This window comes from Podarcis liolepis (genome assembly GCF_965112155.1).
Source record: "Podarcis liolepis genome assembly, chromosome: 10".
Taxonomy (NCBI): Eukaryota; Metazoa; Chordata; class Lepidosauria; order Squamata; family Lacertidae; genus Podarcis; species Podarcis liolepis.
Genome location: NC_139562.1, coordinates 43,621,047 through 43,693,135, shown reverse-complemented (window position 1 = coordinate 43,693,135; position 72,089 = coordinate 43,621,047).

Here is a 72,089-nt window from a genome sequence, read left to right as displayed (position 1 = left end):
GTAAACTAATATATCCTATGATATGTTGCTATGGAAACTAATTGTTGGTTGAGAGCCATTTTATCAAAAGGGCATGCCTTTTCCCTCCTTAGCTAGGAGGAAGGACAGGGTGTCTGTGCAAAAGAAAACAAAATGATAAGATTAAGAAAGATACAGAGAACTGAGGGTTGGCGAATAGTTGTTGCTATGTAAGTATCTGAGAGAGCTATTTCCCTAGAGATAGGCCTTTGGGACCTGACAGCCTTTAACGAAAGGGCTGGTGCCATGCTGTTCTTATTGTAATTATCTGTATGGTTTTAATAAACATTTTCTATGTATATATCTTTAATTCTATTAATGTTTAATTGCTTTTTAAATGATCCCCCTACGTTTTTAGCTTATTTTATCTGTAAGCTGCCCTGAGTCCCTGTGGGATATAATAATAATAATAATAATAATAATAATAATAATAATAATAATAATAATAGAAGAAGAAGAAGATCTGATGGAGCAATGGACTGGACTTCAGGTGCCTTTTGGACTGATTAAGTTGTGTACCTTCCTATGCCAAACTTGTATATTTGTAACATATACACAAATATTACAAAACACCAATAAGTCTTCACTGAACTTCTTCCAAAGGAAACCAAACTTTGGATAAGCACTGCTTCCATGGAACTTCTCCCTGGCTGGAGAACCAGGGTGTGCCTAACAATATATTGTTGTTGTATATTTACAATGATATATACAACAGCAAACAAATGTGCAGCAGAGTCGAGGGTTCCGTTCATATTTCTAGTCATTCCATTGTAGTCCCTCTGCCACCATTTCCCATTTTTCTCCCCCAAATGTCAATCAGCATTCTGTAGCCACAGAGCATATCCCATACTCATTGCCCTGTTGTTTTATTTTGGTTTTTCCCATTCTTAGTCCCCACACCGTAAAAAAAACCCCACAATATTTTTTGAACTTGTGCAAACTTTTGGAATCCTTCATGCTTACTGGTGCCTCCCTGTTGTGTGAGAATGAGAATGTTTTGGCTACATACGCAGTGGCACAGCCTGAATTTTGGATAGAGGGAATGATTCATGCACACAATCCTAGCCGGATTCAACTGCACTGGTTTTTTTAGCAGAAGACAGCACAAGGACCCCTGCTAGCGCCATGGGGCTCCTGTTGAGATTTCCATTCCACCTTAAGGAGCAGACGTGTGGAACATGTCTGTTTACATTCCAGCACAGCTTGCTGGGAACTTCCGTTGTCTATAGCTTTTGCTTCTCCCTCTCTCTCTGAGAAGACGAGAGAGATGACATGTTTCTTTGTCCTGATTTATGATTAATAAATCTGTAGTTGTAGCATGCTTCCCCAAGCCTCACACCTATTCTGTGTGCGCAGTTCACTCTGCGGCTAGTGTGCCCTGGCTTTGAAGCCTGGGTCGCTGATTTACGTTGGAGCAGAGGCCGATAGTCTTCGCAGCGGGACAGCTGGAAGGAAATGGCCCAGCTGGGGCTTGCCAGCTGGCCTCCTGGCCTCCTGGCCCTCTGCGTGTTGACATCTCCTTCCCCAAATCCACTCTACGGTGTCGGCAGAACCCCCAGATCAGTGTGTGGAGGGAGGAGAGGGAAGATCATTCTGTCAGGTGAGCAGAAATGCTTGTGCTGATGTAGCAGTCTCTTTCGTGCTTTGTGGAATTCCACCCAGAGAGCTCGCCTTCAGTATTTCTCAAAGCAGCCACATTCCCTTACCAAGCATTTGTTGCCTAAGCATTTTGATTCTGGGTACTTTTGCTTAAGCATCGGAAGCAGAGGAGAAGAAAGTCAGCACAGCACTTGCAGCATGGCCTTTATTGCGATAATGAGATGATTCAGTGCTCACAGCATCACCACTACCCACGGAGAACAGGAAGCTATGCAGGTGTTGGAAAATACTCGCAATAGAGAATTGTTCACAAAATTGACAGAAGAAACCGAAAATCACTTGCGATCATGCAGCTGCTTATCTTCTTGTAATGTTTTTTTTTATTTGGTACAATAATGAGCACATGCTTTTGTTCAGGGGGCTCTTCCTCTCCTCCCCCCCCCAAAAAAAATTAAAAGCCAGGAGGGAAAATGAAGGGAGGGGAGGACAGTGTCCTGAACAGCTGGGTTGGGGAATTGCTATTGTGTCAACAGCAAAATTAAGGAAAGGAAATCAACTAGCAACACACACAGAATGTTTCAAAGGAGCCTGTGATAAATACTATTCAGACTGACATGACTTTGCAGTTTGGTCAACTTTAATCTGACCACTTTCTCTATGGCCTCATTCTCCCATAGAAAACATGTCTGCCCTTGTATATTTCTTTGTTTTTGGTACCAGCATGCCACCCAGTAACATAATGCGCTCCAGGAAGCTTACAAAGTTAAATACATGTGCTTATTGAATTTCATTCTTTGTCCCCTGTCTGACAGCAGAGAGCTTATTACACTTTGTTATCCCCGTAAGTCCTTCTGAAGAAGCGTTGCAGGTTCTGCTGTCTCTTGCTATGCAGACATTTCCTTTAGACTAGAGATAGGCAAATCTGTCACTGTTTTGGCTTCTCTCACTTTATCATTTTTCCACTCTTAATTTCAGTTCTCCACATTTCCACATCAATTTGCAATTTAAAATAAAAAAATCCTTGGAAAAAATAATTAGGATTTTACTGCAAATTAATCCTAATACAGTGGTACCTCGGGTTACAGACGCTTCAGGTTACAGACTCTGCTAACCCAGAAATAGTACCTCGGGTTAAGAACTTTGCTTCAGGATGAGAACAGAAATTGTGCAGTGGTAGTGGGAGGCCCCATTAGCTAAAGTGGTACCTCAGGTTAAGAACAGTTTCAGGTTAAGAACGGACCTCCAGAACGAATTAAGTACTTAACCCAAGGTACCACTGTATACAGATTTGTATAAGTGTTTCCTTAATATAATGTATTTGAAAAGAAATTTCCCCAAATGCATTTCTCACGAATACATACATTTTTATGCATACTTTATCCTGGTATGTGCATTTTTGGACATATCAGTTGACTGCAGAACTGCATTGCAGAATTTGAAGAAGGGCACATTTTGAAAGATGCTTCAGTTCCTGTATTGTTTCAGTATATTCAAATTAAGTAGGTTCACTTCTTGATGTGAACTGAATCAGGTCTATGCCCCATCTCTAGTCTAGACATTCCATAACTCTTCTCCAACTAGTCCTGAACTGACTCTTACCAAAACCACACATCCTACAACCTAGTACAGCGAGTGTGATTGGTTGCCTGGGAATTCAGATATCCTCTTGGCATCCAGTTACATTTCCTCACCATGGAGGAAGTATCTTTTCCTTCTTCCTTCTTTGTTCTACCAACATGTGCCCAGGCAAATACAGGGGCTGGTCTCAGCCTTCTATCTCAGAACTACCGGTAATAATAATAATAATAATAATAATAATAATAATAATATTTCTACCCCACCCATCTGGCAGGGTTTCCCCAGCCACTTTGGGCGTCTCCCAATAGAATATGTATGGGATGCGGGTGGCGCTGTGGGTTAAACCACAGAGCCAAGGACTTGCTGATCAGAAGGTCGGCGGTTCGAATCCCCACAATGGGGTGAGCTCCCGTTGCTTGGTCCCTGCTCCTGCCAACCTAGCAGTTCGAAAGCACGTCAAAGTGCAAGTAGATAAATAGGTACCGCTCCAGCGGGAAGGTAAACGCCGTTTCCGTGTGCTGCTCTGGTTCGCCAGAAGCAGCTTAAGTCATGCTGGCCACATGACCCAGAAGCTGTCTGCGGACAAACGCCGGCTCCCTCGGCCAATAAAGCAAGATGAGCGCTGCAACCCCAGAGTCGGCCACGACTGGACCTAATGGTCAGGGATCCCTTTACCTTTACAGCAGAATATTAAAAACACGATAAAACATCAAACATTAAAAAACTTCCCTGAACAGGGTTGCCTTCAGATGTCTTCTAAAAGTCAGATAGTTGATTATTTCCTTGACATCTGATGGGAGGACATTCCACAGGGCGGGTGCCACTACCAAGAAGGCCCTCTGCCTGGTTCCCTGTAACCTCAGTGTACAGCAACTTGATTGCTATAACACTTTGCAGGCCCATGCACAATGAGCCTGGGGCTGCTGGAGGTGAGAACTCAGACTCAAAATGGCCACAACTTCTTTGATGACAGGTGTAAGTAGTTTTGTCTTAGACATTGGTCATGTAGGCTGAATCAATCAGCCTGCTCGCTGGCTGATTGCCACATCAGGGTCAATCCTGGGATAAGGATTTCCCTACATTGAATAGAGTGATCCCTCCACAGGATGCTATTTGGGGAGTTAGCCCCCATCTGGGCATTTGGACAGAAACTTCCCCCCAAACCACTTTACTGGGGTACAATGATACTGTTACTATGGAGGGCTGGGGGTAAAGCTCAATCCCACCCACCCCTGTTTAGATCCAACCCAATGCCTTTTTTTTCATCAAGTTTGACAGTTGCTATGAGGTAGGGGAAAAACCCCAGACTGGCCAAATTGGTCTGCTGGCAAATTCCTCCCTCGCCCTGAATATGGCAGCCGATTAGTTCCATAGCAAGGCCATGCACAGGCAGCGGCGTAGCATGGGTTGTCAGCACCCGGGGCAAGGCAAGTAATTTGCGCCCCCTAACCCGGGGCAAGGCAAGTAATTTGCGCCCCCTAACCCAAGGCAAGGCAAGTAATTTGCGCCCCCTAACCCGGCGTAAGGCAAGTAATTTGCGCCCCCTAACCCCTAACCTGCCGCCGCTGCCAGCTTCTTCTTGCTGCTGCCTGGGCTGGTCTGGTGTGGTTCTCTCCCGCGCTCAGCGCTGCGCTGGGCAGCCGCTGCACTGTCCCTCCCGCAGATAGTCCCTCGCTCTCTCTCCGCACCACACGCCTGGCACCCACCCCCTCCACAGTGGGCGGCAACCCAGCGGCTCGGATCGGATTCGCACAGCCAGCACTGCAGTGAGAAAGAGTGAGTGAGCCAGGTAGGGGCAGAGAGCTGCGAGTGCGAGCGCACCCCCCCAGATGTTGCACCCGGTGCAGCCGGCCCCCCCTGCACCCCCCACACTACGCCACTGTGCACAGGTGCTGTCTGCTTACCTTTGGGCAGGGCCAAAATATGTGGGGCGGGCGGGATGTGTCCAATGACTGGCTGCATTGATGCCTCTGAGCACAGTCGGTTTAAATAGACTGTGGGAAGGCCTGAATGAAACCAGGCCTGCCCAGGTCTGCCTACCAGGGGCATCTTACCCATAGGGGCTAGTGGTGCAGGGTGCCATGGCCTGAAGGGCACCAAGGAAGAGGCAAGGCTGGACATGGTGCCTCCCAGCAACAGCTCACTGCCCTCTGCCGTGCCGTGCCCAGAGCCTCCTCCCCGCCGGAGGAACTGCCCTCCTGCCCTGCCGGCAGTGCCCTCCTCACAGCCCTTGTCCACCTCCGCCATGCTGCGCCGCGCCCAGAGTCTCCTCCCCACTGGAGGAGCCACTCTGCAGCCTGCCTGCTGGGAGGGAAATGTGTGTGGGGGGGTGCTGGAGGGATTTTTGCACCACAGTGCCGGATACCCTTAAGACGGCTCTGCTTTCTACCATCTTGGTTGGCCATGACCAGACATTTCAAATTTAAAATTGCTGCAGAGTCCCAACTCCTCCCAGTCAGCTGGTCTGGCAGGAGAGTGTTTTCAGTCTCTTTGGCTTTCCCAGAGCTGTGCTGGTCCACAACTGCTGCCGCCACTGAAAACACTAAGCAGTTTTTACTCTGCCATAGAGAAAGAGAGAGAGATTTTATTTTGTTCAAGAATAATTTCTCCCTTTTAATGTTCTAACGTTGTGCGATCTCTGATTTCTGAGGAATAAATCTAACCTTCTGTTTTAATTGTAGCCCTGTGCCTGTCAGATTTATACTCTTGAAAGCTTTCCATGCTGATGCTGTCTTTGTGCTCCAGGTTACTGATAAACATATTATTTATGTGAGGGTGATTCTAAGAGAATTTGGAATGTCATCAACAGAGCGGTTGAGGTGGTGGCAGGGAAATAAACCTGGGGTGCCAACGGGATTTTCTGGGCCCAGTATAGTTTATGCAAAAGAGGATCCAGATTAGCATAACATTTGAATATGCTTTGTGGTGTATGCAAATTTGTGTCTTCTTTCACAAGTGGAGTGGTGGGCCCTGTTTTTTGTTCCATAACAGAAGAAAGTGGGATAAAACTCTTTAGAAAATAAAGAAAACAGTCTACAGAAAATCACAAAGAGACCTAAGGGAAATTGGGTTGTTCAAATATTTTACACTATATACTCTTGCTGCTTGTTCCATTACAATGTTCAGATACTGTCCTCTTATTTTCTGGGGTCATATCTAATTTAACGTGTTTGATAGTAAAGTGAAAGTTGGCAGCTGGTGACTGGACTGCCCCCTGACCCCGTGTGCCACAATCCTCATACTGAATTTGCAAGAGCTCAGAGGGATTGAGGGAAAGAAAGTAACACATGCAAAGGATAATTCTCTTCCATATGCTATCTCCCCTCACATCTTTCCAAGATGTTTCCCAGTTTGGAAACTGAAGAGATGGTAGGAACAGAGAATTGCAGAATGAAGGAAATCTGAATGATTGCGATCTCAGTGCAATTGCGATCTCAGTGCAATTCCTGTGGTGTTTCCCGTCCCAGATATAACTGCACAGTGTGGCGGTTTTCCAGTTATGTGGGTTTCGTGTGGCTTCTCTCTCTGTTTTGTTTTGTTGAATCAACGCCATCTTTTAATTTAGATCTGAAAACAGAAGCTGTGGACTGCTTAGGATAATGATGTGAAACAAGTTCTTGGGAATTGTGATGATTTCACCACTTTAACGTTTTGTCGCCCAAAATGTTAATTCCACCTTCACAGCATAACTAAATAACAACAAAAGCAACACACAGTAAAACAGGGGAATTTAGGAAGATGCTTTATACTTCGTCAGATCCTTGATTCATCTAACTCAGGATTGTATAAACCAGTGTTTCCCAAATTGTTGGACTACAACTCCCATCATCCCTAGCTAACAGGACCAGTGGTCAGGGATGATGGAAATTGTAGTCCAAAAACAGTGGTAGACTCAAGTTTGGGAAACACTGGTCTAAACTGACCGATAGCAAATCTCCAAAGTTTAAGGCACCAATCTCTCCTATCCCTACCTGGAAATGTCAGGGATCGAACCCAGAACCTTTTGTATGCAAGTCAGATATTATTATCACAGAGATACTGCCCTTCCCCAAACAAGTGTTCTATTGGGACCTGTATTCTGGTGCCAGATGCGTGATTCTTAAAATACTACTTCCTAGAAACCCAGTTATTGGTGTTATAGTAAGCTGAAGTGTTGTTTGTTCCCTCCCAGCGCTGTTGTTTGAGGCTTAGAAATCACCTTGCAAATATCAGCTTATTAGATTGTGTGAGACAGAAGCCGCACATCACTTGTTCTGAATAATTCTGAGGCGAGACGGAATTTCTCAGTTTCTCTTGAGGCGTTATCTCTTTTGTCTAGTCTAACGGGCTCATTTGTTTCTTGGCCCTGAAATCATGACTAATATCAGGCCTATTTGCCCGCTTTAAGCATGGTGCGTGGGTGCAATTCACTGACATCTATATACTGTAAGCGCGCTTTAAAGTGCACTGGGATGTGCCCTTTGTATGTACCTGTTATATGCCAAACCAGATCCTTGAATTGTTCCCAAAAGGCTATAGAGAGACTAAAGAGAACCTAGAGTTGGAGTGTGCTCATTACGCTGGTCCATCCCCGCCAGAAGGCAAGGTGAAACTTGCCTTCTGGCGGGGAACTTGCAGCCCCTTGCCTTATCGGATATCAGAGGCCACTCTGTAGGGACACATTTGCAGGACTTCAACCTCATTTAAAAGAAGCAAGCTACCATTCCTTTCATCTGAATCTAAAACAAATGCTTGCAAGCCTTTTCATTTCTTGGGCACAGTGAAAAGCACTGCTAACCACCCCTGAAAGTTGACTTTCAGTGCTCACTGTTGCGTCCTGGACAACTGTAGTTGTGCAAAGTGCATTAGCTATGGCAGGCCAGATGCACCAACTGTAGCTATCTATATGAACCCTGGAAATACTCAAAAGGAAGGTGTTTACATTTTCTAGCACAGGGATGAGCAGACATCAGGTTTACAGGACTTTCTCTGCCTCCTCCTCTTTCTCCTCCTCCTCCTCCCTAATTTTGAGTCAAGTACAAAATAATGATCCAGGCCAGCCAGCATTAAGCTCCTGCTCTGCTCTGGAATCTTTGAACAATACTGGAATCATGCTCACAAGTACTTCCTCACAAAGATCTACTTCTAGCATTCTTTTCAAGTAACCAATTTGGAGGGGTGGAGAACATAAATTGTTGCTGTTCTTAGGCATTTCTGAGCAAGAAGTCCTTGCTGATCTACTGTAAATCATCCAAAGATCTCCCAGCAGATCTCCATCTACCTTCTTCTGCCCAACCCTGTTCTGGCATGGGCTGCAAATTGGCAGTCTTCTAGCAGCCACTGGTGCAATGCTTCTTCCACCTTCCGCTGTGTTGTATTGGCAGTCCTGCCTTGTTGGTGACCTATCTCTGCTGGTTCGCATGTTGTGTCCAGGTCCCTAGCTCTCCATCAATGTCTACTTTGCCATACTACAGGGCAGTTCTTATATCACAACTCTCCTTTGCCATGCGATAAAAATATGTTGGTAGGATAGCATATTATCCAATAAAGCAAATATTCAACTGTAGAACAGCCGTATCACAATACGAATAGAGATTGAAATCTCCAGTCCTCCAAGAAAAATTCAGACTAGTGGAATATATCTTATTTTTTTTATGGAAAGTGGAGAAATTGAGGTTGAGATTGCAACATTCTTCTTTGGGCTGCTTCTATCCATGTATTTGACTTCTTAATGCTCATTCTGTACCTTTCAGTATGTTTTCCAAAAAGCATATGACTGCTACAAATGAACTGTCCAGTTGCTACTGCCTGCTACTATCTGAAACTAGTAATGGTGGTCAATGTGACACTATGGTGTGTTCAGAAGTCCAATGCCAATGATGACCTGAGTCCAAACTGCTTCTGAAATTTAGGCTTGGTTCTTAATAGCCCTGCCACCAGCCCACCCTCCTTGTTAGTATCCCCTTTTCCAAGCAGATTTACCCTTCTATTTAGGTAATACTGGATGATGATGCAGATGAGTTGTAGGTCTCACCCTAGTCTATACACTTCTAACTGGAAGGCACTGGAATCCAAATCAGTCTGGTATACACTGAAAAATAAATATCTGCACCCATCTTTGAGCATATTTAAGAGCATCCAGGTGTTAACAATGAGATCCATATGGCAGGAGCCAACTCCCATTATCCCTGACTATTGGCTATCCTGGTGGGGCTTGATGGAAGCTTTAATTCAGCAACAGCTAGAGGGCTGTATATTTCCCACTCTGCTATAACGCCTCTGCTGTAACCACGCAGCTCTCTGCATCCACTGCATCTTGCCTTCCATCAGTAATTGGCTGGGGCCTGATAAGTAGGGACTTGGGGTCTTTCACAGGCTTAATGAAGTCTTCCCAAGCTTCCTCAGAGGACTCTTGGGAAGACTCTGCAGAAGCTCACAAAGAGCAAGCTAATTGTAAGGCAAATCAGGAGGCTCTCGCCCACCCACCACTACCTTAAACTGCAATACTTGCTTTTGTTGTTATGAAGTCAGCAGATAGAAAATGAGCTAGCTAGCAAAACCGTACTCCTAAATTTGTGATGGTGCTGATAATACTAGTGCAAAAAGCAAAAATACAAAGTTGGGTTAATTTCAAGCTCCATTAGAAACATAGAGCCTGGTCATGCTCCCACTGAATAATAATAAAAAAGTATTTTGAGCACTGAGGCAGGATTGATCCCAAAGGAAATAATCAAGAGCTCCCCCCCCCCTTGAGAAAGAGCCTAGATTTAAAGGTTAAAGACCATCATTACAATATCAGGATTCTCCTTCATCCTCATCTCTTCTGTCTTGTTTCAATGAGATTTTGCAAAATCCTGAGACTGACATACTCAGATAATTCTGCATCCTGAACAGGCTGCTGAAATGGAAGGGGAATCTGAGCACAGAGTTCCACACCCACTAAATCCCTTCTGCATGCTCAGAGAACCTGCTGGCAAACTTTCCCAAGCTTCACAGGACATTTCTTATTGCACAGATCTCTTGACCTCCTTCATTTCCATGAGCTCTTCCTTTCAGTGGCCACAGAAAAGGTGGTTATCCTGTCATGGAATGCAGGGTGGGGTGGGGGTCCACCAGGGAAAGACCTGCCATGGAACAGTTGGCGTTGGTATAATCACTTGAGCATTTTTAGTCTTCGAAAAAGGAAGAGGAGAAAACGGGAGGTAGGTGGCCATGGTCTGTAACTGCTCTAAAAATGAAAGCATTCTATAAGTATGAAACACCAAAATACAATTATTGCTTCAATGTCTTGACGGTGAAGCCATGATGACCATGTCATTTTGACCCCCAGGCTAGCACCCAGCTAAGGGATTCAAAACAGTCCAGTGACCCTGTTCAGTGACCACAGAACAATGAGTGTCTGTTGCTGTGGGGAAGGAATGGAGTATTGCGGAAGAGAGTGTGGCTGGCAGGCACTGTGAAATAAATGTCCTATGCTGCAACATTTTGTTGCAGTTTCCCCCCTTTGTACACTTAATTAGAATGTGTGAAAGAATTTAATACACCCCCTTTTTTGCTTTTAAATGAATATCTGGGCAGCGCATAGGTTCAGCACTGTAGCAGAAAGAGAACTGGATTCAGCTTCTCTTATACTGAGAGTAGACCTATTGAAATCAACCTATTGATACAGCTCTGCTCACACAAAAGCGTTTAAGCATATAAATATGCCAACTCCTACATGCAAACATGTAACATTCCGAGTGATTCGGAAACTTAATGGGCTGTACAGCTGAGCGTGAAGTGAGGAGAGCAGGTTTTCAGTCAGTTCAAGGCCCTATTGCAGCCGTGTTTCTCAGAGGAGTGAATGTCTGTGGCTGAGCCTAATGCATCCATTTTCATTAACTATCAATGCTATGAAAATAAAAAAGGGTAATTTCTGTTAAGAAACTTAATGGAAAGTTATAGCAAGTATTCTCATAATAAACACCTTGGAGGAGCAGCATCTTGATTTGCTTCATCCATCAAACGGCGCGACAATTTGAGCAGTACAAATGTTTTAAAATATCCACCTATCAATTCCTCAAAGACCTCCTTGACATTTAGAGACTCTTCTGTTCCATTAATTTGTGACATTTTTATCAACTTAAACATTAACATGGCAGATTTTATAACTAATGCAACTTAAAAGGTGCAAGGATGTCAGCAACATCAATTACAAAAAAATTACAACTCCTGCTATTATCTCAGAGGTAATTAAATGAGCTGTAATTATTAGTCTAGATTCATTAGATTCATGTTCTCATGACCTCCTCATATTGGATTATTGTAATTCTTGGCTGGCAGGCGAGCTGGCTGGCAGGGCATTGCATAGTCTGCAGTTAGCTGTACAAGGGAGCAATAACAGAACTGGTTTCGAAGCAAATAATATATCCCGTTTTCTTCTTATTATATGGTGGATAAGTTCCCTACTATATCTAGATCATCCAGTTGCTTAGATTTTCCTGTTCATGCTCATCCCTATGGATGTGTACCTTGAACTTTCTGGGAAATAGAAGCTGGGAGTATGGCTGTCCACAGGAAGCCCACAGTACATACTCAGAATAAATAAATATGCATATTTATGCCAGGTCTACCCATAGGTTGGGAGCAAGTCTAGCCATTGAAATACAATGGATGGATAGTCCTGGAATGCAAGGTTCTCCGAGAACAGGTCTACCATTGTTGGTCAGTCGAGTAACTGAGCAGCGGCAAGATCTGGGTAGACTTTGTCTCTGAGAACCTTGAATTCCAGGACTATCAATCCATTATTTTTCAAAGGATAAACTTGATGTCAACCTATGGGTAGACCTGGCACCCAAATGTCCTTAATCGCTGATGGAATTTCCATTTCTTTTTCTAGCACCTTCTCCGGACTTCAGTGTTAGAAGGGTCAGAAGGTTTTAAAAGGATCTCACATACAGCCTACTTCCTTGCCCCCCCCCCAACTCATAACAGTATGCATGCATGCACGGCAGAGTAATTTCTAAAATGTTTACAAATGCAGAAACGAAAGCACTTTGTTTTCTAGCAAAGAAAATATGGTTTCAGAAGCTCCCTAACTCCTGTTTCTGCTGCTATCTTTTGTTTTTAGGCACCTGTACTAAAATCCTGGATACCCGAATTGCTTTCTATGAACAACAATTATTCCTCCACCGGATCAACAGAGAAAGGGAAGGCTTAAAAACAAACCAAGAAACTTCTTCTCTAGAGACAATTGGGTTTTCATTACTGCTTTCCCATTGTCTAATTGGCTAGATCTGCTTTCCTAAATGTCAGTCATTGGCTAAACACACAGGTGGGAGCAGAGTAGCTTCTCACAAAACAAATGAGACTGTTTCCTGTACTGCTAGACATATACTAGACACTTCTTCATTTTTATTAAAAGAAAATGGGAATCTGGATATTATGACTGTTCTATTATGTTTACGTTAGGCTGGTAAATGCATCCACAAAAGAGGTGCAGTGCAATGTAGCAGGTAGCTAAAAGGGTTTGCAAGAGGAGCCTGGAGATGCAACAAAACTGGTGGAAATGTGCCACCACCACGAATCTGAGGATAATGCAGGGGGTGGATAGAATAAAAGCAAAAAAAGGTTCTAGGAATGAGAAAGAGCAATGTAAAGAGCACCAAGGAGACAGAGCAGTCTAAGGTGTCCTCCTCTTTCTTCTTAGCGTCTTTTTATGGGAGAACCTCAGGTACTAAAACAAGTGGTGTCTTTTGACTCACATCCATAAGCAGCTGTGTGCTGGTTGCTAATGCTTTCTGCTGGCCCTGCACTTCAGCAGCAACAGCTCCACCTACTCTCAGCAGCCAGAAACATCATAGACAGAGACTGGAGAGACCTGCCAGGAGTAAGCATGGACCAATGGTACCAAATAGTATAGGAAAACAGTCTTATTAGAAAAACTAACCAACAAAATGAAACTGACATGGGGAGAAATAGAAGACGCCTTCATCCCGGTTTGGCTCCCCTTTCTCACATACACAGGCCAACAAAACAACGACAAGAATCCACCAACAGTATACGAATCAATATGGCTAACCTGATTCAAACACACACACACACACACACACACACCACTCACACATGAAAACAAAGTTCACCACAGCCAATCACAAACAAACAACCACACCCTAGGCCAACTGCAACCTCTCTCACCACCAAAGGGACACAAGCGAATAGCAAAGAAAACCCGCACAAGTGATGCTGACACAAAACCCCACACATACATTAAATAGAATAGAAACATTGCCACTCGACCCCACTCCCACTCTACCTCTTTTCCCCTTTTCTTCCTAATGTAACAATGTCTCAGCAAAAGAAACTGATCTGTAGAAAATGTAACTTGAAAAAAGAGAAATTGAACATACCTTTGTAAACCAAGAAATCTTTAATAAAAAATATGTTTTTTTAAATAAAAACAGCTGGAAGAATGCTAAAGCTGGAGGGGTGGATTTTCAAGAAGGAGGGGCAAGGGCAGAGTTTTTTAGATCTGTAGTTTCTTAGCATGCTGGTTGGCTATATGGTATGCAATTAATCTGAGCAACCCTTTAGTCTAGGCTCCAAGTGCAGTTGAGAAGTGGTAATATCCTGCAGAGTGGAGTTTTTAGGAAACAGAAGAGGCAAAGCAAACGCATGCAGACTTAGATCGGGACGTCTGTAGGGCCTTGACTGATTTTGTTCCAATGTACATGACCCTGAACCCTGATGCTGGCTATCAATGGACAAGTGCAAAATAAATAGTGACTTAGAAGGGCAGATATACTCTGGATGCATTTCATCTCAGGAATTTGTTTAAAGTATCAAATCTCAACTCGCAATCCCTTCACAGAAAAATCCATGCTTCATTTTCCCTCCAAGCATTTTCCATCTCAGCAGCCTAATTTGGAGGAGGTAGGGGGAAGGTTGCTCCTATGGTTAAACAGTTGGGAGCCAGAAATCCTTCTGATAATTCAGAAATCTATAGAAAATGTTACTTGAAGAAAGAGACTGTGACTTTTGGTTATTAGCCGTGACCCCCGCTAATTGATTTACGAACCTCGATTAGCGATATATGGCTGCCCGGTCCGGCGCGCTTCCCTCAGCTGCGCCACTCAGTCACGGCTCAGCAGAGTTTCACACAGCGGTGTAGAACTGTCACCAGCTTGATTCAGCTTCCAGACAAACACACACAGCACCGGTTTGTCTATTTACAGCATTTATTCCAACATTTCCCCCAGGGATTTCCTGGGCTCCTCTCCGCCATTACAGGCTACGTCTTTTCCCCACGGAACACAGAGTGGGACTGGCAATCTTTGCCTCAAGCTCCTCCCGAGCTTCCAAAAGTGACGTCAGAATGCTGAGGCACCATGGGAACAACTTAACCAGTTAAGTTCCAACTCCCACACCCCCTCTTGCATCTCATTCTGACAAGACCCTCTGAGTTCAACACCTTCCCCTGCCTTGTGCCCCTTCCCGGCATCTTTCCCAGGCACCTGTTGAACCCCTTCAACACTCCCAGAATCACACTGTGCGACACTTTTCCACGCACCTGTGACCTGATACCCTACTGACCCATTAGGGCCAGCAGTTGTGTCTTCTCCGTCAGACTCTTCCCCCTCTGACTTGACAACCCTTCCGTGAGCTTTCTCCATTACCGGAGATGAAGCCTCACACCTGGACACTCCTTTCACAACCCTTGGAGATGCCCAAACCTGCCCTGAACCCTGACCCTGGACTTGGTCCCCATCACCGGGATCTGAACCCTGATTCTGGACCTGGTCCCCATCACTGGGTTCAGCCACAGCCTCCCTTCTCCCTTGAGAAGACTTTGCACCCGTCACCTGGTGACGTATTCCCTTTTCCTTGAAAAGTTCCTCCAGAGCAGACCCAGTAAACTGTGACCCTTGGTCGCTCTTGAACCCTTGCACCCTGGTGGAGAACCTTCGTTCCACCTCCGCAACCCAATCCTGGATCAGTTGCGCCACCTCCCCCTGTGATTGGAGAGAGAAACACCAGCCAACCTGGCTGTGGTCACCTGTCAGCGACAGCACATACCTGGCCCCACCCAGACTCTCAGACCTCTTGGGTCCTGACAGATCTGTGTGAACAAGCTCAAAGCTTCCTTGGCTACCCTCCCAAACCCGGGAAAACCAAGCACCTTTGCACCTTTGCATGCCCTGCACCCTTGGGACCTCCCACATTTCCGGAGTTTGCACCCTTTTGTGCACCTGTGCAACTTTTGCACATCTTTGGGAACCTTAGCACACTGCGCCTGTGCTTTTTCAGCATTCCCACCACCCTCCATAGGTGACTCCAGAACAAAGACATTGTTCTTGCTCTTTGCCATGTTGACCCGTTGTCGCCCCCCTCTGAAAATGGAACAGGTGTCATTTTTAAAGCACTTTTTTGAACCCCTGCTTCGTTAGAGCAGATACAGATAACTGACAACTATTCAGTCCCGGCACAACGCAGATCTCTAGCTCCTCCTGTGAAGGAGAGAAAAAACACGTTAGCCAATAAAACAATTGTTCCTGTTGAAAACAGCCCTGCAGTTCCGCAGCTTGCCTATCAGGTGCTGCCTGATAGCAGAAACCAAAACACCCAGCGTGTCATCGTGTCCTGACTGGAGTTGTTTTTCACAGTTGCCATAGAAGCAACAAACGTCCCGCTGCCTCCGCCCTTGTCCCACGGCCATCTTCAGCCAACGCCAGACTAGCCGTGATCTGATAAGTCCCTTCCTGGCACCTGGCACGTCCACCAGCCTCAGTCCCATGCCTGGCTGCTCTCCCAGGCTAGTTGCCATGGAAACCCGACTGGTTCCCATGAGAATTGTCCTTGACAACATCCTGCCGCGTCTGTGTGCTCCGGTGGGGGCAACTGCCACGCAGACGTTGAACTCCAGTGGAAAAATACTGCTCCGGGGCTCCTCCTTCTCCTTCTTCCGGAAAAGCACTCCTTGCCAGCTCCGCCCCCTCTGAACCTCCACTTCATTCCAGCACGTACAGTGGAAAACTTTAAACGTGCCTTTGGAAACCTTCCGCCCCCCCGACCTGCTCAGCAGCACTCCTTGTGGCTAAAGCATCAGGGACAGGGCTCCAGCCATCTTTAGGCTTTTGTAGTCCTTCTCCAGGGCTCTGGCCTCCTGCTGAAGCTTCACAGCAAACACAGCAGTACATTTCCAAGTGCCAACAGTCCCTTTGCCCCCCCTCTGGGGCCCACAGCCTTTCCCAGCTGTGCACCGGCTCTCACGTAGGTGATCAGCGCCATCTTGTCTTTCTGTTCTGAAGCAGCCATCTCCCGGCCCTTGCTTTCCGCCTCCAGCCTCACAAACACCCTGGAGCGCTGAACGGCCTCTGGCTTCCTGGCACCCAGAACAGTAGACTTCAGATCAGCAGCCAGGTTGCCCAACTTCTTAAAGTGAGCCTCCCACAGTCCTCCAAGACCTGGCAGCCTGCCATCCTCTTCCGTTCTCCCAAGGGGCCCCAAGCTGTACTCACAAGATCACCAGCTCATCCAGCACCCGTCCGGAGAAACGATTCCCTGCTGCTCTCAGCTCCTTGGCTCCACAGCAGTCCTCTGCGTTTTTCAGCCAGCCGCTTTTTTTAGCTCCGCAGCTCTCCTTGCCTCTTAACACCAGGCAAATACATCCTTCCACCTCCTGCCGGCCCCCTGCTCGACACCGCAGATCAAAGCTCCCGGCAGTATCTTCCGTGACAGTTTTACAAGCGATGATTTAGGGTTCCATAACCTGTGACTTTTGGTTATTAGCCGTGACCCCCGCTAATTGATTTACGAACCTCGATTAGCGATATATGGCTGCCCGGTCCGGCGCGCTTCCCTCAGCTGCGCCACTCAGTCACGGCTCAGCAGAGTTTCACACAGCGGTGTAGAACTGTCCACCAGCTTGATTCAGCTTCCAGACAAACACACACAGCACCGGTTTGTCTATTTACAGCATTTATTCCAACATTTCCCCCAGGGATTTCCTGGGCTCCTCTCCGCCATTACAGGCTACGTCTTTTCCCCACGGAACACAGAGTGGGACTGGCAATCTTTGCCTCAAGCTCCTCCCGAGCTTCCAAAAGTGACGTCAGAATGCTGAGGCACCATGGGAACAACTTAACCAGTTAAGTTCCAACTCCCACAGAGACATTGCACATACTTTTGTAAACCAAGAAATCTTTAATGAAAATATTCAGGTAGGTAGCCGTGTTGGTCTGACACAGTTGAAATATATAAAATAATAAAAAAATTGTCCAGTGGTACCTTAGATACCAACTTTGTTCTTGGTATAAGCTTTCGTGTGCATGCACACTTCTTCAGATGCACTGAAACAGAAGTCACCAGACCCTTATATATAGTGTATTTGAAGAAGTGTGCGGGCACATGAAAGCTTATACCAAGAACAAACTTAGTCTCTAAGGTGCCACTGGAATTTTTTTTAATTTTTTAAATATATTAATAAAAATACAGTGGTGCCCCGCAAGACGAATGCCTTGCAAGACGAAAAACTCGCTAGACGAAAGGGTTTTTCGGTTTTGCGTTGCTTCGCTAGACAAATTTCCCTATGGGCTTGCTTCGCAAGACGAAAACGTCTTGTGCTTTTTTCTTAAAGCCGCTTGAAGAGGCGCAGTTGCAACGGACCACGCTTCGCAAGACGAAAAACATCACAAGATGAAAAGACTCGCGGAACGAATTATTTTCGTCTTGCGAGGCACCACTGTATGTTTTTTAAAATGTCTATCAGTAAATCTACTTTCTGCCTGCCCCTGATCTAGAAACAGTACAGATGTAGAGATCTGGTGCAAATGTTAATCCAATTTATCACCATTATCATCTATTCGTAACTTGCATTCGGTAGAACAAAATTCAGAAGATACAGACATCTTCAGATATCTGAGCACAGCCATGCTAGGATTACTAATGCTGAGGCCATTCCTAGGAATGAAAATGAAAAATTTATCTCCTTTAAATTAAATAAGTTGAAAATGGCATTAATTCATGTACAATAACTCATGTTAATTAAATGCACATTCTTAAATATATCTTTAATGGAGAACCAATGGCTCATTAATCTTGAACATACTGACCTAAGAGCCCATGGGAGGTCACCTGGTAACACCTCATTCTAGGAATAAATAATGTTCATTACTTTTCTTCAATATATATGATCTAGTAAGAGCAAATAAGCACACCCACCTGAAATCCTAGACACTGTACCTTAAAAACAAGGAATACATCTATGTCCTCTCCTTTTCTCTGGTCCTTAAATCCACCGGGCTTGCAGTGGGTTCACCCTCTTCTTTCCAGAGCTGAAGAAATGTCTATATTTTCTAAATATTAGGGACTTTCCTATCACAATCCCAGAGTTTCAGTTCTTGCGAGATGTTTACCAGACCAGTTATTTAATGTCATATCACCAAATCAATTCGTGTTGGATTTCATCATGGTTCACATAAAAATGTGAACCAGCTCTTAGGGTCTATTATCACAACCATCTGGACACACGGTGGGCTGCGCCACTTTTTGTAGCACAGATGCGCTGGGCCTAATCGCCATGTGCTCTGAGCAGTGTGCCCAGGTTTTTTCTTGTGATCAAATGTTTATTATGGTTGACTGATGAATAAACAAAGCTCAAAACATAAAATACAGTTTCAGCCGATCCAATTATTAAGGATGACACAGTCCAAGAACTAAAAATCAGAGCATGTCTAAGAGATATGGCACACTTCAATATTTTGCCATGTGTTTGGTAATAGATTTATTAGTCCCCTCAAGGAAGATGTTCAAAAGGGTCTCTAAGGATTGACCAGGAAGTCTCCTCATAAGAAGATAGATTATGCGTTCCCTGACCCCTTAATAAAATATACTGAAGAAAAACACATGAGAAACCGTTTCCGTCTCTGAATGGTTACAATGCCTATCCTTGAAGGCTATTTTCACAAACATGCCATCTAGAATCTTATGAAGGTAAAACATTAAAACAGGACAAAAAACCTTGCTCTTCTACGCTTAGGTATAAGAAAATCTAGATGTGGCATTCATTTGTTAGAGGAGGCAAAGCCAGGTCCAGTACTCAAGGGTACGCAGTACTGGCACCTCTTTTGTTGTTGTTGTTAAAAAGTGTGGCACTTACTGTAACAACTTCATAGTGAGTGCCGGCACCTCTTTCTGTAGAAAAAGAGCACTGGCCAGGTCTGTCCATCAACTGTGGTATATGTGGCCCATTCGCTGATCCACACAACACATGCACATCTTTTTTATTCTCTGTTTCACCATAGATTTGGCTTCAATTAGATCTGATGTTGAGATAAGGAGACAAACCAGCAACAACAACCTGAAGGAGCATTTTCACGCCCATCATTCAGCCCAGAAACTGACGGCTTTCTCTGCAAGAAGTGAAGTGAGGGCCTTCTCGGTAGTGACATCCTCCCTTTGGAACGTCCCTCTTTCAGATGTCAAGGAGATAAAGAACTACACAACTTTTAGAAGGCATCTGAAGGCAGCCCTGTATTGGGAAGCTTTAATGTTTGATGTTTGGCTATGTTTTTATATATGCTGTAAGTCGCCCAGAGTGGCTGAGGAAACCCAGCCAGATTAGCAGGGTATTAATCACCACCACCACCCTCATAACCACCATCATCAATGTTTCCCATTATCCCTCTTTTCCATATAGACAGAGTCAGGCAACATCTGATATACCAGAGACACTGGATAGATAGAGCATATTTGAAGACAAGAATGAACAGAATATAGCCGTGCCATGCTACTTAATGAGCTAAATCAGAACTAAGGGCTGTGTTAGCAACACATTTGGGTGTACCTGCTACACTTGTAGGAACAAACTCATTCAAGTCTATGTTCTGAGAATGCTTGGCCTTCCTTTTTGAAAATGCCATAACTTTTGACTTGATAGTTCAAAATGATTTCCTACAGTCATCTGCAAATCCTGTGAACAGTTGTCTAAATCCCAAATGTTTACAAGATTAAGACGGCACAATGTGCATATATTAAATCTGAGCGGTGTTTAGTTTAGGAGGATGAGAAGATATTGAGCCCAAATTTATGGGAAGATCAGCCAGGGATAAATGAAAAGAGGTGGGAGCTAGGACAAATACTTGCCTAAGTCCACAGTGGTGGTGGGGAACCCCAACTTCAGATAGAAGAGCACTTTTACCTCAGGGCAGCTGGACAGATGTGCTCTGATATGAACTTGCTGAATAGGTTGTCATTTTTGGTAAAACCAAAATGGCTGTAATGTCTGTACTTCTATTCTTTTATGAATATAAAAAGGGGATTCTCTTTATTTGTTTAAATATGCCAGTGGCCTTGAAAACAAATCACATGGTGGTGTGCTCAGATTAACTACACCAAAAAACTTTGGTGGTTTTTTTTTTAAGTGGGCCATTCACAGATTTTACTTGGACCCCCCAGGGCTTTGCTTAGGCAATTTTTTATTTATTGGCTTTTCTGTGGTAAAAGGAGACCCAGATTAAACAAAAAAGAAAGCGTGGGCTGTAATTTTCATTCAGGTGTTGGGTGGATGTTGTGAAAAGCTTATTTGTTTGGTCCATTTATATGCCACCTTTTCCTCCAAGGAGCTGAAGTTGGCATTTGTCAGAGCCGCTTCCAGGTCCCAGCTCACAGAGGACCACGCTAGCCGGCAGTACTGTACAAAAGTCTTTATTGAGTTACAGTTTCCATTTCAAAGCCGCAGCGCGCAGCTCTACGTCTTAGAAGCTAGACCGGCGAAGCTCCGTCTGAGTCTCCGCCTCCTGTACACCAACTTAATACTCTCGCCTTACTCCACCTCTTCCTTCTTTCCTTTCTCCTCTGGGTCCCTCTACCCCCCGTGGTCTCTTCCTTCCTGGACTCTTCTGACGCTGACCCCCCCGACTCTTCTCCCTCTTTGCGGCGGGCTTTAGGACCTGGCTCTCTATCCGGGCTGCTTACTGTGCTGCCTTCCTGTGCATTTGAACTTGGCGCGCGCGCGCATCCTTCAACCTTCCTCTTGACCGTTTCCTCGCTCCCCGATGGGAGGTGTGGCCAATCCTAACTCCTGTCCTCCCTCTTGCGGAGAGCCGCCAGATCCCGATACCTGGGACTCCTCCCCCCTACTGCGCTCTGGTGGGGACGCTGGTCCCGATTTCCAACTGCTGCTCTCTGAGTCCCCTCTGGTCCCTTCTTCCTGGGGTGTCCCCCTGGCTCTGACCACTGGCGCCCCTTTCTGAGAATCTTCCGACTCACTGGAAAGACTCGGAGATCTCGGTCCGCTGTCGTCGCTCATATTACCTTCGGGTTCCTCCCCCTCGCTCTCTGTTTCCTCCCTTTCCTGTGCCTCTGCTCCTGAACCCCTGACAGCATTCATGGTTTTCCTGTGTCGTATTTCATCCCCACAACAGCACTGTGTGCTGTGCCGAAGTGACTTATCCAAGGTCACCCAGTGAGCTTCATGGCCAAGTTGGGATTTGAACCCTGGTCTCCTATGCCCTGGTCTGAAACTCAGCACAACACTACACTTCTTTTGTGGAATAGCATCCCTGTTTGAGTTTCTTTCACCCTGATAAAATAATGTGGTGGTGATATAATTATAATTATTGCTATAATTATCTTTTTATCAGCAACAGCAGCAGCAATGGCGTGAAAACTACCTTCCCACTGAAAGTTTTTTTTTATACAAGGGATGTTGTGCAAATGTATTGCCGCAACATCCATAGCATAAAAGTCCTTTTATTCTTGGAGTGAAAAGGTAAGTTCCAAGCCATTGATAGTGCTGGTGCTAATAATAATATTTTTGCTATAATAATTATAATTATAATCTCATATTTTTTTTGCCGGGGTACCCAGAGAGGCTTATAAAAAAAAGATAATAAGTTAGAGGATAAACACACAATATTAAAAACCACAGAATTTAAAACAGCAGCATGGAAAGCAGCAATTAAAATAATTAAAACTTCAGCTAGCCCTCTGCATAAAATGCATTTAATGAAACATCTGAAGCTGATATTGGCTTGCCCATGTCTTATGGTCTTCTGCATAGGTGTTGCTCCAGATACCCTCTTTAGTAGAGGTTAATTTCATTTCTGCATGGGGAGAGACACATTTCTGTGGCAGCACCCAAGTTCAGAATATTACTTCTACTAATTATCACCACCACCAGCAACTTGTAGCAACTTTTGTTTCTGTGGCAAAATGAGTTAGAACAGGGGTCAGCAAACTTTTTCAGCAGGGGGCTGGTCCACTGTCCCTTAGACCTTGTTGGGGCTGGACTATTTTTTTTTGGGGGGGGGGAGGGATGAACGAATTCCTGTGCCTCACAAATAACCCAGAGATGCATTTTAAATAAAAGCACACATTCTACGCATGTAAAAACACACTGATTCCTGGACCGTCCACAGGGCAGATTTAGAAGGCGATTGGGACGGATCTGGCCCCTGGGCTTAGTTTGCCTACCCATGAGTTAGAGTATCACATGGCCGGCTTTAGCATATGGCGTTTACCAGAAGTCTCCCACAACTGTAGTGTGTTTTGTGTCAAACGAGAGAGAAGAAAATGTCAGTGGAAAAGAATATCCATTTCCTGAGCTCCTTTTCTTCCCAAGTGAATTTTGGCAGTCAAAGAAAGATCAAGGCTGCATATTCAATAAATAGTTTGGGGGAAAACTGTTACAGCTCTAGAAAACATTTTATTGATGCATTTCAAAGTCAATGGCATCAATGCAAAATCAGGTCAAGGGCACAAATAAGAGAGTGCTGTCCAATTTGTTAGTGCGTGTGATAATAAAATATAGACATATCAACAGAAATAGGAAATTACCGGTAATTATGTTTATAAATGATCAAAACCACCATTAACAGCAACCCCAAAATGTATTGTAATCTCTTTAAAGGTCTCTTTAAAATTAGCTTCTAATGCTTCTTTTGAATTAATTGTTTTTATAATATTGCCTAAACTGAGAAATCACAGCTTTAATTCAGTTGCTATAAAATACCCTATACATTTCTGGACTATGCTGAATACAAAACACATACACATATACACACAGTACAATGATAAAAACAGAATTTTGCAGTTGGGTATATGTCTTTCCCCCTAAAAAGAAATTCATTGTTAGTGTTCTGAACTGTAGAAAGAATTGCTTTTTAAAAAAGAGGAAGTCCCTCTCCCCCCCCCTTTAAAAACCACTTTCATTTTCTTTTGGTAGTTTAAGGAAAGCAAATTGCACCACTGGAGTTCTGCAGTTTTGCAATTCCCATAGTATTAATAGGAATATGTGTGAAGTCTGTATATGCTAGAAAATATCTCCCTCTGAGATTATGGGACAGCTGGCACACTGCTGTGATACATTTAATTCCAGATAATATTTGGAAGAAGCTCTCATGCTACTGTGGGTAGAAGGCAGCTCAAAGACTGATACTGAGTGTGAGTCTTAAATGCAATTTATTGTGGCTCTTCCTGAAAGCATCTAGATGCCCCGGAAGGGGGGGAGGGGGAAGGGATTAGTCATACCAATACTGGGGACTTCTTTCCATTCACTCCAGCAGCTGAATTTCTGAATTTGGGTTTTGGAATGGAAGACTCTTTGAAAGCAGCACGGCCATTTTAAAACCAAATTCATTTCCTTCTGTGCTAACTCAGTAAAATGCGACAATTTGCACAATGCCCCATCCAATCACATTAGAAGCCCGCAAGTTCACTTCAATAAATGAAAGACTATTGTGTGAGGAAAAATTAGCAGCACAATCCTATACATATCTCTTCAGGGATAAGTTTCACTGAGTTCAGATGAGGAGAGAGCCTCACCTCTATACCTGGTGTTTCGTGGTCCAATTCTTGGTGACTCCACCTCCCAGGGAATTACCTGTGGTGATACCAAACTTGAGGAATGCTCTTCTGCCAGAAAGTCCCTGGTCTCCTTTTATTTCACCTGTATCGATTTGGGTATATGTGGTGCTCCTCACTGCATCGTGCAGTTTTAAGATTAATGTGTAAATCTTGCCTGTAGCAGGTGCCCCCTCTCTGACCCAACTACAACCCCAGGAGCATTTGAAGAGCTGTTTTGCCTTGAGAGGAGTAGAGAGAAAGAAATAAGTGAACAGCTGTCATTTCAGTTTTGTTGTAACATGTGTGTTTTTTATATTGGTGCTTATTATTGCAGTAAACTGTTTTGTGAAGGTGATGCATCAGTACCTAAAATAATTTATCAATGGTTTTATTACATTATTGAGGTTACACAACTTCTGAGCATTTTGATATCTATGTATCAAATAGATACAGCTGGGAACAAGCTTTTCTTTAATGTCTTCATCAGAATTGAGTGTTGGTACAAAAGCACTTTAAATAGTTTTATTTGAAAAAGTTTTATTTGAAGGGTTGAAAGTCACTCGTTAATGCCAGTAGGGACTTCTGACAAGAGCTTCACAAGATCATTTTTGATAGCAAAACCTTATTCATGTATATGACGTTTTGGTTCAGGTAGACCTTTCCAGAAGAATGTGTAGCCTCCTTTTTCTTCCTTCAGTTGTCCCTCTCCTGCTCTATGAGTTTCTTGAATATCAATGTTTAAACGTTGCAACCCTCTTGCAATGATGGGAGTTCCGTGTTTGGGACGCTCATTATTTGTGTTATCCAACAAAGTCCGTATATTCCATGTTCCAAAGTTCAGTCGCCTTTTACGACCACTAGGTGGTGACCCCACTGGGTGCGGTAATCCAGTCAGGGGAAAAGGGAGGTAGGCTATATTTAGGGCACCTTTTCTAGCCCCTCCCCTTTTTGGGGTGAGCAGAGTGGGATCCGAAATAGGGCTGCTCAGTCATGGATACAGCTGCTGAGTTGCTCAACTGCGTCATTCCTTGAGTCAGAGTGATTGAATCTGTATCCACTGCTCATGTGCTGGTTCATGACTAGGGACTTCCAGATTTCATAGTCCTGCCCCTATTACCATGTGCAGATGGTCATGGGACTTTTTTGGGTTTGGGTTTAGGATGGGTTTTTGGAAGACACCTGCGCGTGAATTTGGTTTTTTTGTGTAGATCAGTGCATGCTGACCAATGCACAGTCTTCACGGTAAGGCTCTATGAGTATCACAACGACCTCTAGATACTTATCTGCTGCAGCCTTCATCCGCCTTCACAGCTGTTGTAATATGCGGTTTGTTATCTTCCGCTTATTCTGCTGTTGAGCACTTCTGGTCATAGGAACATGCAAGCCCACTCACTACAACAAGGTGAGTGAGATGTATGTATGTATCTGTCTATATCTATCTATCTATCTATCTATCTATCTATCTATCTATCTATCTATCATCTGTCTATTCTATCATCTATCTATCTATCTATCTATCTATCTATCTATCTATCATCTATCTATCTATCTATCTATCTATCTATCTATCTATCTATCCACCCAGAGCAAATTATTGTGTAGTCTGAAAGTATCCAGACTACACAGACACATAGATTTGTAGCTCTGTGAGGGGAACAGGGGTCTCCTCACAACTCTCAGGACCCTAAACAAACTACAGCTCCCAGAATTGGAAGGGAAGCCATGGGTGTTGAAAGTGGCATTGTAGTGCTTTAAATGTATGGTGTGAATGTGGCCATATAATCTTGTTTCAGAGGCCAAGCTGGGGAAGGTAACACAGCTAAACATTATGAACTGGAAAAAATCCATATAACTAGACAGTCCCCCTCCCTGCATTACTGTGCCATCTCTGGCTATTGCTCGACTCCTCAGACCTAAGCCTGTCATTTAACTCAGAGGAAGCTTGTCTCTAACAACAAGCAGTGTGTGATCTTGGGGAAGAAAGATTGTATCTTGTCAAGGAAAATTATATATGGATCAAAGAAGTCAATGTTAAGTGTGTTAAATTACATTTTGGGGGGCTATAGAACCCGTTTCCCCCCAGAAAGAAAAACAAAGAAAATAAAATTGATGTGAAACTAGGGGAATTAGAGCAGATATTATTTAAAACATGATCAGAATTGTTTTAGTAGAATTGCTATTATATAAAGTAGTGTTATGACAGGAATGAGTACTTAGGAAGGCGCAGAGAATTAAAAAAGAACATGTGTCTACCTAGAATAATTTATATTGATTTTCCTTAATTAAGTTCTCTCTGCTGAGGTTTAACACTGCTTAGAGAGAGTCTTTGAAAATAAGATGCCGGAAATTAGCAATATCTGGTTTTAGAATGCTTTTCACAGTTAAAATGTCACACCTGGTGATTTCTGTTGTCAGGGAGAGATGCTAAAACAGAAAAGATGTCTCAGATGACACAGCCTTCTACATTCTGGGGTCTTTTTTTATAAAAAAGGGAAATATTTTTATAGCAGACATTTGTATATGATAATGACATATGAAATAAAAAAGGCTGCAATATTATTCCCCCCTGGCATCCTGGGAAGCAGCTAGGAACCAAAGGTTCAAAGTTTTCCTAGTCCCCTAGCAGTAACCCAAACCAGGAGAAAATACAGACATGCTTTTGAGTATGTCTAAATGCCTACCTTCCCAATAGGAGAGGAAAGAACATTAAAAAAGAAGAAAGAGCCCAGAAGCAGCATGGGAACCCAGTGCGTTCTTCGGCCCTTCGTTCTGCATGCTGGCAACTGCCCAGCAGGATGTTGGATAAGCAGTAAAACTGCCTTCATAATTTTCTCCTTCCCCTTAAGATCACAGTCTTGCGACACCTGCAGTTTCCCATAATACTAGGTGAAAAAAGGTAAAGGACCCCTGGATGGTTAAGTCCAATCAAAGGCAACTATGGGGTGTGGCACTCATTTCCGCTTTCAGGCCGAGAGAGCCGACTTTTGTCCACAGACAGCTTTCCGGGTCATGTGGCCAGCATGACTAAACCGCTTCTGGTGCAACGGAACACTGTGACGGAAGCCAGAGCGCACAGAAATGCCATTTATTTTCCTGCCACAGTGGTACCTATTTGTCTACTTACACTGGTGTGCTTTTGAACTACTAGGTTGGCAGGAGCTGGGACAGAGCAATGGGAGCTCATTCTGTTGGGGGGATTTGAACCGCCGACTTCTGATTGGCGAGCCCAAGAGGCTCAGTGGTTTAGACCACTGTAGTAGTTCTGTAGTAGATATGCAACTACAGTAGATATGCAACATTCCTCACTGGAGAAGACCTCTCTTAACAAGGTGCTCCAAAACGTCTGGGGTGTGCATTTTTGGATTTCCATACATGGTGACTCCCTGTTGTGTCAAACCACTGGCGTATGTGTGTGTAAGAAAAAAATTCTGAGCAGAATTGTTTGCATGCCGGTTGCGTCTAGTGTGTAGCACCACCCACTATGCATAAATACCTCACCACATATCTGGAGCTGCTGTGCAAGCAAACTTAAATGCATTCCAGCATTTATCTGTATTGTCCTGAAACTCATTAAAACCTACAATTTTAGGGTAATGTGCACAAGCACACAGAAGAAAAGTAACAAAATACCGATAACCTGGTATTTATTTCCTGCTTTCCGTATCATATACATTCTGTATGGGAATTTAAGAATAATCCATTGTTATAGTTTGGAGAGGTAATTATCTCAAAATAAGCTGCCTATTCATTGGTGATGAGCAAGCTGAACTCCAGCTATGCTGTATAATGGTTTTCAAACGTAATCTAAGCAGTAAGCCTAATGCACCATTCTTATTGCTTTTCATTACATTTTGTTGACATGGGGATTTTGTCTGCACTGGATTCTTTACATGTTGGCTTTCATTATTATTAATAAATAGGGTTATTATCTTTTTACAGGTAAACAAGGATGCTTTTAAACTGCACCAGAATGATTCATTGGAGTTTAGCAACAACTGAAGTTTTTTTTTTTTAAGATGCTTTTAAAAAGTTTAAAAACAGAAATATCTCTCAAAACTAATAAGGATCCTGTTTGCATTGAGGGAAATTACACCCTTTAGATCATCTAATGAAACAGTGTCTTTTCCATCAATGCTTGTGCTGTGCAGATGCGTTGATTTAAATGGATCTAATCCTCAGATAGTTTCTTGTTTCCCTTACAGGGGACTAAAAGTGACTTGCTTTCTGCAACACACAAAATGATACGTTCATAATTGCTATGGTACATAATTGTACTTCTGAAAAACACACATCTGTCATTTGTACAGACTGGCCACAATCCAGAGATACACAGAAGATATTCCCAATGACTTGTGTACACCCATAAGAGATTGTTTCAATTCCCCCCCCCCCTTGTGACTACAGTTCTCTATGCAGTATCGTTGGGTGGGGGGAGAGTTATCTATTCTAATTAGATTATTACCTAAAATTTGACTGTAAAGCCATAACATTATGGTTGGTGGGGTTAGGAAAGGCATCACTAACAAGTGCTGAATGTAAATGGTTTTGATATGTATTAAAACTTCCACAAGAACTCCGAATTGCTGTACGGTGTGGAAGTAGACTGTTCAAGACCACAGAAGTCCAAATTCCCCACTGGTTCTCTGGATTGTATTCTTTGCTTTCAGGGTTTCTAGACAGAAAGAAGAGCAAGCAGTCTATATTTGCCACAGGAAAACCTCCATTTTGTATGTGGTTGTGGGGAATCTGACTGGCCTTACAAAAACTGTTGCTTCAGCTGATCAGATCCCTCAGCACTTTGGACAGCTGCTTGGGTGATTAACATAAAGACTATATACTTTTCCATAATTCAAAAGGATTATGCTTTTGAATTATGGTCTGGAGGAGACTCTTGAGAGTCCCATGGACTGCAAGAAGATAAAATCTATCCATTCTTAAGGAAATCATCCCTGAGTGCTCACTGGAAGGACAGATCATGAAGCTGCGGCTCCAATACTTTGGCCACCTCATGAGAAGAGAAGACTCCATGGAAAAGACCCTGATTTTGGGAAAGATGGAGGGCACAAGGAGAAGGGGACTACAGAGGACGAGATGGTTGGATAGTGTTCTCGAAGCTACCAGCATGAGTTTGACCAAACTGCGGGAGGCAGTAGAAGACAGGAGTGCCTGGCGTGCTCTGGTCCATGGGGTCACGAAGAGTCGGACACAACTAAATGACTAAACAACAACATATACTTTTCCAGCGCTTGTGGTTGTCTGTTTCCTGTTGTTACCATTAGTTCATTATTACCATTATCATGTATAATTTGATGACAATCCAGAATTCAATCAAATCCCAGCTAACCAGTTTTGAGACTATGAAGGATTACCAGACAAACCACAGATATATTCTAATCTGCAAGACCTTTCTTCCCTTCTGGTTATTCCCATGATTGTAAATCAAACCTGCCTCTGCTTGTCTCTGCTCCCCAACTAAGGTTGGAGAAGAAATTCAGCTTGGTTTGCATTTTAATGTGAATCTACCCAATTGACAATTTCCAATAGAAGTACTGTATGTGGACCAAAACAAACCTGTCTTTTAAAACCGGCGCTTCTCTGAATTTTGGTATGCAGTTCTCAAATCATATGTATAGAAAAATCCATATATTAATATATAGTAGGCAAATTTAATAAATAATGATAATAATAAAGTGTGTGTGAAATTACATAGATTAGTGAAAATAGTAATATGTGAAAGGTCTTGCAAAAATGTGCATATTAAATAAAACTCTGTACAAAAAATGTGTAAACTAGGACATACATCCTAAAATGCTAATGAGTTCTTGTGAGTACTTTAGAAAAAACTCCAAGTCTGGGTCGGAGGAAAACAGTATAAACTGAAAGCCTTTGCAGATGACTTGGTTTTAACACTACAGGAGCCAGAACCTAGTACAAAAAGAGCTTTAGAATTGATCTATGAGTTTGGTCGGGTGGCGGGATTTAAGCTGAACAAACAAAAAACTAAGGTTTTGGCAAAAAAATTGACATTTTCAGAAATAGATGGGTTCCAGAAAGAAACAGAGTTAAATGTGGTTAAAAAAGTGAAGTACCTGGGGGTCAATCTGACCGGAAAAAACTTGAATTTATTCAAAGATAATTATGAAAAATGTTGGTCAGAAATTAAAAAGGATTTAGAAGTTTGGTCAAGACTAAAACTTTCCTTGTTGGGAAGAATCGCAGCTGTAAAGATGAATGTATTGCCAAAGATGTTGTTTCTGTTTCAAACCCTGCAGATCGTGGACAGAGTGGAATGTTTTGGAAAGTGGCAGAAGGATATCATGAAGTTTGTCTGGCAGGGCAAAAAGCCCCGGATAAAACTTAAAATACTAACAGATGCAAAAGAAAGAGGGGGATTTGCCCTGCCGGACCTAAGGTTATACTATGAAGCTGCATCCTTCTGCTGGATGAAGGATTGGTTTTTACTAGAAAACACTGATGTCCTAGATCTGGAAGGGTTTAACAATGCTTTTGGGTGGCATGCTTATTTGTGGTACGACAAGGTAAAGGTGCACAAATTGTTCAAAAGCCATATTGTCAGAAAAGCTTTATTTAATGTCTGGATGAAATATAAAGACTTACTTGAAAATAAGACCCCGAGGTGGTTATCACCAATGGAGGCTAAGGCCCCAAAAAGACTTAATATGGAGGGTGGCTGGGCAAAATACTGTGAGATAATAGAAAGAGTTGGAGACAATTGGAGGTTGCAGAGTTTAGAAAAATTAAAATACAAGGTGCGAGACTGGCTACACTATGCCCAAATTCAAGAGATTTTTAAAAAGGACAAAAAAATTGGTTTCCAGGTGGAAAAATCGAAATTAGAGACAGAATTACTTGAACCTAAGACGAAAGTGCTTTCAAGAATGTATAACTTGCTGCTTAAATGGAACACTCAAGATGAGATAGTTAAATCAGCCATGATAAAATGGGCTCAAGACATTGGGTACAACATTATGTTTGAAGACTGGGAAAGGTTATGGACCACTGGTATGAAATTCACGGCATGTAGTGCCTTGAAAGAAAACATTATGAAAATGATATACAGGTGGTACATGACCCCAGTCAAACTTGCAAAGATATATCATCTGTCTGATAATAAATGTTGGAAATGTAAGGAGGCTGAAGGAACATTCTTTCACCTCTGGTGGACATGCCCGAAGGTGAAGGCCTTTTGGGAAATGATTTACAGTGAGTTGAAAAAGGTATTTAAGTATACCTTTCACAAGAAACCAGAGGCCTTCCTCCTGGGCATTGTGGGCCAGAGAGTGTCAAAGAAGGACAGAACTTTCTTTTTGTATGCAACTACAGCAGCAAGAATTCTTATAGCCAAATACTGGAAAGCACAGGAGCTACCCACGCTGGAAGAGTGGCATACGCAACTGATGGACTACATGGAATTGGCCGAAATGACTGGCAGAATCCGAGACCTGGGAGAAGAGGCAGTGGAAGAGGACTGGAAAAAATTTAAGGACTACTTACAAAAACACTATAAGTTATATGAATGTTGAAAATTTGCTGAGTTTTTGGGAAAAACAAGCTTCAGTAATTAGATTTGAATATGGTGGAAACTAAGTTATGAACGTGAAAAGTAAAAATTTTAGAGTAATGTCCTTTGTTTGGGATAGATGATGGGAAAAAGTGAGTTAATAACATGTACCCTAAAATCAAAATACAATTAGATGAAAGTACAAAAACGCAGGAAACAAGGTATCAATTTGCTGTTATTTTTTATTGTAAAGAATGCAGGGTGTGGAGGATGTGGGGAAGTCCAGTGGATCAAGAAAAATTGTTTGAAAATGTGAATTCTTTCTTTTCTTAATTTCTTTGTTTTCTTCTGTAAAGCTGCTTTTGTTGAGTTTTTGACGATGGATTTGACCTTGGAAAAAGCAATAAAAAATATTATAAAAAAAAGAAAAAACTCCAAGTCTGATGTGCAAATTTGGAAAACTGAATTGAAGACAGTAAAAATGGAGAAACCAGAATAGACAGATTCAGCCATTCCCATCCCACCCCTTTCTTCTCAGTTTCTCTTGGGCCTTCTCCCTTCTACAACAGCAGTATGGGCTTTTATAACAGCAGCCAATATGTGCCCACCTACAGTTTGACTGTACAAATGAGAAGTTGTTGTGTAACTGGGCTTGATACTGGTTGTGGTAAGATGTTGCAGGAAAATATGGTATTCAGGTTGGGACTTGACTTATTTCAGTCACTGTGGAATGTTTGAGATAATATGAGGAGAGTTTGGCCCTGGCCTTCACTCTTGCATCTGTCAGCAGTTTAACTTGTTATGCACTAGTAGTTGAAAAAGACTTTTAAAAAGACACTCCACAAGGGAGGAAAAAACGCACCAGGGAAATCTGCTGTTGCTCTTTTCTCTGTCCATAGAGATGGAAGACCAAACTAGATGTCGTTTATACAACTAGGATTTGCATGAATGTCTTAAACAGTAAATAGCCAGGAGACAGTCCCCTTGATTCAGATTGGATCAAGTTGCGGGGTAGGGGTGGACTTTAACACATTGTCCATGCTGTGTTCCAATCCAGTTCTCAGTCCTCATGCTTATGAGCACTGAATTTATAAATTCTCATCCATGCCAACGGAAGTTTTTATTACAATTCAAATAGTAAATGCAAGGAGGTTGGTATGTATCAGGACCATAGTGGCGGGCAAAGGGGTTCTAATCTGGATTGGCACCCCCATCTCCCCAATATACTTTTTATAAAAGCCATGTTACACAATGGCATCTCGTGTAGTGTGGCTCTGTGCCCTTGTCAAATGGGTTTGTTATGGACGTTAGCTGGATTTCAGCACATTTTCCTTCAGGTGGCAGCATCAACCATTATACATTTGCTACCAGATTATTGCACTGCTTTTCGAAACCAGTCACACAACAGGTTTCAATGGATGTACCTGTTGTTTTCTGTTTCCTTTTCTTTTCAGGACCTTTCTTTTGTGAAACAGTTGCCCTTTTGGCATACAGAACAGCGTAAAACATCAGGGAAAACTTCCTCGGCTCACTGATTCAACTCACAGTGTTAGTACATACACATGAAACAAGAGCTGAGCTATTGCATCTTGTCTAGTACAGGAACAACCCAAATGGTGACGGAGGCTGTATTTCAATGAATTGGTGTGCTTAGCTGGGAGTTTGTTTTCTTTCTTTCAACCAGTACTGCTGCCCTTTGTTTCTTCAACCACAAATAAATGCAGATCATATTTCATTATCCCAGTGGAACAGAATAAAAGTAGAAGCACTTCTGTATATAGCAAAATCTAGACCTATATTTAAGAACATAAGAGAAGCCATGCAGGATCAGGCCAAATCCCCATCTAGTCCAGTATCCTGTTATCACAGAGGCTGTGTTTGTGGACAGGTGGGTCCTGAGTGCGATATCATTCTGCCCACTCAATGACTCTCAACAACTGGTTTTCAGAGGCAGATTGTGTCTGACAGTGGAGGTAGAACATCGTTGTATTTGTTGAAAACCCATTAAAACTGTTCCACATTTCTTTTGAGAAGAATTCCACCTGCCTGAAATAACGAGGAAGGAAAGGGCTGTTGATAAATGTGAAACTAGACTCCCTTGGCCAAAAGGAGAATTAGTCATTGGAATACATTTTGTATGAAATGTAGTTTACAAGAGCAATGAAGAGATGGACACATTTGTCAGAGTAAAATTGGCCACAACTTTATCGGAAAAGCCATAAACATGCAAAACTTGCAAACCAACCATCTAGGAAAGCCAAAGGCTGAAAGGAAAGGCAGAGGTGTCCCTGGGGCAGGACTACCCCACTGATTAATATCAGTGACAGGCTCAGAACTGGTGCCCCTGGTCAGGGAAGCCTGTCTTTTTGTTCGAAGGGGGTTGCCAGCAGCCATATAGCTGCAGTCACCCACTGCCATTCAGCTCAGTGGCGTAGCGTGGGGGGTGCAGGGGGGGGGCCGGCCACACCGGCCGCAACATCTGGGGGGGCGCTCGCACTCGCAATGCTAAAATCCACAGGTTAGGGGGCGCAAATTACTTGCCTTGCCCCGGGTGCTGACAACCCACGCAACGCCACTGATTCAGCTAATTCCACTCTTACAACTCTAAAACAATGACAGCTCTCCTAGCTGTGCTAATGTCTCCTATCTGCTTCCTGGTGTTATTACCTCTGCCCAACCTATTACTGGCTCTTTCCCCAAACCACTAGTCCACTTGCCACAAAAGGCAGCAGCTTTGCTTGGCTCCCTTCTCCACCCCACCAGCCCCATGAAACAGCAGACATCTCCCTACCCAGGGGCAGCAAATCCTTGCATAGTCAGGTGAGAAACAGAGTGACACTCTGCATCAGGGTTTTAATATAAAGACCGCACCTTTCATCAAACAGGCTGTGTTCTCCTCAGCAGCTGACAGTGCTGCCTCCCACACAGGGAGGAAAAAGTACTGCTGTCTCAGCCATCTTTCCTCATCTGCCTTTTCATCTGCCTTCCCAGTCAAAGGGCTGTCAGGGGCTGGACTGAGGAGGAATGGTGGGTACCGCCCGCCCCTCTTCCTGACCCTTCCTGAGAAGAGGAAGACAGTATAGATTTACAACAGTGGTTTGCTGAAGGTCATAGTTGAGCATCCTCCAGTATGTGCAACTCTGGAAAAGGCATTTCCCTTCTTTTCCAGTGCGCTTCAGTGACATATATCAAATGATATATGCACACTAATCATCCAGCACAACACAGCAAGAAGCATGAGACATCGTAGAGGTAATCTACGTATTTACTTACATACTATATACAGACAAAGGAGTCATGGCACTCTCTCTCTTTCCAGCTTCGAGAGAAGAACAGGGACAAGTAAAAGCAAAAGTACAGTGCAAATAGTTCATACAGCGGAAGAGATAAGACTGTCTTGCGTTCCCACACTCTTCCCAGACAGGCATGTGATTTACACCAATCTCATCTGCATCATCGGAGGCGTGAAATACTAACAGTGCATTGAGAGTAGTAGAACAGAGAGCTCACAGGCAGAAAGCACAGATGAGCTGACGCAGGGATGACGTAGAATAGGAGAGAAGGAGGGGGTGGGACTTTACCCGGTGCAATGCCATTATCTAAGAGAGGTGGCATTCTGATGTTCTTTCTCTGTGAATATTGAATAAAGACTTGGTAAGAACTCTTCTTGTTTACCTGCTTATTGGCTGCCATTGTGGGAGAGATCCGATTCCCTGAAGCCTGACACGGCAGTGAGTGACTCATGACACCAGGCATATCTGTGAAGCACCTCAGCCACAAGGATGGGTCTGATAATCCATAACAACCAAGGAAGAAGAGCGGCACAAAAATGTAACTCTGTATACACAGTGGACCAAGCCACTGCCTCCTGGCGCATCTCCCGGGTGTGACACTACCCTACATGCCCATGACCATATTCATGAGCAACACCTCCAAACATCCATGGTGTGCTCCTCCTTTGGCAGCTGCTGCCTGCCATGCCGCTGACATTAGCACCAAGTTTTGGCAAGATCTTGCTGAGTTCCAATGAGATCTTACCAGAAATCGATGCCGATGCCAGCAGCAGGGCAGGTGAGGCACCCGTGTAGGTGTTCTCTGAGGCAGTGACCTTATGAATGGGCTGGGCCTGAAAATGGGTTAATGTGAGACACTATGCATTCTTTGGCTCTAGGCTGGTCATTGGTGCTATGGACCTCCTGAATTATGGGGTCTTCTGGGTGGTTTCAAAATGTACCTATAACATTTTCTACCATAAGTATTTGCTATTAAGTCAAAGTTATGGTGATCCAAGAAATTCCCATTTAAGGCGTCGGTAGCATCTATGAAAGCTTCACAGTTGCTTGTTATGATTACAGGCTAAAATGACTGATCTCACTTTTAACAGCATCTGGGCCTGTGATGTGTTTCAGACAAACCTGACAATGTACTTGGATGTATAGCTGCTTTAATCAAAAGATAGCTAATTGCACAGTATAAAAGAAACCAATGACTGAATTCCCAATATGCCCCACTTGATGTTACTCCTGAGTTTGATCTCTACATATGCACATCTGCATAATTATCAGTGGCATTTTTGGAGTTTGCTGTGGGCCATGCTTTACAGACTGAGCACCTCTTTGATTTTGGTGAATAGCTATCATAAGATGAAAGTTCCTCTAAGGGCAGAAAGTTTTCTACAGCAGGTCTCCACATGTAGCTAGACTGAGTTAATGTGAGAAAAGTCATGCTGTATGGCCATAATAGTTACTAGTGGTCTCTATTGGCTCTATGCAAATAAGATTAAGCCTGCAATCCTAACCCCATTTACCTATGAGTGACTCCCATTGAATTCAATAGGACTTACTTCTGAGCAAGCATGGTTAGGATTGTGCTGCAAACTGTTCACTTGGAGCATCTCACTAATGTTAGGGTGGGCAATTTGTAACTTCGACTTCCGGATACATACAGTTATAAATAGCATCACAGAAACTTGAGCTTGACACAGCTATTATGTTAAATGTTAACTATTACTGCTTCTCTTCTAGGGCAATGAAACTTTGGGAATCCTGAATAAAAAATTATTTCCAGATTTGTGAGGTATAAATAGCTTACGATTCAGTGCAAGGAGTTACCCAGAATCTTTTGTACTGCATAATCCTGTATCATAATGGATGGGTTGACCAAATCAAATATAATTGATTGAATATATTTGCCAAGTGAATCTCTGCATATGAACAGTCCATAATGAAATGTTAACCTTGAGAAATACCTGCCATCCAGCTGAAATTCAATCTCCACCACTAAATGTAGCTGACTGGATATTGTTTTTCATGGTTACTGCTGTGATTGATTATTTGGTACCATTATGGTTCTTGTATATAGAATATTTGCATTCATTGTCTGGATTTGCCACTTCATTTATGACTGTATAAACTCATAAAACCTTTTTAACAATCCTTTTAATTTGTGATAGTTTCTATTCCCTAACTGATTTCTTTATTATATCTTGATTTTTCAGGAATAAGAATATCTTCAGCTTAATGATTTATATAAAACAGTTTTAATAGTTTAATCAGCTTAGCATTTAAAATGATTAAGCAAATATGTACTATGTTTAGGATTAAGTATCAGTGCATTCTCACTCTTAACAAAATCCAAACAGAACACAAGTGAAAGAAATGGAATTTGTCTGGGTTTAATAACTGTTGGAGCTAATAATAAATTATGCTGGGGTCAACTTAAATCTCCAAACAATAAAAGCCATTATTACTTCAATTCCTGTTGTTGTTTTTTAAATCAACAGCTTGTTGACTGTAAAATTGGTCCATGATGATGCATTTTTCCAGATAGGATAAAATTTCTGCCTTTCAATGACGTTCACAAAGCATGTTATTCATGAATACTTGACATTATCATTGCACTATTTTTTACAGGTATAAAGACTAAAGCTAAAAGAAGATTTAATGTCAACATTTGGGAGCTTTTAGATTCAGGAAGGAAAACAGATGGCAGATTTAATTATGGGACCAATTCACAGAGACAACAACAACAACAATTTTACTATTTGTACTCCACCCATCTGACTGGGTTGCTCTAGCTACGGCAGTGCCTGAAATAAACAAAGTAAGTTTTCAATAACATAAATAGCAATGTGTAAAATCCACTGAAGCAATTCCATTTTCAGTTGCATATTCATGATTTTGAACATTTTGTTAACCTAGAAGTGTGAGGGAGGATGAGGGTCAAACTAAAGGTTACACGGTGCAGCTGCAACACACATACATCTTACGTGCTCAAATTCAGCAGCGGCCTTTGCAGTGATGGTTGCAGTAGAGAAGGAGGCTCTGAAACAAGCAGGGAAGTGGCGGAGGTAAATGGAGGAAGAAGAGAAACCGGCTTCTGGCCATGGAAGGGAGGAGTTAGGCTGAGAGAGCCACAGACCAAAAAAAGAAAAAAAAAGCTGGAATGGAGCCACAGCCTCTACTTGCCTCTCTTTCTGTTCCTCTTCAGCTGCAGGGACCAGGTTTCTTTATCCTCTTTCTGCCTCCACCACTTCCCTGTTTGTCTTGCAACCTAGGGAGCCCATGTAGATGCAGGGAGGTACTCTGCGTGGCGCTTCCCCCCACCTCCATTTCCAGCAGACAGCTTTGGGCTATACGCGGTTTTGCACATGCACGTTGCCTCTGAAACATGGTACTTGTGATCATACACAACAAATGCAAGTGGCGTCATCTTGTTCTCTTCTTTTGGAATGAAAAACAGATAGTGGCTTATCTGAATGGGGGAATGGCGATTCCATAGACTGTTGCTTTAGATGTGTTCTGTGTCAAGATCCAGCAGACGCTGAAACTCTACATCAGGGGTGGAGAACATTTGGCCTTTCAGATGCTGTTGAACTACAACTCCTATCATCCTTGGACATTGGCCATGATACTTGTGCCTGATGGGAGTTGTAGTTCAGCAGCATTGGATGGGCCAAAGGTTCTCCAGAGTTGCTGTGCATGCACAAGGACTCTCCTGTTCTTTTAAATATCATGGCGATCCCCTGGTGTAATAGACAGTGCATGCATAGAGCCTTCTCCAACACTGAATGGAGATGCCTCTGTGTAGAAAATGAAGCCTTGTGAAGATTGGGCCAATAGGGCTGCTTTGGATGAAGGTGCCAAGAGGATCTCCTCCAGCTTCTTCCAAGTAGCATGAGCTGATCCCTACCTCACAACTGTCCTGTTTTAAGTGGGACACCCCAGAAACACAGAAGCTAATCCTGGTTTATGTCTGCATCCCAGGATGTCCCATTTTTGGGTCTGACGCTCACTCTGGTGCAAGTTGTGCCAGAGTTCCAACTTGCTAGATATAGATGATGGAAAGAATAATCTGTCTCCACTAGAAAACAGAGCCTATAATTCAAGAGGATCACACATCTTGAAAAAATATCTACAATGTTAAGGGCATATTGCGCATACAAAGGAGCCACATGCAAGCCAGGATCTGACCATTCTGAAGGCTTCTGTGGAAACAAGCAGAGAAAGGTGAAAGTTTCAGAGCTCTGTTGACTGCCTGTCTATCCTTGCCAAGCTGACAGCACAATCCTATAGATGTCTAGTCAGAATTAAGTGCCATTGAGTTCAATGGGACTTACTCCTCTGGTAAGACAAGATTGCAGACTAATTGTTCCCACTCCTCCACACTGAAAAATTGCAAGCAAAAGAGAGATTTTAAAAACTCATAAATGAACAATGATAGGGAAAGGTGGCTGGTGGTTCTACAGTGTCCTCATACGGTCTTCCGTTCACAGAGTCTGACTTACATTTGTTAGCTGATGAGTGTAACATGTAGCCAGGCTCTTTATGGTACATTTGGTTCTGTCACAGACCTAAGAACTGGAAAAATATACTACAATGTTACATGAGAAGAGCTTTCAGAAGAACACTGCTCAAAATGCCCACAGTCTTCAGACAACAGGCAACTCAATTATCTCACATATTTAAAAAAGGAAGTTTAGATGCAGTGATGAATTAGGGTGCACAATACATATTTTATGGAAGAAGTTGTCCTTTTGTATGAAATTCCATCAATGCACAGCATCAAAATGGTAATCTCTTTTGGCAGTATCAAATGGCAAGGTAGTTAAATTTAATGAGACTGTATTAAACACTGGAAGTAAAATTTTTTTTTTAAAAAAATCAGGCTGCTAAGCAATGTATAGGTGCCAATCATGCTATGAAAGAGAGGCAAGGACAAAGACGTTTTAGCAGAAACTCTTAAAATACATTTTAGTAAGTTTGTCTGCACCCTTTTTTTTTTTAAAAAAGCAATTAATGTTTTGTCACATTGCTTGTAGGTCTCTACAAATAATTTAACATGATTCATTGGGGTATTGTGTGAATAATGTGAGCACCTATTCAGGAGAACAATCCACTGATTTAAATCTCCATTCAGCTCTTATGTGGTTTTTATGTTAAAACTCCAGTTTTTGAGAAACAGCCATTAGAATGTTTAAAAAAATTAAAATCCCCTGAAGATCTGAGCGTTTTATTTGTGTTCTTTACTGGAAGCACATGAAGATGGTAGGGGGTGAGGGTGGAACTTTGCAACAGATGGTGCCTGACATATGTATTAAGCTTAACAGGTGTATTAAAGCACTGCTAGTCGGAACAAGTTTTTTCTCTCTCCAGTTAAGCATAAGCTACATATGTATGTGTTTGTTTCAGCTCCTTATGGGGGACAAGGAAACCATCAAGATGTCAATTGCCTGTTGTTAGATTCATATTGGGACGTATATGTTCAGAGCAGAGGACATTATCGCAGCTGGACACAAAAGCCTATTGTCGGTGATGCGAAAAAGGGAAACAAAGGGAGAATATGTTCAGCTTAGAAGTTTCCATGTGGTTAATGTGCACCATTTGTTATTTGAAAAACCATAGACGAGCAAAGCATAACATTTCAACTGTAAAAAGGGGGAAAAATGAAACCTTTCATGCCACTAGGGCAAAGTTTATGAACTTTAATGGGTAAGAATTTAATTTGAATTCTTTTAGCAGAATAGTACTGCAAGTGGTTGTTTTTTTTAAATGTGTGTGTGTGTGTGTGTGTGTGTGTGTGTGTGTGTGTGACATTTAACCAGGACCTTTTCATCTGCCATTTTCATTCATTTCCACAGAAGTAGTAATGGAAAAGTATATCTGCTGTGATTTTTCAGATGTGTTTTATCAAGAAAGGGATTCTAAGCCAGAAAACATTATTACAACAATCAAAAATGTATTTTGATTAACTAACTAAGATTGTGAGTCTGTGCGTGGCTACTCAGAAGTAAACCCACTATGTTCAATGGATTTATCCCCTGGTAAATGTGCATAAGATTACAGCCTAAATGTCATACTCTGCTCTTCAGCCCAAAAGCTCACAGGGAAGATTACAACTATTATAGCAACTTAAAAAACAATACAAACCAATGCTAGCACAGTTTTAGCAACATTAAGCTTCAAAGTTTTAAAAGCGCTGCAGAGGTAAAAATATCCGCACCTGGCACAAAAAGGAAATGTGGTTTGGAGCCAGGTAAATCTTGATGATTTAATTTCTATACTGCTTAATATATTAAAAATATCTCTAAGCGGTATACAGAAACCTGAAGCAACAAGAGACAACTTAAACAAAAATATTACAAAAATACACAATTATATATTAAAATGTTACATGCAATGCAAATATACATATATACAAAGTTACACACACACACACACACACACACACACACACACACACACACACACATATATATATATATATCAATTGATTTTGCTCCATCCTTCTCAGCCTGCAGGTTCTGACCTAGAGTCCAAACAAACTCTCAGCTCATCTACAAAAGTCACTCAGGGGAAAAAGTTCCTGGAAACAGCAGACATTACTCTAGCTCAGTGGTTTTCAACCAGTGTACAGTGGCACCCTGGGATGCCTTGAATGGTGGTCAGGGGTGCCACGGGCAACACTGGCCTCTGTCCCTCTTTCCTCCCATCCCCACTCTGATGCCCCCTCACATCTCTGCATCCCAAAGGGGTTCACAGCTGTTTGTTGAGCAGCCCTGCCTACAAGCTCCCCAGGTAAATGGTGGCTCTGGGGCTGGTCAGGGGGTGCTGGTTGCCAGGAACTGAGGCGCCTTGGAGTAAGCAAGCAAGCGGGCGAGGGAGCCCAGCCACCCACTCTGCCAGCCCTTGATGTTGGGAATGGACAGACAAGTCCCAGGCCCCTGTGGGGCAGTGTGAGGATGAGGGGGGGAGCAGTGGCTGCCTGAAGGACTCCCAAGGAGAGGGGAGAGGAGGCTGAGGGAACACTCCACAAGGGAGGGTGTTTGAAAAGGGGTGAGAGGCTGCCAGCTCTGCAGGCAAGGGGTGACATAACTGGGCTCCTGAGCCCCACAGGGGTGCCACAGAAAGAATGTAGTTGGTCAAGGGAGCTGTGGACTCAAAAAGATTGAAAACCTCCTCTCATTCTATGGGCAGGCCCAAGGTTAATGTTATTTCCTCAAGCTGCTGTGTCCCATTCAGCCCCACTCTCATACCCTCCAACATTTATCCAATGAAAATAAGGACCTCCCATTCCATAATGATAATTTTACTATTTATACCCTACACATCTTACTAGGTTGCCCCAGCCACTCTGGGCAGTTCCCAACATATACGAAAACATAATAAAAACATTAAAAAAAAAACCTTCCCTATACAGAATAAAAAAATTCCTTCCAGTAGCACCTTAAAGACCAACTAAGTTAGTTCTTGGTATGAGCTTTCGTGTGCATGCACACTTCTTCAGATACACTGAAACAGTGTATTTCAGTGTATCTGAAGAAGTGTGCATGCACACGAAAGCTCATACCAAGAACTAACTTAGTTGGTCTTTAAGGTGCTACTGGAAGGAATTTTTTTATTTTGACTATGGCAGACCAACACGGTTCCCTATACAGGTTCACCTTCAGATATTTCAGGGGTTGGATAACTCCATACCTTCCAACATTTCTCCAATGAAAATTGGCACGTCCTAAGGAAAAGTGGGACATTCCGGGATCATATCAGAAACCGGGATGGCTTCCCTAAATCAGGGAAATAGAGACACTTGGAGGGTCTGCACTCTCCACACCCTGTTCCAGGGGGTCCAAAGGATGGGAAGATAGCCCCCCCTCTCACAGCTCTTTCTTCACCTTCTGTCCTCTCCTCCTCCTCTTCCTGGGAAGATCATTCAAGAGATGGACACCAGTGTAGGAGGTGACTGTTGGTAGGTCTGTAGAAGAGAGTTAGACTAGATATTTTTTCCCTTCCCTTCTAAAGAGGAGTATGATAGCCCTTTCACAGCTGGAGTATCTATCATCTATCTATCTATCTATCATCTATCTATCTATCTATCTATCTATATCTATCATCTATCTATATCTATCATCTATCTAATATTATGGAATTTGCCCTTTTTTGCTATGGCATCACAGTATTGATTCGGTTTAAGGAAACAGTACTTTACATCAGTAAAATTACTGTACAATTTCCATCCCATTTTTCTGCTTCATCTTGGGTCAGTTAAGGCACCACGAGTTTCGATAATCAAATCAAGGGCTAAACCACTTCCACCAATCAGGTTGTGGCTTCTCAGATCTGAAGAGCAGAAACTGAGTACATGGATCTGCCTTCACATAGTAAACGAGAGAGAGAGAGAGAGAGAGAGAGAGAGACTGTGACCTCTATTGTTGTTTAATGGCAGGGCTATGGATTTCCTGGATGCTCTGCTGGCACTGCTGTTGCTTCATTGCATCCTTGACATGATTTGTCAAATCTGACTTCTTCAATGAAAAGTCACTCCGTTTAAAATAGCAATGTTGATGTTCCATGTTTATTGCTTCTTGATAACTTACAGATCAAATGTGCTCCACTTACTCAGTAGAAAGATGCATTTTCTGAACTGTCAACCCTGTAACCCTCAAGGTGGATTCTGAACATCAAGCTCTCCAACCCCATCCATGTATTTCATACCTCATCACCATCAATAAAAGCAATAAATGCTGGTTTCTACTCACAGCTACACATATACAACACAGTAGTATTAAAACTGAGCACATTCAAAGCTCGAAACTACAGGCTCCCACAGTTCTTAATGGAGTTGCATAGGAAGAACTGGTCTAGTACTAAGAACTTGGGATAAAAATTGAGGTTTTTTATTCTCTTAAGCCTACTAACTGTGATGCTGTTGTAGAGGAGACTGCCCTTACAAAGCAGAAAACCAGTGGAACATGATTATCTCTGGATGTAAACTGTATCAGGCAGGAAGAAGGTGCATCACTGCATTTCTGAGGACACATTGAGTCCATCCAGCTAGAAATCCCCAAAGGGGTAGACTCAGTTACAGAATTGTGGGTACGGGTACCGAGCCCCAAGAGTAATTCAGTACTGGGGACATGCTATCATCCTCCTGATCAAAATGCTGAGGGGGATCTTGAGAATGAAATCAGGGAAGTATCCAAAAGAGGAAATGTTGGAATGGGTGCCTTTAACAACCCTCAAATAGACTTTTTAAAAATGTGTTCTAGTACCAACCAAGTGGTAAAATTTCTAGATACCCCAACTGACTGTCATCCATAACATGTGCCAAGGTCAGTAGCCCACATGCCGTGCTGGCTAAAATCTCTCCAAAATACTTTGAATAATGTGTTTTCAAACAACTTCCAAGCTCAAGGGGAGAGTACATATATCACAGATCAGGAATCGTAACACCAGGGTTAAGAGAATTCTAGTGTCGTTAAGAAGCAGGGTATCTGTAAAATGAGCCAACACTTTGATGGCCTAGCACAAAAAGTCAAATTCCATAATATTATATAACACTCCAGCTGTGAAAGGGCTATCATGGAATCATATTCCTCTTTGGAAGGGAACAGGAAACCATCTAGCCTAACTCGGACAAAAACGGGCCAAATTGCCTTATCATTTGCGTGGACAGGCGGAGTCCCCAGATCCTGCACGGTCCCCCCGTCATGTGAATAACGACTCAAGACAACGTGCTATGGGATTAAATTGGCCACAACTTTATTAAATTTCAAATGTGGGTAGACCTTGGCTCAGGCATTGGGCGTTCTCCCTCCCCGGTCCCCAGCCGGGGACCTAGGGAGCATCAGGGTTATCCAGTTTGTGTGTGGGGGATGGGCCGGCTCTGGAGAACATATGTTCATGCAGAGATGGCCGCCCCCGTAACGCCGCCGCCGCTGGAGGGAGCAATGACGACCTTTTGGTGTACGGCCAAAGCCTCCCTTCAGAAAACCCCTTTAACGGGGAACCCTGGTATCGCCGCCGCAAAAAGAAGATGGACAAAAGGATTCCGCCCAAGGCCTGATACCGCCAAAGTTGTGACGTTTTGCTACGGGAAAGGCGAAACCTGCCAATGCAGGGAAATTCCTTTCCGGCCCTTTAACAGCGACCTTAACGTAGCAGCGCCCGCATACCTGTGAAGAAAAGTTAACCTGCAAAACCTGTGAAGAAAAGTTAACCTGCAAAATAAGACCTTAACTGAGGGTGGGTAGGGTGGGAGAAGCTCTGGAGCCAAGTGAGGATTTCTAGGTAAGATCCTCCCTCTATTGTGTGGGCAGGTAATCCCTCCCCTACCTGGCCTGGTCTCCTTGGCAACTCTTCCCCCAGGTGGGATTGGACAACTGACTGAGGTAGGTGGAGACCTCCAGGTATCCCACCTGAGGGGAGGCAAAGCCAAGCCTATGCTGTTGGAGCCGCTCCAGATCTAGGGGCTGCACGCGTCCACGCAAAGGGCGCCCCCCGTTTTAAGCGGGGAGCGGTCATTGTTAACACAGTCTCCACGTTAATGTATAATGCAACCAGCTGTCTGCGCCAATATCTACTCCTCCAGAAACCAGGGAGGCGTTATTAAAACACGATAGAGGTTCCACCACAACTCTTTAACATTGCTTTCTTATCAGAAACTACCGTCCACGTTAATTAAATTTGGCATCTCATTGAATGAACTGAGGTTCAGTTAACTGCAATTAACATCCTGTTGTTTTCAGTGGGGCTGAGGTGGCAGTCCTTTGTATGAGGTAGGAAATTCCTCTTCTGAGGCAGTTTCTCTTGCAATTTGCATATAACTAAGGAAGGCAGTATCTTCAAAGCTACTGTCACACACAAATACATGCAAGTTTAATCAGTCAATTCATAAATGATAACTAACAGGACGAAACCACAGGCAGAGTAGAACAAAAGGCATCAGTGCTGGGGAAGGAGGGGGGTTGAAGGCAGATAAATCATCTCATCCTATGCCCTGCTAGACTTGCACTAGCCAGGCAGGTGATGGTTCTGTATGTTTCTCCTTCCAATGTTTTGTTCCCCTTGCCACCACTGGAATCATCTCCACAGCAGATATGTACAGGGTTACGCTGCAAACATTATTTAATCAGTGACAGCTCTAGAAAAAAATAACCCACCGTATTTCTGCTGTGTTTAGTAAACACTATGACCATCCTAGTCCCTCTCTTCCAACCGTATGATGAAATATATGTGTTAGCTCTGCTAATATGGGAAACCATATTTTCAAAGCGTTGCATTTTTGTTTTTGCACAGTGTGGCTCTCAAATTAGCCCCATGGAAAATTTCCGCCATTTAGTGAGTAATGGATTGTATCACAAGATCTAACACTTGCTCAGTTGGTGTGGAAGCAGGCAGCAAAGTCTTCCTTTGCAACGTTTAAACGTTTAAAATGTCAGTTTAGCAAAAGATTGATAGTACAGCCGTATTTGTCATAAAGGAAACATGGTAGAGGTTAATAGAGTTTAGTGCATGTAGGGGCCACAGGTCACCCTTCAAGGTATTTTGTTCAGTGTACATATGATTTAAGATCTAGTGGTAGTAAAGTTGTTTGTCAGCAGAATAGTACAATGGTCTTAAGAGAGAAAAATTGAATACAGGTCTTCTAACTATTCATATGGTTAGAGTACTCTTGTCAAGGTAAGCATGGAAAACATGTAAATTTTCTTAATGCTAAGTCATGCTGTATCTTAGAATAATGTGTGAAGTACATTTTAATTGCCGTGTTATTCAAAGCAGAATCCCTGTGTCAATTAATCCTAGCAGAGGGAGGGGAATAATTGGCTTATTAATATTTTTATACACAAAGTTCTTGCCACGGACGCTGCAGTAAGAAGACACAGTGCAGTTATTAAAAGGGAATTTAACAAAGATGTGCTAATGATAAGTTCAGTGAAACTGTGCTGAACCGAAAAGAGTCAATCTGTGCCTTTCTTTGGACAGACAACGCAAAGAGAAATACGTTTGTTTAAAACAACAGCTGCTTAATCCACCATTTACATGCAGTTTTATGGTGCTTTATGGAGAAACAACACAATGCCATCAAAATAAAAGGGAAAAACTTCGCATAACAATGGAAGAAATGAAAAGCAGTTCATCCGCCCAGCCACTGCTCACACAACTATCGCTGAATTGAGTATCACATCAACATATGATTTGTTTATATGATCAACGGGTAAATCAGAGTTTGACGTGATCTCAAGGCTTAGTGAGACAAGGTCAGCACACGTCTCCACTACATTATTACCTCTGTGGGGTGGAAGTTAGGATCATAGGAAGCTGCCTTCTACTGAGTCATACCTTTGGTCCATCTAGCCCTATGTTGTCTACAATGACTGGTCAAAGCTTTCAAGGGTTTCAGAAAGGATGTGTCTCCCAGCCTTACCTGGAGGAATTTTTGTGTGGGAAACCGATGTTCTACCACTGAGCTATGGCCCTTAAAAGTAAAAAAAATCATGGAGGACAGATGGGGTCAAGGATGGGCTATGAAAATTCACGATGGCTATGAGAAGCCTCCATATTCAGAGGACAACATGCCACTAAATACTGGTTAGTGGTTGACAAAAGCAGATCAGGGTTATTGCCACCATGCCACTACCATAGATATTCTGGTGGCATCCAGATTGGGAACTGTGGGAAATGGCCTTAAAATTCATGTAGAATCAGTGGCTGCTAACCATGAGTACTATATTGAATATTGGAGGTGGTCTGCTTCTGAACAGGTTCTGTTGCTCTCATGTCCTGCTTTTGAGCTTCCCATGGGCAGCTGGTTGACCACTGTGAAATCAGGATGCTGGACTAGATGGGCCCTTGGCCTGATCCTCCAGGGCTCTTTTATGTTCTTATATTCTTTGAATTAAGCTTGTGCGCTGGAACAAAATTGCTTTGGAGCCCACTTAGGTGCTTTGGGAAGCAGTCTGCTTTGGTTCAGCACTTTGGACTGCCCTGTTGCTTTGGTTCAGATCCCAAGTGACGCCTTGCTTTGCAAAATCTGAAGCTTTGTCTGTCTTCCCACAGCTTATAATGGCGAAATCAACAAATGACTTGAACTTTCTAATCTTTTGTTAGAATCGGATATTGTTTTCATGAATAGTAGCCCCACTTAGGCTGATGAAACCTGCCAAATTTCAGAGAGATGTTGTGCAAAATGAGCTTTAGAATTCTTTTAATTGATTCACACCCACCCACCCATTGTTGTTTTGTGGGAAGTAAAAGCTTGACATGCAACATGGACCCTAGCTAAATTCCTTGAAAAATTTCAGAATGATAGGTGCAGGGGTTAGGAACCCTCTAAGGTTCTGGAGTGAGTACAGAGCTTTGAGAGCAGTCCATTTCACTCTGGGTCACTTCAGAGAAGACCCACTTCATTTTAAAAGATGTCCAAATCACTCTAAAGTGGCCCATTTCAGTTTAGGATATGGATCTCAAGCAAAGCAGAGGCACACTCCTTCTCAGAATGCAGGACTTGATGGCATTGTTGAAGCTAAGCTGATAGAAGACCTAATACCTGGTCTGCTCAGCTTCTGGATGGAAAACATCTAGGATTATCTTGTACAGTTTTTTGTTATTCAACAGCAGGGGCAAGGAATCCCCAGTTTGAAGGCCAGACATGGCCCTCATCCAGATTTCAACTAGTCCTCAGGGCCCCCCTTCCAACCACCAGCTGTTTCGCAGGGAGGGGAAAGTGTTGATGTTGTGCAAAGTGTTTAATTGCCGCTCATTCTTCTGCAAAAAGGAAACTACTGCAAGAAGAGCAAAAGGAAAATAATCTCCACAGACTTTTGTTCCCTGCAAGTGGTCAAAATATTGCCGATGCATTTTGGAAATGCCTGCATACATTTTTCAGAATGCAAAAGCTGTTTGAAGTTTGAAGCTTTAAATAGCTGGGAGTCAGAGCTTGTGCTTCAGCTGTGTGTTGACCTTAATTTCATTATTCTGCTGGAATTGTACTCTACCGCTTGCGGAGCTACAATTCCCAGCACCCCTGACTAACTACAATTCCCAATATTTTATTTTTTGGGGGGGAAATGTGCTTTAAATGTATAGTGTATATGCAGTCTTACAGAGCTTTGTTTTTAGTTTGCTTACAAAGTTTGCAAAAGTCTATGAAGGAAATGGAAGATGACACCTGAATAGAGTTACTGTGAATGAAATATCCCTGTTTTCATGGGTACTATCTCTTTGCACATGATCATGGATAGCTTTATAATAGTGTAATGATACCTAGAAAAAGATTTCTCGCCCCTCTTTTAAAGAGGGTAGTAAGGGTTAGCAACCTAATCAACTAGCAGCCTCCTACTTGATGTTGCTCAGAAATTCTAAGAAACCAACCAACCAAACAAAAACAAAGAAAAAGAAGTGCAGTTTTGAAAGGTTTAGTTTCCCATTGGGATTCAAAATGGCATTCAGTTGTATCCAAACATGGACAAAACCCCACTCCTTTATTTCAGGAACCGTCATCCAAACTTTGGTTGTGATATTTTTAAGAAGTCTCCAAAAGCATAGCGGGCTTCTCAAAATATATAGCTAATAAATAAATATTTGAGTAAAAATTAGAGTTTCTCATATTACCTCATTCTTCCTAGCCACTGACAGCACTTTTTGAATGGGTTGGCTTTTCTGAGGCTTCTCATTTCCTCATTAAGATGTTAAAGCAGCGAATAAGAGCTAAGGAAGATGAATGTGTAGTTAAGGCTTTTGTAAGATTTAATAGAAATAATAAATTATTGTAACTACTGCTCATTGGACAATCCTACTTTTGTAGGGTAGTCTTATCATATTAGGACAATTTTTCATCTCTGCTGTTACAATAAGAGTTTTATTGTGAGACTGGAAACTACTTGCATAATATTTCTTCCCCTGACTTGTATTTGATGGTGCTTTTTGGGGAAATATATAATGAATCCCATTCCAAAAAAGAAAAAAAAGATAAGGGATAAAATTCAGAAATCCCCAGTCATTATTTGCCATTAGCCAGATTTCTACATTAAAAAAAATCATTAAAATGGTCCATTGCTGGGAAATGGGCAATCTTTTGTTGAAATATAATATTGCAATAATAAAAAGGCATATCAGTTGTGTTAGAAGTTAACAACCAATTTGCCAGATGCCTACAATGATAATGCTTCATGAGCTGAGAATTCATTTCGCTGATATGATGTTGCGATTATTATTACTCTCAGGCTTGGGTAATTCATATCTATTAAACCAAAGAAAAGGGCCACACGTCTCCCAACTTCTCCTTTTCTGCTACACTTTTAAACAAGATTGAAATTAAATTAATTTAAAGCTGTAAATAGATTTTTTAAATGCAATTGATCAGACATTGCACTTGGTATATGGAGACAACTATGCCATTAAAATTTTAGTCCGACTTTATTAATATTTTACATCAAGCTTCAAGAACACCAAGGGACACAAGATGAGCAATATGCTGTTGCAGAACAGAGTGTATCAAGAATATCCAATAAGAGGCGTACAATCAGATTTAGAAGATACACTGGTGAATCTCTTTTTTAAAAAGCAAAATCATATCTAGTGCTATTAACACTCCCTTAAGAGCCCGCATCTTCCTTTCCAACAGACATAACGTAATTAGATGTGCTAAGAAGAGAAGCAGTGCAAACCGCAATTGCTTTAGCATTACAAAGATGAAACCTGTTCAGAATTTCTTCAACATGCACACAGCACATAAAGAACAAGACAGAAACAAGCCAAATCACAGTGAAGGCACAACAACAGAAAGGCCTGGAGCAACGCACTCTGAAATGGATGCCGTTTGGAGAAGGCTCGAGAAATAGTTCTCTGCAAATGAGAATAGAAATGCTCTGCATTGCTCTACTTCAGCACTGGTGCTCCTCTGTTGTTTTGGACTCCAGTTGTTGTTGTTGTTGTTAAAATTACTGCCCTACACAGTGGTGAAGGAACCCTCTCCGGCACCTGGGGTGGGATGCCGAGGGGCAGGCTGAACCGCTCAGTGACGCATGCATGGTGTCTGTGTTAGTTTCTGTTTCTCACTGAGCAGCTGCTTGGAGTCACAGGACTCTGTTTACATTCCAGAGACCTTCCAGTCTCATGGGAAAGGGAGACGGGATGTGACGTTACTGGTTTCCTGTTTCCTTTGTTCAGTTGCTCTCTGCTCTCACAGGGAGAGGATGTATATTTCTTTGCTCTCTGCGTAGCTAGAAAATAAAGCATAGCAATGTAGCTCATACTATCTCATCCTTCTGTGTGCTGTTTTGATGCTCTGCTGGGATGACGTGCCTGAGGCCTTATCAAAGGATCAGGTCGTCAGTTAATCGTCGGGAGGCGATTCCAAAGATGAGCCTTATCAGCTCGGTCGAACGGAGATCCCGACAGTCTGTAAAGAGTGAGTGTGTGCGGCATCCCATACAGAATGCACACATGCACTCTGTATTGGCTGTTGCTCGCGTGGCGGCCATACAGGTTGCCGCTAGCGAGCGGCATCCGGTACGGACTGCGCACGTGCAGCGACACCCCTTTCCCCAGGGAACTACAGTTTCCAGAGCGGTTTAACAATCAATTCCTCTTTCCCAAAAGATGAAGAGGTTAAATTGGTAATGATTAAATGGGCACAAGATGTGGGGCACAATATACAGATGGAAGAAAGGGAAAAACTATGGAAGAATGACATAAAATTTACAGCATGTGTGGCGATTAAAGAAAATTATATGAAAATGATTTATAGGTGGTACCTAACTCCAGTTAAACTATCAAAAATGTATAAAACTAAGGAAAGCAAGTGTTGGAAATGTAAAATAACAGAAGGGAATTTTTTTCATATGTGGTGGAATTGTAAAATTATTAAGAAATATTGGGAAATGGTCTACATTGAAATGAAGAAGATGTTTAAAATAACCTTTGTTTAAAAACCTCCAGAAGCTTTCCTATTACAGGAGTGGACTTACCAAGATCACAAAAGAACTTATTTATGTATGCAGCTACGACCGCACGGATACTATTAGCACAACATTGGAAAAAAGAAGGTGTTCCAGCTAAAGAAGATTGGCAAGTTAAATTAATGGAATATGCTGAAATGGCAAAATTGAGAATGAAGCTAAGAGGAAGAGACGACAACAAATTTCAGGAAGAATGGAAGATGTTTATTGCATATATACAGAAGCATTGTACACAGGATAATACATTAGCAGGGTTTTAGGACTACTACTAATTTTGTTATGATGGACAATAGGTAATTTAAATGGTTTTCAAATCTAACAATGGACATGTGGTATGTTGATTAATAATGAAACCATGGAAGGGACTGGGGAAGTCGACCTGTTTTGCTTTGATTTTGTATTGTTGTTGTTTTTATTTTTGGAAAATTAATAAAATGTTATCAAAACAACAACAACAACAATCAACCCCTCTTCCCAAGGAACTCTGGGAATTGTACTTCTCTGAGGGAAAAGGGGGTCTCTTAGCAACTCTCAGCACCCTTGACAAACTATAGGATTCTTTTGGGTAAGCCATGAAGGTGTCAAGTGACATGATGTTGCTTGAAATGTATAGTGCAGATGGGGCCAAGAACTCTGAAGTGGAAAGTGCAAAACTAGGGAAGCTGAAACGGCAGAGGCAGTTCACTAGTGCAACCTAGTCATCACAACCTAGGGGTTGGTTAGGTTGGCCCCTGCCAAGGATGCAGGATGGGGTTTGTGTGCAAAAATGGTGCCTCTCTTGGTGGAGAGAGCTACAAAGTGGGGTGGGGCATTGAGGGAGCCCTGAGGAGCCCCCTCTCAGGTCGGTGGGAGCGCTGGATGTCCTCTTCAGGCTCTGGGGAGGGTGTCCTCACAAGCCACAAGGACTCTCCAGGGTGCTCCGTATTTATGAGTTTCACTTCCAGGTTCCCAGCACTGTGCATGTGCGTGGCTGCAGGCAAGTAAATCACATGTAAATGGGGAGCAAAGGATTGGGAGAGGGGCACAAGGGAGCAGAGATATGCCTCTGACCACAGCAAAGAAATGCTGAATTCCATGATACAAATATACTTACAAATATTCATAACTGTGCATATCATGTTTACAAAGTCCTCTGAAGTTATTCTTTCGGCAGTCCGACCAGGGTTAGGGAACTGTGGCTCTTCAAGGGCCAGGGATGATGAGAGGTAAAGTTCGGCAACATCTGGAGGGCCAAAAGTTTCCCACACCTGCCGCAGGATGGCATATACACTAGCGACCAAAATTGTGGAAACCTTGTGGGGAAAGTGTATTTCTGAGGTTTGATGGCTCATAAGACCACATTTTGGGAGTAATGCCATAAAATCATATATCAATTGAAAGGTAATTTAATGAAGAATGTAATGCAACAAAGTTTGTTCAGTTATTTGTATTCTATCAAAAGCTATAGCCAAAAAACCAGAAAAAGGAAGCACAACTTGCTTAGGTTGATATGCAGTAACTTTCCTTTGTTTGAATGTAGCTTGTTCCTCCATCAGCAATTTTGACATGATCCCATCTTTTATTGTCTAACTCTCAAGTACCTTATTTTCATCAATAACATGAAAGACAGAAATTACTCCAGCAGAAAAAATAACATGTGTGTGTGTGTGTATCTCCAAGTTGGAAACAGAGGTCAAAGTCGGTTGCTGTGTCCTGCAGATGCCCATTAGCTCCCTCCCTCGTTTGGCTGGGTACTCTTTGCGTACAACATGCACTATTTTAATCAATGCCATTGCGTGAGCATTAAAGATGCCAGGAGCTACATTGCTGGGCAGCATATGGTACAGCTGCTGTTTCCCTTCTTGGTTTTTGCCCAAGTTCTATTTCTCTTAGAACAGCAGACATTTTCTTTCAAATGCAGATCACAAGAGACAAGAGCATCTGACCCCTAGTGTGCCACCTTTGGCTCACACTGGGCTTTAAACTAAACCCTTTCTCAAATAGAAAAGCAAGAGGAAAGGGCAGGAGGACAGGCGTATTTGAAGAGAGATCAGTGCTATTGGGGGGAGAAAGAGCTTGCGATTACAGACTTCCTGATGATAGAAGCTAGAGGTTATGAGTCAAAGTTTTTCCCCCAAAGTAGAACAGGTAATAAGAAAACTCGCCCACAAAGTCCTGAAATTCCAGCCAAGCACAATGCAGTGGAAATGAATCTAACTTTCCCCCTTATTATAGTTTTTGACACATGCTCTGGTTTCTCATAGTTGTTTTTTTTATTGTGGCTTACAAGGCGCTGTGATTGACAGCTCCCACCTTTATGATCTTATTTTTTCTATCTATTTTATCTCCAGGTAGGCTCCTTCATATTGAGCAAGGTTTTGTTTGTTTGTTTTTAAAGTCCAGAGAGCACTTGTATCACAAGAATAAACAACAACCTGATCTGTCTAGATTCTTATTGACCATAGATAACCATAGAAACCTACTCTAATTAGTTCATCCTTCTGAGATGGCATTCAGGTTCAATTTCATGGTTCTTCCACACTTTTGGGAACAACATGAACATTCAACCAGGATTTTTTTCTGGTGTGCATGCACATGCTTTCAATCTAGAAGCATTCTACATTTTTTTGCTTACTGGATCTTTAATCCATTTGTACCCAATTATATCCAATATTATCAACACAAACTTTCCAATAAAGATAAATATACAATTGCAATGTTTATCCCACAAGTCACTTTAATTCTTTCACAGTCAAAGGAGCAGATGCAAAGGAACTGAAAGCAAATAGAGATTAAGACTGTATGTATGTATGTATAGTATACTTGGCAGTGTAACCGACTATCTGCAGATTTGGAATAAATTGCATTTGCAGGAAATGCCACGGTGATTCCGCAGTACTGTATGATGAATACTAGAAATTCCATGCTGTAGTAGGAAATTGATAAAATATATATGCAGAAGAAAGATCCTTTATAATAATGAGTAAATGTTCCAGCATTCTTAATCACTGCAAGTCCCATGCTTCACTGCAATCCCAATACATGCAATGCACATGAAAAATAAATGAGCCTGGACAATAAAAGATTCACCACATTCAGATGTGACAACTCCACAGGACATTGCATGGCCCAGTGCTACCATAGTTGAAATACTGTGTCTAGTATTTCACACTTTGAACAGGGGTGGATTTAGGCCTGTGTGAGCAGTGGGCACTGAGCCGAGGGGGAGCAGTCTCAAATTCCAGTACACAAAGTGCTCGGCTCACACTTCTGGGTTAGCTCAGTTGGTAGAGCATGAGATTCTTAATCTCAGGGTTGTGGGTTCAAGCCTCACCTTGGACAAATGATTCCTGCATTGCAGAGAATTGGGTGGCCCTTGTGGTACTTTCCAACTCTCCTGAGGAGCTGCTTAATTCCTGCTTAATTGCCGCTTAATTCCTTGTGTAAACTCTTTATTTTTGCCACCTTTATTTTTGCCTACCTCCTTCTCAAAACATAGTTAGCACTTTCTCAGCTTTGAGAAGGAGATGGGAGGGCTCTAGGACCCTACCAGAGCCATTGCAGCACCTTCCCAAAGCTGGACACCTCCTTAGGTAAAGGTAAAGGGACCCCTGACCATTAGGTCCAGTCGTGGCTGACTCTGGGGTTGTGGCACTCATCTCACTTTACTGGACGAGGGAGCTGGAGTACAGCTTCCGGGTCATGTGGCCAGCATGATTAAGCAGCTTCTGGTGAACCAGAGTGGCACACGGAAATGCCGTTTACCTTCTCGCCGGAGCGGTACCTATTTATCTGCTTGCACTTTGACGTGCTTTCAAACTGCTAGGTTGGCAGGAGCAGGGACCGAGCAACGGGAGCTTACCCCGTGGCAGAGATTCGAACCGCTGACCTTCTGATCGGCAAGTCCTAGGCTCTGTGGTTTAACCCACAGCGCCACCCACGCCCAGGCACCTCCTTACCTGCAAGTAAATGTGAGGGGGTCATGCCAAATTTGGGCCTCACACAGGGTGCCACAGTACCCAAGACCACCACTGCCTTGAGAGGAAGATAGACTGAAATTGCAGAGTTTTGAGAAATTAAAAAACAAAGTGCGAGACTGGCTTCATTATTATCAGATAATGGAGGCATACAATTTGGACAAGAAAATTGGCTTCCAGGTGGAAAAATCAAAATTAGAAACAGAACTATTAGAACCCAAAACTAAGATTTTGTCAAAGATGTATAACTTGCTGTTGAAATGGAATACACAGGATGAAACGGTGAAATCTGGTATGATTAAATGGGCACAAGATGTTGGACATAACATAATGATGGCTGACTGGGAACAGTTATGGACCACAGGTATGAAGTTCACGGCATGTAATGTCTTAAGAGAGAATATTATGAAAATGATATACAGGTGGTACATGACACCAGTCAAGCTTGCAAAAATCTATCATTTGCACGACAATAGATGTTGGAAATGTAAAGAAACTGAAGGTACATTCTTTCACCTTTGGTGGACGTGCCCAAGGATTAAGGCTTTCTGGGAGATGATCTATAATGAAATGAAAAGGGTATTTAAATATACCTTTCTGAAGAAACCAGAGGCCTTTCTCCTGGGCATGGTCGGCCAAATGGTGCCAAAGAAGGATAGAACTTTCTTTATGTATGCTACAACAGCAGCAAGAATACTTATTGCAAAGTATTGGAAGACACAAGATTTACCCACTCTGGAAGAATGGCAGATGAAGGTGATGGACTACATGGAATTGGCGGAAATGACTGGCAGAATCCGAGACCAGGGTGAAGAGTCAGTGGAAGAAGATTGGAAGAAATTTAAAGACTATTTACAGAAATACTGTACAATTAATGAATGTTAGAATGATGTCAGAATGAAATTAAGTGGTTCTAGCAGTAATGTCATAAAGCTGTATGAAAAAATGGCTGTTAATAGGTGAGAATTTAAAGCTATAATATATTAAGTTAAAGGACTAAGACAAAAACAAAGAGGGAAAGGAATTGCTGAAGTAACTAATTGAACAAAAAAGGGAGGTGAGAGGAGGTCAGGAAAGTAAGGAAATGAAATGTAAGATACGGAAGGATAAATTTGTTTCTAAGTGTTTTTTTAATATATATTTTTCTATACTTTGCATTTTGTATGTGTTTTTTTCTTTATATTTTTCATTGTCTTTTATGTAATTTTTTGTTCTTGAAATCTTAATAAATATTATTTTTTTTAAAAAAAGACCACCACTGCCTTGAATTATTATTTTTAAAACTGGAAAAGTTACAGAAAAGAACAGCCAGATGATCCGAAAACTGGAACAGCTCCCCTACAAGGAAAGGTTACAAAGTTCTGGTCTTTTTAAAATAAAAAAATTCCTTCCAGTAGCACCTTAAAGACCAACTAAGTTAGTTCTTGGTATGAGCTTTCGTGTGCATGCACACTTCTTCAGATACACATGTGTATCTGAAGAAGTGTGCATGCACACGAAAGCTCATACCAAGAACTAACTTAGTTGGTCTTTAAGGTGCTACTGGAAGGATTTTTTTTATTTTGACTATGTCAGACCAACACGGCTACCTATCTACTTCTGGTCTTTTTAGGCTTACGAAAAAGTGAGCAAAGCGGGGCATGACAGATGTGTAAAAAATTATGCATGGGGTTAAGGAAATGAATAGAAATGCTACCCATGCTGAATGCTACCTTCCAGGATCAAAGGCAGAGAGTGCCTCTGAATTCTGGGAGCAGGTAAGCAGAAGAGGACTACTGACCTCATGCCCTGCTTGCAGGCTTGCTAGAGTCATCTGGTTAGCCATTGTGGGAAGCAGGCTTTGGATCTGACCCAGGAGAGCTCATCTTTGGAGTTCTGAATGAGCGGAACAAATTTCTCTAGGTGAATTTGAGCAGGCACTTAATTTCATTATACTTTAGGGGAAGGGGCATGCGTAGCTCAGTGGTAGAGCATCTGCTTTGCAGTCAGAAGGTCCTAGGTTCTGAATCCCCAGCTTCTGAAATCCTGGAGAGCTACTGCTTGTGAGATGGGCCAGTGTTTCGACTCAGTAGAAGGCTGCTTCCTTTGCTCCTGCTTTTTTTAACTTTGCCTTTTTCCCAGGCACGACAATTTTGGCAAGCATTTTCATGGCACACCAGGGCACCAGCTAAGGAAGGATTTTTACATTTGGTTTGATTTTGGGGAAAATGCTAGGTAGCTTGAAGAATGTTCAATGCGGCATTTTTGCCATTTTTGTTATTATTTCTCTCTGGCCATTGCATTCTGTTTCTGTTACTTGCTCCCTGCCTGCTTCCTTCTTAATGTTCTTGACCCTGTATGTGCCACGTTTCGGCCTTGGACGCCATGGTGCCAGCAACAGTAACCCCATCCCACCTCGCTCCAGTCTCCAGAGGATGACACTTAACATCTCCTTCCACACAAGAGCAATAAAAACTCACAGATCCTTTATGGACGCTGTTTAGTGCACACACCAGTGCTTCTTCCCTGCAGATAGCCTAGAGGGAATCTCCATGCACCTAAACTTCTTAAAACTAAAGCCAAACTTTGTCTGCTCTTTAGCCTTTGAAAATCTCTCTTTCTTTCTTGGCAAATATAGCCTGGCACAGAAGTCACTTGAAGGGAAGACAGCTAATCTGTCTTTAAAACCCTTTCCCTATTTAGATTCTGCTGCCTTCTTAACCTTTTCCTCTCCCCTTAATAGATTGAGCCTGTTGGTTGCATAATAATTTGACAATGTGTTTTGTTTTGGGCTTTGTCCTGTCAGGCAGCTGGTGGGGTGCATAATGGCCCATGGGTGAATGCGTTCTATCACTAGCTGTTTATGGCATGCAGCATCAAGAGAGGTAATTTGGAGCTTGCATGAACTCGTAGCATGGACAGAAGCCTCGGGTCCCCTCTTCCCTCAGTAGATATGTCATTTCTCACTGACACAGCAGCGGGAGAACCGATTCACCCAACTAATTTATCAAATCGAAATAAACAACAACAACCCTGCCAACTGAGAGAAATATGGACATGAGGAGGGGATGCAAAGTCTAGGTAGGACAGGAGAATGTGATTCTTAGGCAGAGAAATGAAAAGACAACAAGAAGCAAAATGGGCAAAGTAGGTGAAGACATCTGTTTAGACATCTGTACTGTACTGTTCCTTAGCAGGAAAAGTTATCTTGATTTAGGGGAGACTTTTCACTGTGATAAAATAATGTAAACGCTCAAGTGTCAGAGTGTACTTTTTATACATCCGTAAAAAGTTGTGCAAAACTAGTCAAGCTAATCCAGACTTCCATGCATCAAAACTTATGTTAGGATATTTCCGTTCCACCTTAAAAGGGAGCAGGCTTTTGTAAGCAACAGAGTCTGCGCATGTCCTATTCCCAGGATGTTTATGCTTGCTGTTTTTCCTTTCGTTTTTGCAGTCGGCTCAGACACGCTGACAGAATGGACGTGTTTTCTTTTGTTCTGTTAAACGCTAAATAAAGTCTGTAAATTATGCTCTTCTGCTCTTCTGTGATGCAAGCTTTCGGCTGCGTTTCTGCTGATAAAGAGGGTGCACCAGCCTAGGAATGATGCCAGGAATTTCCAAAGGCTTTGTGCCCCTAACTGTTGGATCTGCGTGAGTACGGGAGGCCGATGGACGTCCAGAACTCCAGCTTGGGGGCTCATGATGGACGTTATCTCCCTGGCAGTTTCCCAACAACAAGGTTATGGGCCCAGATTCACGGCACCTACAGGAGAGTAAAGCTGCAACAGACTGCGCAAGAGGTATGAAGGGGGGAAAAGCGAAAGGGACGGACGCTTTTTCTGTTATACCTCGGCAAAGAGCCTTTGAACTCCGGCAAGGCTTAATTGGCCTGGGAGCCGAGCCAAAGAGTTCGTGATTAATGGGCTGCCAAGATAAGGAGTCTTTGAAGGCATAAGACTCACGGCTACTGCCAAAAGCTGAAATGGAGTTTTTCCAAGCTTCTGGAGATGCTCAGTCCCTTAAGTTGGATGGGCAGAATTATGAACCCTGGGCAAAATGGTGTGAGAGTTTACTGCGTCAGTTTGGGGTGTGGCATGTTGTTTCTGAAACCCCCCCAGTTCCTCTGACAGAGAAATGGAGATCAGCTGATTCGAGAGCGATTGACATAATAGTCCTATCCGTATCTCTTGAGGAAATTAAGACGCTGGCTGGTAACACCACTGCACGTGGAATGTGGTCTGCTTTGTTGAAAGCTCACAAACCAATAATCCCAGCCCAGAGTTTGACTGCATCGGAGGTCCTAGCTGTTTCCCAGAATGCGGGTGATTGCAGGGATGCTGAGGGCACCAGTTGCAAGCTGCAGGGGGAGCTGACCGTCACGTCATCCCAGGCAGCATTCCAGCCTCCAGGGGGAGCCAAGGAGTCGGCAGCTGAGAGCTCTGTTTCTCGTGAGAACCAAGGTCATCACCTTTGCAGAGGCCGGAAAGGCAAAGGTAAACAGAGCCACAGGCAGACACCTGCAGATAGCCAGGAGCAGAGGGAGGGTGAAGAGCCCGCGCAAGAGAAAAACAAAGCATTGTTTGCTGGCACTGCTTCACCAAAGGCTAAAGGCACGTCTGCTGACCAGAAGCAGGGGGGCAAGCTGCAAAAGCCCAAGCCAGTGGAAAGCAAGGTTTTGCTTGCTGGCACAGCTTCACCAAAGGCTAAAGGCACGTCTGCTGACCAGGAGCAGCAGGGGGGCAAGCTGCAAAAGCCCACACCACTGCAAAACAAGGGTTTGCTTGCTGTAAGGACTGCTCCAACAGCCAAAGGCAGATTTATTGTGGACTCAGGTGCCAGCCGCCATATTTCCAAGGACAGGCATCTCTTTATCTCCTTCAAGCCTCAGGAAGGTGAGATCCACCTGGCTGATGGAAGGACGTTGCAAATTGCAGGAGAAGGGACTGTGAAACTTGCAAGTTTGCACACAACCATCAGCGGTGTACTGTATGTTCCAGGAGCTACGAGCAACTTGTTGAGCGTCCCACAGCTTACTGGGCGTGGTTTTCAGATTTCCTTCAAGAGGAGCGTTTGTGTCATCAGTAAAGGCAAAGAGGACTATTTGCATGCAAAGTTTATGGATGGTTTGTTCCATATAACTTATGATGACACTGTTGTTGTATCTAATGCTGGTTCTTGTTGTGTTGCACAAACTAACAAAGTTCTTCATGCAGGTTGCATTCATGATGCGCATCGAAGATTTTGTCACCTCTCTTGGAAGGCACTGGCCAAGATGCCAGAGGTGGTTGAAGGTTTGAACATCAAACCTTGTAAATTTCACATGAAATGTGTATCTTGTGCAGAGAACAAGGTGAAGGTTGCTCCAAAAGGCAAGGAGTCTAGCAGGCAGGCTTCCAAACCCTACCAGCTAGTGCATGCGGACCTGGTTGGTCCACTAGCGCCCTCTATAGGAGGAGCAAGGTACTTCATGATTCTGATTGATTCTTTTTCCAGGTACATTCATGTGTATTTGCTCGAACAGAAATCGCAAGCGTTTCCAAAGTTTAAGGAATTCTGTGCTTGGTTGGAGAATGTGCACAGTAAACGTATTTCTTGTTTGTTTACTGATCGGGGCGGGGAGTTTACTTCTCAGCAGTTTGAAGCTTTCCTGACTGAGAAGGGAATCCAGCATGACATGTCAACGCCCAGATCGCCATGGATGAATGGGCTTGCGGAGAGAGCAAATCAAACATTGCTGCAAGGAATCAAAACCTTGTTGCATGATGCCAATCTCCCTGATAAGTTTTGGGGGGAGGCTTTGGGGAATTTTGTTTATTCCTTTAATCGCAGATTGTCATCACCCATTGGTTGTACCCCCTATGAGAAGATGTTTGGCAGGAAACCCAACACCAAACACATGAGAATCTTTGGTTCGGACATGTGGGTACGCACACAACAAACCAACAAGCTTGGGAAGCGTGGGGCACATGGTTTGTTCATGGGGTACGAAAAAGGTGCATACAGGGTATGGATGACTGACTCTAAGTCCATTAAGTTCACAAGGAGTGTTGAGTACAATCCTAAGTGGGGGGAAAATGTGGGAATTTTCCAGAGTTACCCAGAGGAGGATGAAGGTGATGTCAAGCAAGCAGCTAAAGCTGAGGAAGCTGCTGCTGATGATGAGGATGAGGATGATGATGAGGATGATGATGATGATGATCAGAGTTCGGATTCCAGTTCAGTGGGCGGCGCTGCTGCTGATGTCAGTGACAGTGATGACACAGCAGACTACCAGAGCGCAAAGGCCTCAGTCAGACCATCTGATGCGTCTGACAATGAACTGGAGGAACCACTGTTCACCATTGGTCACTTTTCTCCTAAGAAAGAGGAGATGAGTCCAGAAGACTTGCGTCTAGTACGCAGATCTGAAAGGGCGACCAAAGGCAGACCTCCAAAGAGGTATGCTGATGAGTTTGCTAAGACAGCAACTGCTGTTCTTGGTAGCTCAGAGAAGGTTTGGGAACCTTCAAGCTTCAAAGAGGTTCAGGAGTTGACCTCTAAAGATGCTGAGCCTTGGCTTAATGCCATGAAGGCTGAAGTGGATTCCTTGAACAGGAACCAAACTTGGGAACTGGTACCGGTAGTCCCAGGAATGAGACTGGTTGGCAGCAAATGGGTCTTCAAGGCCAAGACAGACCAGAATGGCAAGGTAGTCAGACACAAAGCCAGATTAGTTGCCAGAGGTTTTTCACAGGTACCAGGACAGGATTACCACGAGACCTACTCACCCACAGTCAAATATGAGAGCATTCGACTGATGCTCAAGGTCGCTGCGGAGGAGAAACTGCATGTTTCCCACCACGACATTAATACAGCTTTTTTGTACGGGATTTTGAATGAACAGCTGTTCATGCTTCCACCTGATGGGATGGAGATACAGAAGGGTATGGTCTGTAAACTGCGGAAATCCTTATATGGTCTTAAGCAGAGTGCCAGGTGTTGGAACACAAAACTCACTGAGACATTGCTTTCTCTAGGTTTTCACCAGGGCAAAGCTGATCCATGTGTGTTTGTCAAGGAGGAGGGGCAAAACAAACTGTATTGTTTATGTTTTGTTGATGATCTTCTGATGTTTTGGAAGAATCAGGCTTTTTATCAAAGCACCCTAGCTCAACTGAAGGAGCACTTTGACATGAAGGATCTTGGTGAGGTATCCAACTATCTTTCTCTGCAGGTGGAGAAGGACCAAGCAGGTAATTTTCTGGTACACCAAACACAGAAAATTGCTGATGTGTTAACCAGGTTGAATTTGGTTGATGCAAACCCAGCAGACACACCGATGGTGACAGGTTACCAGGTAGACAGTACTGCTGAAGCGTTTTCTGACACAACGCTGTACAGATGCATTCTAGGCAAGCTGAATTTCATTGCCAGATGTTCAAGACCTGATATAGCTGTAAGCTGTAATCTGCTTAGCAGACATGCCAACAATCCTACGGTTCAGGATTGGAAAGCTCTGAAGCGCATAGCCCGCTATTTGAAAGGGACTATGCACTACAGGCTGAGGTTCACCAGTCAGAAGACTGGGGGTCTTGAAATCTTTGCAGATGCAAGTTTTGGAAGTGACACCACAGATGGTACAAGCACTTCTGGAGTATGCTACATGTACAACCACTGCCTGTTTGACTGGTTGTGCAAGAAGCAGACAACAGTGAGCCTAAGTTCCTGTGAAGCAGAACTCAATGCTCTGTCATTTTCACTCATGGATTGTGAATGGTTGATGCAACTGTTTAAGGACATCGGGGTTTCTGTGAAATGTCCTGTACAAGTGTATCAAGACAATAGATCTTGTTTGGCTTTGCTGAACTCCGAGAGTTGCAAGCAGAGAACCAAGTACTTGCAGATTAAGCTACATCGTGCAAGAGAGTGTATCCAGAAAGGACTGATTCAGGTGTCCTACATGGCAGGAAATGAAATTCCTGCTGATCTGTTGTCTAAGGTTGTTAACAAAGAACAACTTAAGGTTTATGTACAAAGGTTGCAATTGGGTGAACCACAGGTATAACAGGTTACACGGAAAGGGGGAGGATGTTAGGATATTTCCGTTCCACCTTAAAAGGGAGCAGGCTTTTGTAAGCAACAGAGTCTGCGCATGTCCTATTCCCAGGATGTTTATGCTTGCTGTTTTTCCTTTCGTTTTTGCAGTCGGCTCAGACACGCTGACAGAATGGACGTGTTTTCTTTTGTTCTGTTAAACGCTAAATAAAGTCTGTAAATTATGCTCTTCTGCTCTTCTGTGATGCAAGCTTTCGGCTGCGTTTCTGCTGATAAAGAGGGTGCACCAGCCTAGGAATGATGCCAGGAATTTCCAAAGGCTTTGTGCCCCTAACTGTTGGATCTGCGTGAGTACGGGAGGCCGATGGACGTCCAGAACTCCAGCTTGGGGGCTCATGATGGACGTTATCTCCCTGGCAGTTTCCCAACAATGGGCACCTAAAAGGGCTGCAGTGGCTATCTTGAAAATCTAGATTAATAAAATTACGTTAGAGAGAGAGAGAGAGAGAGAGAGAGAACCTACATATGTCCAAGACACTTATGCTTAACTCATTATATCCAAAATTACATACCCAAGGTATATTATATGCACAATATTTATAATAGTGGTCAGTGCTTTTTTCTAAAAAAAATGTTTAGGGGTACAGTGGTACCTCAGGTTACATACGCTTCAGGTTACAGACACTTCAGGTTACAGACTCAGCTCACCCAGAAATATTACCTTGGGTTAAGAACTTTGCTTCAGGATGAGAACAGAAATCGTGCTCAGGCGGTGCGGCAGCAGTGGGAGGCCCCATTAGCTAAAGTGGTGCTTCAGGTTAAGAATAGTTTCAGGTTAAGAATGGACTTCCAGAACGAATTAAGTTGGTAAGCCGAGGTACCACTGTACTCTCATTTTGACTCAAGAAAATCACCGGAAAAGGAAATGAAGCCGCCATTGGAGGTGGTAACAACGAAACTGACCAATCATCGTGCTAGATTCCAACTCCTACTTCACACATTAAACACTCGCTTCTGTCTGAGACTCAGGAAACACCATGACAGGAAATGAGGCCGCCATCAGGGGTAGCAACGGAACTGACAATTCACCGTTCTAGAGGAGAAACTAAAAATGTTCAATTTTTTAGTTTCTTCTCCCATTAGATTCACAAAATGTTTAAGGGTATGTGTCCCCCTGCGTCCCCCAGAAAAAAAAGCACTGATAGTGGTTAAGCCTTGTGAGGTACTATAATGCAGCATAGTTTTTATAAGTGTTCATGCATAAGTACTTCTACCTATGTTCAGTTATGTGTATTGTTCTGTACATGGGTACATGCTGGTTGCTTTAGGGAGCCTGAAGTGCATATACATGTAATATTGTAGATATATAATGTGAATAATAAAGCATATGATACATGAAAAGTCTTTGCATTTTTTTGCAGAACTAGTAAACAATAACAACAGCTTTGCTTCTCACTGGGGTCAAGGAGTGAGACATGAAAGGGGAGGGAGGAATCTATAAAGGCTCAACGTCAGAATTTTCAAAAAATTCCATGCATAGTTCTTATTTTTAAAGCCCTGGATGACTGGAACCAGAGCATCTCAACTACCACATTCACCCATGTGAACTTGCCTGAACACTGAGATATGCCCATGAGGTCCTGCTCTGTACCTAACTTGCTTTTCAGACATATTGTAGAAAAGTATCAGAACTTTGTCTGTTGTACAGCCCAGAATTTGGAATGCCGCCCCATGCTGCTCATTTCTCAGTAAGTAGCTAACAGTACAATCATGTACACACATTTAACAAGGAAATTGTTTCAGTCTTAAATTCAGTACTCCACAGCTTCTCATCAGTTTGCATTTTTCAAGGTCGTTATGAAAATTCATCAACATTTCACTGTGAATTTCTCTTTTTTTGTATGCATTCTTGCCTCATATAATGCAATTTGTATGTTCTTTCCACTAATATGGGCACTTCTAAACACACCTTACTTTAGCAGGGAGTAAAGTCATATTGAACTTTTGAGCAGACATGTATAGGATTGAACTTTTCATTTTTATAATGTGCTTCTTCGGGCGCTGTCTTCTTAAAGTGTACTCTGACTGCTGCTGTTGTTTTTTTCAATTAAAAAAAATCAGATTAGGGATTAGTAACTTGTTTCAGATTAAATTTCAATGCTGTTTACTTGTTATCCATGTTTTACTATTTATGTTACATGACGCTATTGTTTTCTGCATTGCACATCCTGATAGAAAGGTAGGGTGCAATTTTTGAGGATACATGAATAAAAGCAATAAAAAGCAATATTGCAGACCACTAGTACAGTGTTCCCTTGCCTCTCCACAAGCTCCTTATACTTCTCTTCAAGCAAACCTTTGATGTGCTAGTACAGCACCTTTTTTGTGGATCAAGCTATAGGTTAATGAGAAAGAGTAAAATAAAAGATGAAGGCGACGGAGAAAATAGCAGATACGAACATTCACGCTTGCCTTGCAAGCCTATTAAAGGCTTCCTCTTATTTCATAATAATTGCTGTCTTCCTTATTGACATAGAACATTGCAGCTAGTCAAGTTTCATTTTTATTTCTCTGTGTAAATATATAGGGTGGGGGGGAGAGACCTGTCACTGTAAACAAATGGCAGACAGAAACACCCAACAACTTGTACAGATGCTGTTATGCCTCCACTAGCCAGACAGGTTATTATTAAGTCAGAATTTGTTGTAATCATCTGTTAAATTTAATGCCAGTTTTCATGAGTTGTTTGAAAAACCGTCAAGAAGTTAAATGCTTCCCTGTTTGTATTACCGTTATTTCAACATAAATCTGTAAGTAAGATATATAATAACTCTCAGAAAGAAACAACAAGGATGAATCAAAGTGTAATGGATGAGCATCCTCAAATCAAGACAACCCCGCCCAGTCCACTAGCCATCTGGGAGTACAAAACCTACCTCTTTCTAAAAGTTAGAGACGCCTGAGGAATTTGATATCTGCAACGTCCCAAAAGGCACTGACCTGATCTGTAGCTCTCAAGCTAATGTACATCTCAGAACACAGTTTTCCCACCAGCTTTCACATTTAGTAGATTGGCGTGATTCACAGCTCAAAAAATGTACTACAATACATTTTTAAATTTTTAAGTATGTTGCATGAGTATGTTGCAAGAATTTTTAAGTATGTTAAATGAGTATGTTGCAAGAAAGTATGTTACAAAACGAGTATTTTAATAGAGATGTCCGTGCATTTTGAAACTAACCAATCAACCCACAATTTATGGGGTAGCAAGCTGGAATGGACTTATGGGTGAACAGGCAAAACTGGAAGCAAACAGACTGACCCATCAAGAGTTCTGACCCATGTTTGACTCCGAGCAGTTAATCTGAGATGCTCCAAGTTTTTGTGGGTTCCTGGACAACAGGTTTTAATCCTTCCTGCCAAGTTAGGAAGATTTGAATGTTGGGGGGGGGGATGAAAAGGCTGCTCACATTTGTAAGCCTTTTGCTTTGTGAACCTTTTGTTTGCGAACTTTTAATTAAGGTGTGTTACAGAAATGTTGTAATTCCCTACAAGTCTTCCAAGGGCTTGTAGCAGATTTGCAGCAGATCAACATGGGTTTGGGATTCCCAATCATTTAACAATGGAAAGTAAAATAAAACACATACCTGCCATGGCTGGCCTTGGGCTAATCGTTTATCAGCCTTTGTGGTCCTCTCCTCTAAAACATAAATATAAATCACTCCTGGATTGTGAATCACAGCAGAATGGGAAGAAAATGGCATATTCTTGCACCCCCACCCCCATGATGCAATTGAATAGTGTGTCTAGGAAGTGAAAGACTCTCCCAGGCAAAACACTCTGCTCGTGTCATTTCTATTATCCTTCAACACTCTCTTCTTCTTAGTGCCTGGAATGCTATGGAAAGGGTTCAGGAGGCATTGGTCCAAGTTTGAATTAATTTGCCCTCTAATCAGCTCTGATCTCAGCTTAGCTGTCTGTTCCTGATGGGGACTGACATTGGTCATACAGTTACCCTTTTGCTAAAATTACCTATATATGCATCTAGGATACACATCATTTATCCAAAATATGTGTGTGTGTGCAGAGAGAGGGGAGAAGTGAATCTTTTTAGAGCACTGATAATGCTTTGACTCACACTCTGGCACATATTCAGTGGGTCTGCGGTCTAGAGCCAAGAGACTTTTTGCTACAGATCACCGTTGCAACGTTTTGCACTTCATGCCTAGAGGGAAGACACAAGAGGCTGATCTTGGCTCATCAGAGCATTTGTGATGAGAAACAGAATTAGGTGATCTTGACGGTCTATAGGTCTAAGGCCCATTTGGCCTTGACACTGCATCAGTTTAAAATGATGGTGCATAATTCCACTTGGCACTATCATTGCATTTAAGAGTCCCGTGGAATGGCTGCTCTTTTTTATACTTTATACTTTTTTATATACTTTATTGTTTTATACTTCTGGGATCACTGTTTATTTGATTCCCAGTTTCTGAATTTAAGGTTAGCCCGGGTTTACAATTTCATACTTTGCTGAACAAACATGACATTCGTAAATATGCCCTTTAAAGTAAAGGGAGAGGGCAGAAAAAACGAACGTTGTGCACAAAGTGAGGTGCACTTGTTCCTATTGACATACAATAATTTCATTTTATTTACAAAATGTATATAATGCTTCATATAAACAGAAATCTCTAAGCTGTAGAGATAGGACAAGTCATGCCTAACATGTCCAACTGATTCCATTAAGAACCAAGCACAACTAACAGCCTGGATCCAACCCAAATAGTTTTACAGTTTTATTGCCAAGGACATATGATGATTCCTTTGAGTCTGACTTGGGAAGGATGGAATCACAGAAGAACAGGAGGGAAAGTGGCAGAACTGTTTCGGATTAGTGGTGCTTGATTGGCTGTGACCACCCAGACCAACGAACTGGCAGCATTAGACTTGAGCTCCCCATCAAGGGAGGGGACGAGAACAGGCAGACAAAGAGAATAGAGCTGCCAGGAAGGAGGGAAACTCAACATAGTGCCTGGCAGAATATGGGGTGGAGCCTAGTAAGATATGAAAGAAGACTAGTGTTGTCTGGAGGTGATGGTGACTGCTCATTCAACGAATGAGGCTGTAGGATGGATCTGAAATTATTTGAAAAACCTTTCAGATCAAGCATAAATAGCCTGCTTCCTTGATTCTGCCCTTATGCTGAGACTTTACTCTTCCTCCTACAGGTCCTGAGAAAGAGGCTTTCAATGTAATGGCGTTTAAATCTTTGTGCAAGAACCTGACAAAGTCTCATTCTTTGTCAGCAGAGTACAACAGTGAGCAAATGTTCCTGCTGAAATTTAGGCTTTCAGCACTTTTTCCCCTCCGCAAAGGTGGGGGACCTATTAGTCTGGTCCTCCCACGAGAGTCTGATGGATCCAATGGGTTTGCAAACAGCTCCAGGAGATGTTCCTGCAGATATTACTGGCTCTCTTGTCAAAGCCCTGGCCTTAACATCCAAATGTCTCAAGTTATTGACGCAATTGTCCCTGGGTGTCCTCTCCCAGTTTGTGGAGCCTGTTTGTCTCCCTGGTGTTCTCCAGAGCTTATGGCAAGCTGGGAGATGTCTCAAACACAAGTGGAGGAGGACTCCAGTTGAATGCAATTGAACTTTGGTGAGGGTTTATCATCAAGCTTACCTAGTGACAGTGAAGGTAGCAAACTTTTCTGCCTTCATTATAATCACATTGTGTCATCCAGCAGAGCTTTTCCAGGTAGTTAAAGGCCCTTTACAGTGTGGCCTAAAGGAGGTGACAGAACTGATGGGAACTTGCTGTGACTAGTTTGCAAAGCATTTTGAGGATAAAATTGCTTGCATCTGTCAGGACCTTGACTCCACTTGTTACAACAGATGACTCTTTAGAGGTGTCCAAAGCACTGTCTCGTTTTGTTATGTTGGATGCATTTTAGTTAGTAAGGCTCAAGGATATGGATAAGGTGCTTGGATAAGTCAAGGCCACCACTTGCACTCTGGATTCTTGCCCCTCTTGGCTGTTAAAATCTAGCAAGAAGAGGGGTCAGCCTGCTAGGCCAGGGAGGCGATTAATGCCTTCTTGTAAGAAGGGCTGGTCCCTGCATGCTTGAAGGAGGCAAGGTAAAACCACTCCTCAAGAAATTCCCCCCTGGTAAGCCCTCTCTCCGCCACTGCATAGGGGAGAAAGGGATAAGAGGGAGAGGAGAGCAATGCAATGCTATCTTCCTGCACACCAACATGCCCCTCCTATACCAAAAGCCCCTCAAAGCTAGAGCTATTCCTTTTAATATGGAATGGATGCTATTGCCCACTGTGGATATTAGGATAACCTTATCTCACAATCACAGACAATTTGGAGAGAAGGTTGGTGAATGCTTCCTCTTTCTTCCATTCTGCCTTTTCCCCCAATTTTTTTTATTAAGTTTCACAAAATTATATACAAACAAAACACACAAACAAACATAAATCATATCCTTATTAAAATTACACTTATTGACATTGTTAAGTGACTTCCTCACTTCCCCTTAGTTGAATTTCCATGCATAGCCTTATAACGGCTTTCCAAATCATAATTCTTAACTTAGTCCAATAACATCCTTATATCTTTTCAATTCGAAATTGTACATGTCAAACATCACTTAACTTATATACATTCCTAAGCCAATCTGTTGCCTGCAAGCTATTTCCAATTAGTTTAACTTAACAAATTTAGCTAAGGAATCGTTAAATTTTGTCCATTCTTCCTGATACTCCTCCTTCTTCTGGTCGCGGACTCAGCCAGTTAAGTCGGCTAGGTTAGGTCCCCTTTCTTCCATTCTGCTTGGTGCAAATGCGGCCCAGTTACCACACAGATGCATAATGGTGCCGTGTGGGTTTGCATGTTCTTCTCCTCCCTCCTCTTCCTCCTCTCCTCTGTCACAGGCAACCTCCTCCCGTTCATTTGCAGATATAACAATGGTTAGTGTGCTATCGTAGAAGAGTCAAACGACAGTTTACTCGGCAATCATTTGTAGCCATGGTTGCACAGCTGTGGTTTGGCACAAGGCATTGCCACTGTGAGAAAGGCAGGGGTAGATATTGTATGAGGCTGCCAGGCACTCCTGATTAGTGAACTGTGGTGATAGGCTGGGTTAGGTCTGCCCAAAGCTTCTGTATCTAATATGGCAAACAGAAACTTAATATAATTTCCTTGATTAAAAAAATAGTGATAGGCTGGTTGTGAACTCTGGGGTGGGTGGGTGTGTTGCTGGAATGGCATGCACTCATGCACCTCTGCTTCATTTTTGGTAATCTAAAAGCTGTTCTTACCACAAATCACCAGTAAGCTAGTGAACACTTCAGAAAGCTCTGTTTTATTGGACATAAATGCTGCTATCCATAAACACAATTCTTCATATAGTGTTTAAGCACTGCTTTATTAAAGTTCTCTGCATTCATTCTTTTTCTTTCATGTGTTTTTTTCCAAATAGTGTGTGCCAAGGTGACAGATAACAGCAGAGGGAAGGGGAGAATGCTATGCAGAGAGTGCTTTGTGCTTTTCAGACCACGAGGAAGTCCTTGGAAGGTCAGGTATTGAACATGACTACGATAATTCTAAACCAGCCTTCTGAACCATCAAATCACATCAAACTCAGCCAGATGAGAACAAGCCTAAAGGTATAAGTGTGACATTTTCATTCTCTGCGGTCCAAATCCTCACACATATCAGACTGTCAAAGAGGAGAACAATTGGGGATTAACTTCTAATAGCTACGTCTGCTTCCACAGACTCCAGAACAAAGAAGGTGGCTTACATTTTTATTTCACTTTATTGATTGATTGTCCCACTTCTATCTTCTCTCTTTCTCTGATCAGGCCAGTTTCTGACTTGAATGTCTTAACTCTTGTTCTGAAGTCAAGACTCTGCAATAAAACCCAAATATGGTGACATGGTCTAGTGGGCTGGCTAGATGATAGATGCATCATTCTTTGGTGAGGGCGGACTTAACACTGCAGGGTCACAGGCAGCATGCTCTTGTCTGGTGCCTGGAAGAACTGCAAGCGTCTGGACCCTGGGGTGACACTAAACCACTTCTAGAATGTTTGAGTGCATTGACATAGATCCACTGCACACTCCTTAGAAACCTTGCATGAAATCTGCAGGATGCCTGGCCATGTTTCATTGATGAGTTCAGAAGTGGAAGCTGGTTCATTTGTATTTATAGCAATCTTGACCAGGAAGTATTACAGTGGGCATAGCATCAATTATTACAGGCAATTGCAAATATAATGTTTGTGACGTGTTTTGTGATGGGTATTAGTAAGAGGGTATATTAATTATATTTAATCCTCTATAGACCCAAG